Below are 72089 nucleotides of genomic sequence, written 5' to 3' on the forward strand. Positions count from 1 at the left end.
ACTGTAATCCAGAGTTTTCCTTTGTACCATATGGTAGTACCATTGCTGTTTTTACAATTTTCACAGAATAATTGATAACTATGCTTAGGAATACAGTCAACTGCTGTGTATTTCAACCTAATTTTCAGGTAAGTAAAGTACAGACAGTATTCCAGTCAACCTGGAATATTTATGAAGATTGCCAAACCATTTGCAAAAAAATTGGTAACTTTCAGGGATCTACTTTAATCAAAGATCTTGACATAACAAGTTGTTCTGTGGCCTGTGTGTCAAGTGAGAAGAGTTTGGTCAAGTTCTTGTGATGACCCTTTCTGTATTTGGTTCCTTCCACTATCCATTTCTTATGTAGGAAATTTTTCAATATATCTATAGTATTTTTTTGCCTTATATTGTCATTAAGAAATAATATTCATTAAGGCTTTTGCCTGTTTTCTGTAAGACTGAAGAGAAGGCATTTGTCTTTCTCTGAGACACCTAAGACTAATCTTACTGTGGTAAGTATGAATGGGAAGTACATTTATGTGAAGTGCATTAGTATTGTTATCAGTAAATAAATTTCTCAATTACTTGGATAGAGCAATCTTGCTCAAATGCCTGTATTTATAACAATCACTGGATCTATGAATGTTTTGGATGCAGTTGTTGAAAATGTGATGAGCTGATTAAATTAATCTGAGTACATTTCACCTAAGAAATACCATGGCATTACCAGGGACTCCTGGTGTTAGTACCCTTTTTTTGTTTCCTCTCCCCTTTTATCTTATCCTCCTATGGTATATTTTTCTCTGTAATAAGAGATTTAAGGATAAAAAAGCTTAATTTGTTATGAGATATTTTATAACAAATTACTCTTATTGCTTGTGGTGTGGCAAGAGTAGAGTGGATATTAGTATGGATTTTGAGGTTGTTACACAGTTGCCTTCAGGTGTTGAGGACTGTACTTATTGTTCCAGCTCCTCCTTTCTTGTCTTTTGTTTCTGAAATATCAGGCAAAAAGGGCAAGTGGATATCTTTTCATGACCTCTCATACATATAATTGAATCTGGTAGCTCTTGCTTTGAGTACAGTAACTTTGAAACAATGTTTGCCTACCACTGAGATGGACTTCACTGAAAGGTTTGGACACATTACAGATGAGGCAATAGAGCATAAACTAATAAGCTTTACTAGACCTGGAAAGCAGTTCTGGGATGAATAGGCAACGAGATACTGGATTCAGTGAAGAGTGGAATATTCACATTATAGCTAAGGCACATCTTTTCTGGACTGTTCTTGACTAGTTTAAAAAAGCCCTTTGTATTTTTAAGAATAGTTTACAAACATAAGTGCTAGTGTATTTATATTAAGTCATCTTTGGTGTTCTTTTTGGTAAGCTGAAGAGATGAGGTCTATTAAATCTCACTGTAAATCATATTTTCCAGCCCTGGAAATGCATAGCTACAGTGTATCTATCTTGGCTTTTAAAATTCTTAGAAAAGGATCACTTGTGTGTGTGTGTATGCACACAAGAATTGCATCAGCCACTACAGCTATAGGTTTATGTTGGCAACAACTTCATTTGTTTATCCATTGTGATTCCCAATTCTCTTTAAGAATCAGCTTTTTCCAGAGTTCAGTTCTACATTCTCAAAGTGCAACTGCTTTTTTTTGTCTTTTCTTTAAATGTCCTTGCTTTTGATTTTATTAAATTATTACTTTAATGGAATTACATTACTATAGTCAGTGTGTCAACACCAAAGGCAGCGTTAGTGTTATTTTGTCTGTTTATGTTCACATGTATACTTCCAAATAGCTCAATTGTCTTGAGACAATTAAGTACTTTCATCAGTTTTCATATAATTCCACTAGAAATTATGATTTCCCAGTTAAAACTCCTCTTCTGAGAATGCAGTCATTTGTGAAATTTAGTTACCTGCTTTATTTTACTCTTCCAAGCAATATTAAATTGATATGTTACAAAGCTATTCACAGCTGTGTATTTCTATTTTCAGTTAAACCAGTTCTAAAAGAAAATCAGGTTTGCTTGGCAAAACCTGCTTTGTTGCAAACTCTGACTGGTGTTTATATTACTATATCTTTACAATAACTGAATCTTTTGATCACCTTTCCCTTTGTCTGGTTTAGGATTAAAGAAAAGTCAATTAGTTCATTGGTATCAGTATCATTCCACTTATTTTTGTTCTGTTTTTCTGAATGGCATATTTGCTCACTTTCAGCTTTGTAGTATTTCAATACATATAAAAATACAATTAACTTTATCAGGCCAGAAGTTTTCTTGGACAACTCTTCTAAGTCTCTCTGATAAAAATTATTAATCTGCTAGTGAAATGTGTAGCAGATAGCTTTCTAACATCTTTATTTCTTATTAGTACATTTGAAATTAGTACACTATCATCTTATGCAACAAGATCTACATCTGTTCTGTATAGTTTCTACCATTTCCATCTAGTAGCAAGTCTCTGTCATTGTTAGTTTTCTTCATTATTAATAGTATTTTAAACTTTTTTGCTCTCTAACCCTGCTGAATGATTTTCCTACCCACCCCCAAATCTGGTCTTTAGTTTTTCTTACTATTTTTTTTTCTATGCTCAAAACTTCTGATTGATTTTGGTTGCTACCAGTCCCTCACTTTCTGTTTATTTACTGTATTTTAATCACTATCTTTGTTTCACCTCATAACTGAAATAGTCCCTAAAAGAAACTTTAACTTTGCACCAATTATGTATTTGAAGTGAGATGTGTCTACTGTTTGCTCAGAACTATATAATCAAATATGATCATGATACCCAAGCAACTAGCTATTTGCAATCCAATGATATTACTCTGTTTACTCTTATGAGGTCCAAATTAGCAGGTTTGTGTGGAATACCTTTTGTGTTTGAGAGATTATGTGGAGCTGTCTCCACAGAGTGGTGTGAGATTCAGTTAAGGTGTATATATACATCCCTTTTGAGAGCCTGGGAACAGAGCCATAAAATCCACTATATTATTGTTGGCCTAAATTATTCTTACATAAATCTCTCTCTGAAGTTAATAAGATGTTAGTCTGCTTGAGTAATAAGAACTGCAGAATTTGGCCCATTAATAAGAGACATTAATCTAATAGGAGGTAGGCAATTTCAAGGGGTGTGGAAGAGGAAATCCTCATTGTGAAATTTCTTAGATGATGTTTACTGTTGGATCTAATATGCTAGATACAATTGTGCCATATTAATTGCTTAAAACAATTTAAGTAAGCAAACAAGAATTGTGTCTCCCTTTCAGAAAAAGGAATGGAGTAAAGTGCAATGTATAAATAACTTCATAAAATATTAGTTATGCATTGGGAAGCAATTTTGTTTTAGAATATAGCTACTTCTATTGTTCAGGAAATGCCAGCGACATTTGCAAAGGTATTTGGCAAATCTAGTTGTAGGTTAGCAAGTAAAGATAACCGAAAATTAAATTAGATTTTATTTTAAATCCTTCTGTGAATCTTAAAGCATAATATTTTCATATATTGTACCATAAAAACACATGGAGCATGTTTATGGTACAATATATGTATCTGTCCTATGCTGTACCATAAACATGCATGGAGCTTGTTGGCTCTTCTTTTGACTAATTTAAGGTATGAGTCACCATTTCATGTTGTAATAATTAATTGTGAGCATTTGCCAATGCAGTGTATATTAACTGAAGATATTGCAATACCAGGATCAGAAAATGAGACAAGTAGTAATAAAGATTAAATGGAAGTATGCTGATGCTACTATTACATTGCTCACAAGGAGAGATTTTGGGGTAGGAGGAATTGTTTTAAAGTTCTAGTGATATTCTATATCCTGTCAAAGACAGGATGCTTGAGTAGAGTACTGCTGACAGGATGAAGTGGGATTTGACCTATACCTTGGTGTAACTTTGACCTGTCTTCTTTTAAGCAAGTAGTATGTTTCTCTCATAAAATTATAAACTCTAATCTTGTATGTGTTATGCATTAATAACTTAATTCATGAGAGCAGTTTTACAAAAGTATGCCAGCTCTTTTGAATAAGATGTCCGGGTTTCAGCTGGGATAGAGTTAATTTTCTTCTTAGTAGCTGGTGCAATGCTGTGTTTTGGATTTGGTGGGAGAACAATGTTGATAGGACACTGATGGTTTTAGTTGTTGCTAGGTAATGTTTATACTAAATCAAGGACTTTTTGTTTTCTTGGGCCGTGCCAGTGAGAGGGCTGGAGGGGCATGGGAAATTGGGAGGGGACACAGCCAGGACTGGTGACCTGAACCAGCCAAAGAGGTATTCCATACCGTATGACATCATGCTGAATATATATAAGCTGGGGGAAGAAGAAGGAAGGGCATTTGGCATTATGGCACTTGTCTTCCTGAGTAACTGTTACGCGTGATGGAGCTCTGTTTTCCTGGGGATGGCTGAACACCTGCCTGCCCATGGGAAGTGGTGAATGAATTCCTTGTTTTTCTTTGCTTGTGTGTACAGCTTTTGCTTTAGCTATTAAATTGTTCTTATCTCAACCCTTGAGTTTTACGTTCCTTTCTGATTCTCCTCCTCATCCCTCTGGGTGAGGGAGAGTGAGAAAGCAGCTGCATGGTACTTGGTTGCCGGACAATGTTAAACCACGACATAAGATTACCCACATAAATGGGTATTTATAGGAATTAGGCATTAAGCATTTGCTTTGCCTGTGTGCGTGGCTTTTGCTTTACCCAATAAACTGTCTTTATGTCAACAATGAACTTTCTCACTTTTACTCTTCTGATCCTCTCCCTCACCCCACTGGGGGAGAGTAAGCAAGTGATTGTGTGGTGCGTAGTTGCTGGTTGGGGTTAAATTACAAGTCTTCTATGGGCTGCCTGATCAAGGGGAACCTATCGATGAAGCCTTCTTACTCCAGCTACAGAAGGTACAGTGCTCACAGGCTCTTATCCTGCTGGGGGACTTCAACCACCCTGACATCTGCTGGAAGAGTCACACGGTGAGATGCAGGCAATCCAGGAGACTCCTGGAATGCATTGAGGATAACTTCTTAGGCTAGATAATAGACATCCTTACCAGAGGGGTTGTGATACTGGATCCATTGATCACCAACACAAGCAAGCTAATCAGTGATAGCAAAATAGGAGGGAGGCAGCCTTGGCTGCAGTGATTGTGCACTGGCGAAGTTCGCAGTCCTGAGGGATGTGGGTCAGGAGAAGAGTAAAGTCAGGACCCTGAATTTTAGGAAAGCACTCTTCTGGCTCTTCAAGGAGTTAGTCAATAGGACTCCCCATGGAAACTGCCCTCGGATGCAAGGGAGCAGAAGAGAGCTGGCAGATCTTTAAGGATGCTTTCCATAGAGTGCAAGACCTCTTGATCCCCACATGTAAGAAATGAGGCAAGGAAGGCAAGAGAGGGGCATGGATGAGTCGAGACCTGGTGGTCAAACTAAAGGGCAAGAAGGAAATACACAGGCAATGGAAGCAGGGACAGGTATTCTGGGAAGAGTATAGGGACAGGGCCAGGAAGGCCAAGGCGTGGCTGGAGCACAACTTGGCAAGGGATGCAAAGAATAATTAGAAGGGCTTCTACAGGTATGTCAGCCAGAAAAGGAAGGTTAAAGAAAGCTTACCCCTCCTGATGAACAAGACTGGCAATCTGGTAGCAACAGACAAGAAGGCTGAGGTAGTCAACTTTTTTACCTCAGTCTTCACTGTCATTCTCTCTTCCCACACCTCTTGAGGGTGTGGACCGCAAGGCAGGGACTGAGGGAGCAAAGACTCTCCCACTGTAAGAGAAGGTCAGGTTTATGACCACCTGAAGACCTGAACATACATAAATCTATGGGACCTGACAAGACGTATCCCAGAGTCTTGAAGGAATTGGCTTCTGTTGTTGCCAGGACAGTCTCCATGATATTTGAAATGTCACTGTAGTCAGGTGAAGTCCTCAGTGACTGGAAAAAGGAAAACATTGCACCCATTTTTAAAAAGGGGAGAAAGGAGGACCCTGGGAGCTACCGACCTGTCAGCCTCACCTCTGTGCCTAGGAAGATCATGGAACATATCCTCCTAGAAACTATGCTAAGGCACATGGAGGACAGGGAGGTGATTTGAGACAGCCAGCATGGCTTCACCAAGGGCAAGTCTTCCCTGACCAACCTAGTGGCCTTCTATGATGGAGTGTCCACATCAGTGGACAAGGGAAGAGCTACGGATGTCATCTATCTGGTCTTCTGTAAAGCCTTTGACACAACCCCCTCCAGCAGCCTTCTCTCTAAATTGGAGAGTGATGGATTTGATGGGTGAACTGTTTGGTGGATGAGGAATTGGTTGGATGGTCACATTCAGAGAGTAGTGGTGAATGGCTCAATGTGCGGATGGAAATCAGTGGCAAGTGGTGTCCCTCAGGGTCTGTATTGGGACTAGTACTGTTTAATATCTTCATCAGTGACATGGACAGTGGGATTGAGTGCACCCTCAGCAAGTTTGAAGATGACATCAAGCTGAATGGTGTGTTTGACACACCTGAGGGACGGAATGCCACCCAGAAGGACCTGGACAAGCTCAAGAAGTGGGCCCATGTGAACCTCATGAGGTTCAGCAAGGCCAAGTGCAAGGTCCTGTACTTGGATCAGGGCAATCCCTAGTATCAATACAGGCTGAGAGATGGAAGGGATTGAGAGCAGCCCTGCTGAGAAGGACTTGGGGATACTGGTGGATGAGAAGCTGGACAGAAGCCAGCAGTGTTTACTTGCAATCCAGAAAACCAACCGTATCCTGGGCTGCATCAAAAGAAGCATGGCCAGCAAGTCAAGGGAGGTGATTCTGCCCCTCTACTCCACTCTGGTGAGACCCCACCTGGGGGACTGTGTTTAGCTCTGGAGCCCTCAGCACAGGGAAGACATGGACCTGTTGGAGTTGGTCCAGAGGAGGGCCACAAAATTGATTAGCTGGATGGAACATCTCTCCTATGAGGAAAGGCTGAGAGAGTTGGGGCTGTGCAGTGTGGAGAAGAGAAGGCTCCGGGGAGACCTTATTGGGGACTTTCAGTATTTAAAGGGGACCTACGGAGAAGATGGGGCCAGACTTTTTAGTAGGGCCAGTAGTGATAGGACAAGGGGTAATGGTTTTAAACTAAAAGACGGTAGATTCAGGCTAGATATAAGGAAGAAATTTTTTACAATGAGGGTGGTGAAACACTGGAACAGGTTGCCCAGAGAGGTTGTAGGTGCCCCACCCCTCAAAACATTCTAGGTTAGGTTTAAGATATCCCTGCTCATTGCATAGATGTTGGACTAGGTGTCCTTTAAAGTTCCCTTCTAACCCAAACTATTTTATGAAATTAAAGCATCTTTGCTGCTGTGATATTTCATTTAAAATATTATTGCCACCATGTTTTCCATGTTGTAGATATGTGAAATAGCAGATTGGAACCTGTTTTGGTTTGTGAAGTAAATGCTCTGGAGGAGGTTTCAATGTTCATTTTACAGACAACTGGAAGACCTCCAAGATATTAATTTCCTCTTTGCAGAAATGACAGAACTGAACATGAGCGCTTTTCATAATTTTCAGTGCAAAGTAAACACTTTAATGTACTGGTGAAGATGCAGTTCGAAGTAGTTTGTCTGAATTTTCCAAGGCAAGTTAAGGATTTGCATTGTTATCCATTTTGATTGAATTGTACGATTAGTAGGTGTAACTAGTTCATACTGAGTACTGGAGGTACTAAAGTATAGATATAATTCAAGCTAGATCCTACATTAAGGTATAGCCTACCTTTGCAATCAGTGAATCCAACATTCAGGAGGAACTTAAAGAATTTTCAGCTTTGGTTTTATCTTATGGTTTAACATTCCTCTCAGGTTTTTTTTTCCTTTTTAATTTCTGTCTTTCTACCCTATGCAGAGGAACTACCTCACTGGATGGTGTCAGCAATGAAATGTCTAGTAAACTGTGAATAAATTTGGGGGGGGGACATACATGGACAGCCACACACTCCCATAAAAATCAATTGAACTGACTGCCTTTACTGCTTCATCAAATACTGTTTATATTCACAGTCAATATTTTTTCTGATCACTGTCTTGAAAAAAAGTTGGAAAAGACCAGCCAGCATATGTTCATCTGCCAGTGCAGTTTATTTCAATTAAATATATGAAGGTTTAACTATTATGTTCATTTTTTTTCTCTATTATGTGTTTTCTCTATTATGTATGTGGATCTATTGGAAATAAAAGTGAAATTTTATTTCAGTTTCTGCTTTGTTTAGTGGGTTTTTTAGGGTCCAGTTGTTCAGACTTGAAGCAGTCTACATCTTCAGTATTTGAAAGAGATGTCTTCAAAACTATAGTGGACTACTCTGTCCAGATGAAAGAACATCTTCTTGCATTTTTGTTTGGATGTTTTTGTTAGTGTGTTAGGTAAGCAGTTTGGAATGTAGTGAAAAAAATTATCCTTTTAATTAACTTCATGGAATTAATTTGCCACATCAAAATAGTACCACACCTTATTTCTTTAGAACCTGTCCTGTTCATGCTACATGGATAACATTTTGCTATTTAAATTTTTTTCATATCACAAGTTGGTTTTATTCTTGTGTGGTTTTGATCACATTATAAAGACAAGCAATTGAAGACTTTCTGACTAATTTTTAAAGGTCTCTGTTGCTTAACACTGCTTAGAGCTAACATGGTTTTTAACAATTATATATTTATTTTTACAAATGCCTAAGTGTTTTATACTCACATAAGCTTTTAGAAGTTGCTTGACTGAAGTCTAGATTAAAAAGGATTAGGGCTGTAAGGATTGTTTTTAACCCTGGCAATATGACATTTGAAGGAAATGGAAATCCTTCATTGCTTAAACTTAGAATAGACATTAACTAAATTAGTGATTTAAAGAAAGAATAGTTTAATTATTCTCTATAACTTTTTAAGAGTTTCTACTATAACAGTTTAACTTACCCTGTAGCTATAGATGGCCCATTGAAAGATAGTAAATATGAAAATATTTGATTACATTTTATGATTGCATTTCAGAAAAGAACCACTGAGTTTCTTTAAGTGGGAACAATATTGCTTTTAATTAATTATCCAGATGAAAAAGGAATTTAGAATAACTTTTTCAGCTGTTTTTTTATTGGCTGTTTTAAACTATTTTTTGAATTTAAAATTTTTATACTTTGTTAGCATCTAGTTGACAGTCTTGCTTCAAACTAAATATAGTTCCTTTTTTGACTTTTTTCTTAGACAACAGATATTCTTGATATCTTTAAAAATTCTTCCTTTCACTCTCATTCTCTTTGCTTTACCATTATATTTCACATCTTTCAGGTTTTAAGAGAGTTTTATTTCACAGATATAACAATGAGAACATAGAATTCATGCCAATATTTATGTGGAAATAAAAGGAAATCACACACTGTTTAAAGGAAAAAAATAAAGTAAAAAAAATATTCTGGCGTCTTACAAAAAAAGAGGTGTAAATATGGAATCCTTCCTTACTAACAAAAATAGATTTACACAAACAATTATGGGAATACTGGCTTTCAAGAACTACTTAGTTTGTTTTCCATCTTCCTACTTAGAAAATTTACTTTAAAGTACCAGCAGTATATGTTTGAAAATTTCTGGTTTCTCTAGAAGTCTTGCCACGACAACCTCCTCCAGACACCTAATACAGGTATTTCAGTGGCTAAAAAGTTGCACTTGGCCTTAGTGGGATGATTCAGGATACCTGAGTTAGTTACTCACTAACTGAGGGGGTTGTTGGGCCAGATGATCTCCAGGCATCTTTTCCACTTTTTTTTTTTTTTTTTTTTTTTTTTTAATAATTCAATGACTAGGCTCCTTAGTTAGCCAGTGGAAGGAGTTCAAGAAAATTCAACATACCTATGGTGAAGCCTAACTCTCTTTTTTGTATTCAAAACTACTTAGAATCAGTAGTAAAAAAATAAACAAGTAAATATAAGGCAGAAATTCCTGATTTGCAGTTTCGCTATCAAGGTCTTCTCTAACCACTCTTGTTGTCTAAAACTCCTGAATTCCTGAACTCTGATTTAGTGCTTAACTATATGTGCACAGAGTTTAGGTTAAGCCGACCCTCTAGAGTTGCCAAGAAATACTAATGAAGGGACTTCTAATCAAGGGAGTTAGCCTTGGGAGAGACAAAACAAAGCACCATCCTATCTTTGTGATGTAAGCCATATGTACTTAGACTATTTTGTTCATGTTAAACTGATTAGTCAGCTCTTATGTTCTTTAGCCTTACCCTAGAAGTGAGCTATCCTCATTAAGATACTAAAAATCATACCCCCTAAGGGAAAGACCCAGGCCCACTAAAAGACCCTTCATCAGAGAGCATGCGTAGTAGTAAAATAAGTTAGGTAATGGTATGCAAATGTGTAGCAAATCATCTATATGGACCTGCCCTCTGGGCAGGGAAAGTGTGATAAGATTTTGTGTATAATGTCTGTAACTTTGTACTGTGGTATGCTAGCTGTGTTTGCTAACATCCAGACTTGTGCAACTCTGTAATAAAACAATATCTCATTCAGTGTGTAAGATTGGCTTGTTGCACACCAGGAATGGACTTGTATTTTAGAGACAGCACTCTGACTCTTGTCTGACACTTGATCTGTGATTATTGATGGGGTGGAGAGAAGGAATTCTTTTTGGGGTCAACTGAGAGAGAAAGAGGAAAGTTTTGGGTTCTACTCAACATGTAATTAAGTCTTATCAATGAGGCTAATGTACAAACCATTGTGAAGCTGTGGGTAAATTTAGAAGATAACACGCTGCATAGAATACTATTCTGTAATGTGTCAATGCTAGTACTGAATGCTGCCTGTGAAGCAGCAATTGCTTAGCAAGTTGTGCATTTACAAAATATGAAAAAGCAGATCTACGTCTGCAGTTCCATTTCTGGGTTTTGTATTGTTTGTGTTTGGTTTTGGGTTTATTGTTGTTTTTTTTTAATGGAGTATGGCTTGTAAAACTGGCAACATATCTCAATCTGAAGACATTTATAAACCAAGATCTCAATCTTTGAGTCTTTGACTTTTCACATTGCTACTCTTATGGAATTACAGCCTTTCCACAGTGATTACAAGACTTCCTTCTTCCTTTAGTGGATACCTTTTTTGTTTAGTGGAAGACTTCAGGAAATAGTAAAGAAAGTGTTATCAGATGAGGTTTTTAGTCATTTGAGGCATCCATGATGTGATTTATTTGTATATGTATAAAAGCTCCATCTTAAAACCTGAGAAATATTTACAGAAATAATAGGTGGCTTGTGTAACCATATCAAGATGCCTCAAGACGCTGCTGTGTTTGAATGAAGATCATCTAGAGGACTTCTATTCCAAAAAGTTGGCTGAAATAGTTTTCAGAATAGCTAAGAAAATAGGACTAAGGTGTCAGTGATCATCAGATCTTTTAAGAACTTGGTAAGATTAAACTTGCTCTTAGCACAGGTTGTAATGATTCTTTATGTACAAATCACATTAAAGTTAATTATTATTCCTCAGGGCCTATATACATGCATGCAAAATCTTCCTCTGAAATTAGAAAAAGCTTTGCTTTGAAAATGAAATTAATTAGTGCTTTACCACTCTTTTCTTGGAATGAGGGAAGGGGTTAAAGAAATTTTAGTAGATCTAATTGCTTACATGCCCCGAGGCTCACCGCGGGGGGGGGGGGGGGGGGGGGGGGGGGGGGAGATAACAACCTCCTGAAGCTGCGGAAGAAAACGGTATGTTTTAGTAAAGGCGACCTGTAAGTCATGCGCTTGGCCGGGGCAGCTGGTAAATCACGAAGAGACGTCTGGCGTGCAGAATAGTCCCTGTATGGGAGGAGGGTACCCTGCATAAGGAAGGGATTTGCTGACCGATTGGGCGGCCGATCTTGAGATCTTGAGGGCAGATCGAGCAAATCCCAGGTCGCCACTGCATCCCAGTGTAGGGAGCCATCACGGACCTGCTAATGACTGGTATATAAGAAGCAGGAGAAGGGTAAGCGGACCTCTCACAATTGCGATAAAATCACTTTGCATGTTATATTTGCAGCTGCTAGATGGATGTTAACTGTATGGTTTGAATACCTGGGAATTTTGTTAATAGTTGGTGTTTTGTACGAGTGTACCATGTTTTAATAGTGCATGAATGAATGAATGTCTCTTTATGTTGATAACGAGACAAGACAAAGGGAATCACTCCTCTGGTGGTTTGGGTTGGAACCCTGGGAATATTTGAACAAGGGAGGACATTGGATAAATAGGGTGAATGAACGATATTATTTAAAAGGAGCTGTGATTCCCTGTCTAATCTGCGATAATATAAGATGCTATAATAATAGGTACGATGGTTGGCACCCAGCCTGGGTCTTACTGAAGTGCTGTTTTGTAAAAGGTGCTGGTATTGTAGCTCTAAAAGGCAGAAAGTAGAGTGCTCAAAGTGCTCTGGGTATCATCACCTCACCCTACCACCAGTCCTACACAACTTCTAAATAATTAATTAGTGTGTGGAAGAGAAAATTTCATTTTGGAAATTTAGGACATTTGGGGAAGAGGATTGGGGGAAAGCTATAGAGAAGTGCAAGAAACGGTTTGTATGGAAACTTATTAGAAGAGTAGCTGGAATGTGAGTAAAAAATTAATAAAAGATTACAATATGGGTAACACTCAAGGGGAAATTTTGAAAAAGAGTCCCTTGGATTGTGTGCTTGCTCATTGCAAAGATATTTTTGGGACTGGAGGTACAGAAAATAAAAAGACCCTTATTAAATACTGCAATCAGTGGTGTCCTTTATATAAATTGGAAAACAAAGCTAAATGTCCACTTAATGGGTCAATGGATTATAATACCCTTTCACAACTAATGCTATTTTTAAGGAGGGAAGGAAAATGGGATGAAGTCTCACATGCAGACATGGTTTTCACCCTCCAAAACCATCCAGAGTGTCAGAGGGACTGTGGGATGATACCACCACAGGACCCCATGGTACTTACACTCTGAAAGAACTTAGAGATCAACTAAAGTGGTGCTGTTCGGCATGTAGTATTGGGCAAAGGTGCACTAAAACTAACAAAATTCACCAGGTACCGGAACAAGATCTAACTGATTTGTTTAAGCCTCCCCCTTGATTACAGGAACAAGATGTGGACTCGGATGGAACTCCTGCTCTCCCAGATAGCCCTGTATCTTCCCGTACTAGGAAGAAATCTGCCTCAACAACCTTACAAGCACCTCTCCGGGAGGCAGTAGGGCCTGATGGCGGAACAATGTTAATTAGTGTGCCTTTTTCCTCCTCTGATTTAGGGAAATGGAAAAAGGTTGCAAAGGATTATCGGAATGATCTGGTAAGTGTTACCAAACACTTTCGATTTCTTATAAAACAGCATAAACCTGATTCGGAAGATTTGCAGCTATTATTGGACTCTATGACTGAGACGGAAAAACAGTTAATTTTAAAAACAGCAGGAAATTTGGCTGAGGATCATTATAAAGCTGCAGGAGGGGATGTTAAGGAATTTCCCCCCCCTCCAAAATCGAAGGTGGGATCCCAATATTTCTGCACATATGGAAAGATTACGAGGGTATTGAGAGTGAAAACTAAAGGGAATGGGCTGTCCCCAAAAGCATAAATTGGTCAGCTTTATATGCAGTTAAACAAGGTCCTTCTGAGTCCCCATCTGAATTCCTGGATCGACTGAGGGATTTAATGCACTGTAGCACAGCGCTGGATCCTAGGTCAGAAGTAGGAATACAATTAGTCTCCCTATTCTTGGGCCAATCTATGTGGGACATTAGGCGCAAACTCCAAAAGTTGCGCTCTACAGAAAGTAGAAATCTGGAAGTGTTGCTGGATGAAGCTTGGAAAGTGTTTAGTAAAAGGGAGGAAGAATATAAACAGATGCAAAGGAAAACGATAGCGGTTCTCAGGGAAGAGGAGGAAAGAAAGCCTAGACGAGAATCGTCCCGGCTAGGCAAGGACCAATGCGCACTGTGTAAGAGATTTGGTCACTGGAAAAAAGAATGTCTAAGAAATAAGGAAAAGGGACAAAATCACCAGACAAGAAGAATAGTGGCCCATGTAAAGGAAGATTGACGGGGACATGGGGAATCTACACTAGCAGATCAACTGGTTATAATAAAGCTGGGGAAGAGACAAGAGGTGGAGTTTTTGGTGGACACAGGGGCAACATATTCGGTTTTAAATCAAGCCTTGGTGCTCCAGAAGGATGACTACATCATGTTAAAAGGGGTGATGGCCAAAATGAAAAGGCATATTTTTGTAAACCTTTGAAATATAAATTAGGAAAACAATGAGGCATCCATAAATTCCTGTATATGCCCAACTCCCCAAAGACACTTTTGGGGAGGGATTTGTTGGATCAGTTGGGTACAAAAATTACATTTGAAAAAGGAGAAATTACTCTGGAAGTAAAAGATCAACAATACATTCAAATATTGAGTTTATCTTTAACCAGCTTCTCTGCAGGAAATTAGGAAGAAGAAAATTTAAACCAGATATACCCTGGGGTATGGGCCACCAGTGTACCTGGAAGGGCAAAGAATGCTCTACCTGTTGAGTTAGACTCAAAGAAGGCTGGCACCCGGTAAGAGTTAAGCAGTATCCCCTAAAGAAAGAAGATAGAGAAGGAAATCAGCCAGTGATCGAAAATTTCCTACAAATGGGATTGCTAAATGAATGTGAATCAGAATATAACACTCCCATATTACCTGTTCGCAAACCTGACGGGTTGTAACGGGTGCTTCAGGATTTGTGGGCTGTAAACAAAATAACCAAAGATCTCTATCCTATAGTAGCAAATTCATATACTTTGTTGACCGTATTGACTCCTGAATTAACATGGTTTACTGCTTTAGACCTGAAGGATGCCTTCTTTTGCCTCCCTCTCCATGAAGCCAGCCAGAAGTTATTCGCATTCGAATGAGAAAATCCCAAAAGTGGTTGTAAAACCCAGCTCACTTGGACAGTGTTGCACAAGGAATTAAAAACAGCCCCACCATCTTCCAGCAATCAGCTGGCAAAGGACTTAGAATCCTGGGAACTGTTGCCTGAAGACAGGAAATTGTTACAATATGTGGATGACATCCTGATAGCCACCAAGACAGAAGACAGTTGTATGATCTGGACAGTGAGTCTACTGAATTTCCTAGGGCTCCAAGGGTTCTGAGTGTCTAAAAAGAAGGCCCAAATAATACAACGTAAAGTGATTTATTTGGGCTATGAAATTAGCGCTGGCCAAAGGACTTTGGGACAGTCCCGCAAAGAAACAGTATGCCAAATTCAGAGACCTCAGACAGTAAAAGAGTTACGAACTTTTTTGGGAATGACCGGGTGGTGCCGACTGTGGATCTATAACTATGGACTGCTTGTTAAACCACTATATGCACTAACAACCACTGAGCAGAAACACCTTGAATGGAATAAGGAAGCCACACAGCCCTTTGAACGGCTGAAAAAGGCCCTGATGTCAGCCCCGGCTTTAGGGCTACCAGACGTGAGTAAGCCATTTTTCCTCTTCTCCCATGAAAAACAGGGAATTGCCTTGAGAATATTAACACAAGAATCTGGGTCCATATTGATGAGCAGTTGCCTACTTCTCCAAGCTGCTGGATGCAACTGCTAAGGGTTGGCCTGGATGCCTGCGAGTGGTTGCAGCTGTAATACTAAATATCCAAGAAACTAAAAAATTTACCCTGGGCCAGAAAATAACTGTTTTGGTGTCCCATACAGTATCTGCGGTGCTGGAAGCAAAGGGTGGACACTGGCTTTCTCCACAGAGATTCCTGAGATACCAGGCCATACTGGCAGAACAGGACGATGTGGAAATTATCGTTACTAACATTGTCAACCCAGCTTCTTTCCTCAGTGGGAACACAGGAGAACCAGTACAACATGACTGCCTGAAGATCGTTGAAGTGACGTACACAAGTCGCCCAGACTTGAAAGACAGTCCCATGGAAAACGGAGAAAACTGGTTCACTGATGGAAGCAGCTATGTCCCGGGTGGTAAGAGACATGCAGGATATGCCATTACCACCAGTCAAGAAATAAGAGTCAGGACCTTTGCCCACTGTAGAGGGATTTTTAAAGGACCGAGGACATATGTTACCATTGTCCGGGTTGGACAACCCAGGCCTGTTAGTTGAAGCTGCAGAGCAACTTTAAATTGTCCTGGGAACAAGCAGTGTGAGAAAGAAAACAAGCTATGCACAAACAAGAAGCCAGGTGCAGAGCAAGTCCTGGGAACCGCGAAATCAACACACTCTCATCAGCACACTCTGATCAGGCGCCTGCAGCATGCCCACCAATCAGCGACATGGACGCCCGCATGACCAGAGACTTTTATCCAATCACCTGTGTGTAAAGTCATGTGAGCGGTCAGTTTAAGTTATAAATATGATGTGTTTGTTTAATAAAGTGAGCACAGCATGTAGCCATATTGGTGTGATTGTCGTGACTTGGCCGACTCTCCACGGGGGACCCTCTTCGTCTGGCGCCCAAACAGGGACCCATTTATTCGCTTAAATGCGGTTCGCTTATAAGCGGTTTAGCTTAAATACTGTTTGCTTAAATGCAGAAGTCTCCGTGCATCGGACCCGAAGGGAAGTTGTCCCATTAGGGAGCTGGAGGTCGGAGGCGGATGGAACCTGGAAGGCGAAAAGCGGAGTCCAGAGTTCTGTGTAGAGCTGCAGATCGCACCCCCGCTGGAGGTAAGACCGCGTCGAGTAAATCGCGGCAGGGCTCCCCGCTGAGTTCCTCTCTGTGAGGGGGGGGGGAGGGCACTAAGAAAGACCGTGACAAATGTGGCAGGGCTCTCCGCTGATACCATTTCAGTGAGAGGGGGGAGCACTAAGGAAGGCCGCATCGAGTGTGGCGGGGCTCCCTGCTGATATCCTTTCTGTGAGAGGGGAGAGCTCAGAGGAAGACCGCGATGGAATTAGACGCGGCAATTAAACTGTTAACTAGCATCCTCTTTAAAAGAGGGGAGGGCATTAAAGAAACAGAAGTGGAGACCTTAGTTATCTGGGCACGAAAAAAGGATAAGATTCCCGAGCCCGCGTTATTGTTTAGTATTACGGAATGGAGAGAAGTGGGAAATTGCCTCTGGGATACTATGATCAAGGGAGGTAAAGAAGGAAATGAAGCTAAAGCGTTAGGAGCTACGTGGTGGTCTATAGTTAACACTCTGGAAACTATGAAGGCGGAAAATAAAGTAGCGGCGGCAGCTATAGAAGCATTGGGAGGAGATGTGGTAGAAAAGCCAATAGAGCAGAAGGCTGATTCACCTAAACCTTCTTTCTTGGCTACATTTTTCGGAGTTGGGCATACTCGTCCTATGAAGGGTATGTCAGCCTCTGCGTGTTCAACAGTACAGGAGCTTTTTAGATAAGACAGCGGACAATCCGGAAGTTACTCCTCGGGGGTCTGTTGTAACTGAGCCGAACCCGGAAGAGGCTGCTGAGCCTCCCCAGGAAGGAGGAGCAGCAAGTCATGCTGCACCAATCAGAGCTGTGGGTGGAGCAAGACCAAAACGGAGGGTGGCTACAGCTCATAGGTCACAACAGGGCGGGAAAAAGCGCCGTCCGATGACGCATCCTCCTCTTCCTGGTACATCATCAGATGAATTTGAGGAGGAAGGTGGGGAGAAGCTTTGTGATAACAATACGGAGAAATCTTTACAAGATGTAATAGATAAATTAAGAAACCTGGAAAAGCGAGTTGAAATGAACCTGCCTACTACTTCAATACCTGTAGTTCCTCCAGTTAGCCCAACTACCCCGCCGATGCTGAACTCAAGAAAAGATCCAACTCTATAGCGTTGGTCTGGTGTTGTTCGTGATGCTGTTTTGGAAGGTGACTGGCAGGTGACTAGCTCATTAGCTTGTCCTGTAGTGATTAATAATCTGGATGCACATAACTGGGACATGATTTATGGAAGGTTAATCATCAGACTTTAGCGATGGGAGCGTTGCAACCTGGTCTTCCAACTCCTACAATGATCCCTCAGAATTGGCAACGTTCTTACGATAGACTTGAAAGACTGTTTCTTCACGATTCCCTTACACCCTGATGACACGCAAAAAGCCTCACTAATGATGATTTCCAACCGTTCCAATCCTGGTTGCATGGCACCGAAGCCAACAGTCCTCGAACTTGGTCACCAGAACAGCGGGCTGCCCTAGAAGTTGTGTCCCGCAAGATTCAGACTGGCTGGTGTAGTTGCCGAATGGCGAATCATCCGTTATCTTTCTTGGTTTGTAATGTTGCCACTTCACCTTTTGCCCTTATTTTGCAATGGCAAAAGAAAAAGGGGGAAAATATGGCGATCATTTTAGAGTGGTTGTTTTTGCCATTGCAACCCAGACATCGTATTTTAAGTCGTCCTGAAGCAGTAGCGGCCTTGGTGAGAAAAGGAAGAGACGGGATTGTTGAAATTGATGGGACTGAACCGCCAGATATCAGCATTCCAGTCCGTGGTGATGATTATGAGTGGCTCCTGAGACATTCAACAGCCATACAGGAAGCCTTGATGGGTTATACAGGTGTTATACACAACAACCGGCCAAAAGGACCTCTCTGGAAGATGTTAGAACATTACCAGTGGATTGTGAGACCGCTATGCTCAAAAAGACCAGTTGACGGGCCAACATTGTTTACAGATGCAGGACGAAAGATGAAGAAGGCTGCATGTGTTTGGCAATCCGATAACCAGTGGCAGAAACAAGTAATCACCGGTGAACCAGGGGGAAACCTTCAAACCTTAGAACTGAAAGCAGTGTGTTGGGCTTTGGGAAGCTGGAACGACACACCTGTAAACATAGTATCAGACTCATTGTACGTAGTTGGTGTAGTACAGCACATTGAAGATGCCTTGTTGAGAGAGACAAAGAACCAACATCTTGGTGAAATGATTATACAACTGCGTAGTACTCTTCGTCAGAGAAAACATGAGTTTTGTATTATGCATATTAGAAGTCATCAGTGGACCATTGGGTTGGGCGAAGGTAATGCTAGAGCTGATGAAGCAGTCAGCTGTCTGGCAATAACTCCTCCAACAAATAAGTTTGAAGAAGCTCGTAACAGCCACAAGATATTTCATCAGAATGCAAAGTCTTTACATCGACAGTATCAAATACCCATAGCAGATGCAAAGGGTATTGTTCGCTCCTGTCCTCAATGTAGTCAATCATGGACCTGGTTTAGGGGTGGGCACTAACCCAAAAGGTCTGAAGGCACTTCAGGTTTGGCAAATGGATGTAACACATGTACCTGACTTTGGGAAGCTTAAGTATGTGCATGTCACAATTGACACCTATTCTCATTTTATATGAGCCACTGCACAAACCGATGAAAAGGCATTACATGTGGAGAGACACTTAATGTCTTGTTTGGCTGTCATGGGAGTACCTGCAGAAATAAAGACAGACAATGTTCCAGCGTATAGTAGTCAACGAGTCGCTAGGTTTATGACAACTTGGGGAATTAAACACGTTAAAGGGATTCCTCACTCCCCAATGGGGCAAGCAGTTGTTGAAAGGGCGAACCATACCCTGAAGGATTATCTTCAGAGACAGAAAGTATCGCAGGACATAGACGTAACTAAACGGTTGACTAAGGTGTTGTTTACCTTAAGCTATCTCTCCCTTACGGAGGACAGAGAGGGACCAACCACCTGTTGTTATGCATCACCAAACAGCGCGAGGGAACCAAACAACTACAGTTCCTGGTTTGAATGTTTTGTATAAAAATATGGCTTCAGGCGTATGGGAAGGACCGAATCCGGTGTTCTTTATCGGTAGAGGTTATTTTTGTATCTCCACAGATAAAGGACCTATATGGGTCCCTAGCAAGTTTGTGCGACCTTTATGTCAAGATCAGAAGATGGAAGAGAAGACTCAGAGCGAGCAGACAGAATAAACTGTCTATGTTGTAAGGGATGTAACCCGCGGGTATTATGTCAGTGTATGCTATGTGGGGTAAAACGGTTCTGTAAGCCAAAGTTTAAATGTAAATGGTGTAAAGAGTGTATGTGTTTGATTAGTAAGTGGGCATGAAGCAAGAGAAAGCATACGACTAGTGTAATACCATGCTGATTGGAGACAGTACACATCATCAGAATCTGTGAAAGCACAGATTTGTGGGGTGGAATGTAAAATAAATAAATAAATAAATTTTGGAAGTTGCAGGAGTAAAAATGTTTGAGTGGCGAACTTGGTTTACAGTCTTGATGAATTTTTTACCCATTAGCCAAAGTATTTTTAACATCTTGCCTAGGACAAACATATGGGTGACATAGGCAAATATCACGGGAATAACAGACTTTTGTTTGTCTGCAACAGGCAGACAACCCCTTTAGAACTTGTTTTATTGGTATTCCCCTGCAAGAGAATGGAACAAATTTTGACGGTTTTTGGAATGTTAAAGCAGTGAGTGGATCTGACTTCCAATCAGAATGGTAAATGTAAGAGTCCAAATGGGCAATATGTTTGGCCTTCTATGCGTAATGCAGCGTGGCAGAAGACGGTTATTGAGAATTTAAACCAGCCACATAATTTACCTTTGCAGGAGTTAGACCTATTGGCTAGCGTTGTACCTGTTGAATATATTAATGTAACTGCAACTGGTATGGCAGACTGTACCCACATGTCATCACCACTCCAACCCATGAATGGCACTGGAGTAATTTGATTTGGTGACCCATGGCAGTTATGGCTGACACGTCAAGGTGAACGGGGGTTTTATACAGGGTTTCAAAATCTAACCGGTTCACCTATTTGGGGTGAACTGAAAACTGGGGGTGTCCATATAGATGTATCAGGGGGTTATCAGTTGCCACCGGGAGTCTTTCTGATATGTGGGGACAGAGCGTGGCCAGGGATTCCTTTGTATCCTGTCGGTGGACCATGCTATTTAGGGCGTTTGATCTTGTTTGCTCCACATATGAAAGACTTATTAAAAATGACTCCACAATCTCATAGATCACGGAGGGCACTGCGCACCTTTGATGAAACATGTAATGACCGAGTCGATCTACAGTCTGTAACAGTAAATGTCCTAGCCTCCATATTTATGCCGGGGGCAATGGCAGCATTAAATGCTAAGAATATATGAAGGTTAGCGTTCTGGGGAGAGAAACAATTTAATCTTACATCACAGATTTTAAGTTCATTATTGCTTGATGTAGATAGTGTTAGGCATGCTTCGTTACAGAATAGAGCTGCAATAGATTTTTTGTTATTAGCAAATGGACACGGTTGTGAGGATTTTGAAGGGATGTGTTGTATGAACCTTTCCGATCATTCCATATCTATGCACAAGAAGTTGTCACAACTGCAGGGAAACATGAAGCATATTCTTGCTGATGATAATCCCTTCGATGAATGGTTGAGAGGATTGGGGATAACAGGTTGGTTAAAGACGTTATTGATGGAAGGAATACGCTTTGTTATAATCATTGTTGTAATGCTTTTAATTTTTTAGCTGCTTATTTTGTTTGAAGAAAGGTTTAACATCTATTGTGAAACAGACATGGGTTGTCCAAAAAGAAAAAGGGGGATATGTAGAGGGATTTTTAAAGGACCGAGGACATATGTTACCATTGTCCGGGTTGGACAACCCAGGCCTGTTAGTTGAAGCTGCAGAGCAACTTTAAATTGTCCTGGGAACAAGCAGTGTGAGAAAGAAAACAAGCTATGCACAAACAAGAAGAAATAGTGCAAAATAAGGAACAATAAACATCGATTGTGACTGTGTATGTCTGCTCAAGGAATGTAGGTGTGACTGTATATGTCTGCTCAAGGAGTGTAGGTGGTCACGTAACCATATAGTTTTAAGGAAATAACTAATGAAAGAAAGAGTCTGTTCTTCTTCCTCTAACGAAAGGGGCTATTTATAAAAAGGATGAGAAACATTCCAATGTTATTTAGAGGGAGCATTAAATCTCCTTGCTAAGGAAAACTAGATGGTCGACAAGGACATGAATTAGCTGCAAACATGCAAGACCACCACTTTCCAGGCAAAGGACTGATAAGCTAATTAACATTCAAAACCAGAGTATGTGGGTTTAGGTAGCGAATATGTATAGGCGTTGATTGAACATTCATTTGTTTTATTGTATAAATATGAGATGGTTCATCACTTCGGGCATGCACACTTGTGGTGGAGCAATCCCCCGTACATCTGCGCGCAATAAACATACCTACTTTATAACTTTCGAGTTATAGAGTCTAATTCCGTACGTCACTGGGAACCGCGAAATCAACACACTCTCATCAGCACACTCTGATCAGGAGCCTGCAGCATGCCCACCAATCAGCGACATGGACGCCCGCGTGACCCAGAGACTTTTATCCAATCACCTGTGTGTAAAGTCGTGTGAGCAGTCGGTTTAAGTTACAAATATGACGTGTTTGTTTAATAAAGTGAGCACGGCACGTAGCCATATTGGTGTGATTGTCGTGACTTGGCCGACTCTCCACGAGGGACCCTCTTCGGACCACGATCACCTCTACACAGAAAGCAAAAATAATTGCTCTAACACACACCTTGGAATTAGCCCAAGTTGTGAATGTTTACACCCAGCAGAGATGGGCCAAATTGGAAAAGGCAATGGACCTGGACAACAATGGCAGATTGATATTACAGAACTCCCAAGAAAAAGGGGGTTTTGATATTTATTAGTATTAACTGATACCTTTTCAGGTTGGCCAGAAGCATTCCTGATCAGAACGGCCAAGGCTTGGGAGGTAACCAAAATACTGGTACAAGAGATAATATCATGTTTTGGGGTTCCTGCAACCGTATCCTCTGACAGAGGACCACACTTTATTTCAAAGGTGGTACAGCAAATTAGCCAACATTTGGGTATAGATTGGCAACTTCATACCCCATATCGCCCTCAGTCAAGTGGCCAAGTAGAAAAAATGAACCATCTGATCAAACAACAAATTGTGAAATCGGGACAAGAAACAAACTTGGCCTGGCCTCAGTCTCTTCTGTTAGCCCTTCTGCACATACGAACTAGACCAGGGGCGAAGGAAGGACTGAGCCCCTTTGAAATCTTTTATGGACGACTTTATGAGATACAGAGTGGAATATCTATACAGGTTAGGGATGAAATCATTACTTCCTACATGGTGGCATTGAGCAAATGACTCGATGAAATCAGGAAACATGTGGTTGGAACTCAGGGAAGAGGTTTGGACGGACCTGTACACAATATACAACCTGGAGGCTATGAGTATATGAAGTCCCTTGCAGAGAAAACCCTGGAGCCACAGTGGGAAGGACCATTCCAGGTGCTTCTTACCTCTTTTACAGCCATCAGGATTAAGGAACAGAGTGCCTGGATACATCAAACTAGGGTGAAGAAATCACCACGGAATGTCTGGACTTCTGAAGTCCAGGGACCCTTGAAATTCAAACTGCAAAGGTAGAATGTGGATTAAAATTTGCTTAATCCTGACAAACCTACAGGTGATTAGGGTGACTGCTTGGCAAGAGAATTTTTATGTACAGTTAACACAGAATATTACCCAAATTATAAATAAGACTGACTGTTGGATTTGTACCCAAATGCCAAAACATTCTGGCCTTGGAATGCCCTTAATAGGTATTCCATTGCCATTGAATGTTTCTTGGACAAATGTTACTTTCTGGTGAAATACCACTTTTAGAAAAGATTCCCAAGCCAAGTGGGACCAGGAGCTAGAAATGGAAACAATAACAGCCAATACCTCAGGAGACCATTGTTTGGTAAGTTCGGGAAACAGCATGTTTTTTGGAAAATACTCAAAGTGTAATGAATCCATTTCATTGAACATGACAACTATAGACCCAACATTCCAGGCACATAATTATACTGGTCTTCGGGTTCCGGTAGGAACAGGGTGGTATTGGTTGTGTGGCACAGCAACTTGGAAAACTTTACCTCTGGGGTGGTGAGGAGCATGTACCTTAGGCGCTCTGGTTCCTAACATCACTATTATTGATAAAACAACACTAGACCCTGTGAGAAGAGGAAGGAGGAGTATTTTGATCAGAAATTGAAGAACAGATAACCCCTTAATTGAAAGACTGACAGGCTATCATAGCTTTATGCGATGGCTAATCCCATCATTGGGAGTTAGTGAGTTAGAGAAAGCTATAGTAAGCATCTCAGCTGTAATAGAAACGATTGAAAACAAAACTATAGATGCAATCAGAGCCCTCCAAGAAGAAATTAGGAGCCTGTCAAAAGTAGTAGCACAAAATTGTATGGCTTTAGATCTATTATTAGCCTCACAAGGAAGAGTATGTACAATAATGTCAGCTGTTGTATGTACCTAGACCAGAGTGGCCGAATCACTGCTGACTTACAGGAAATTGGGAAACAGGCAAAGATCTTACATGAAGTAACTCAAGATGACATCTTTTGGGGTTTTTCCGAGCTGTCGGAAAAACTGACCTCCTGGTTACCAAATTTAACATGGTTAAAACAATTGTTTGTTATAATAATAATAATTATCCTGTTCTCCATAATCTTTTGCATAGCAGTTTGATGTGGCAGGTGGTGTTTCCAAAACACAGGAGATTACTATAGTGAATGGAAGAAAAATCAATTACGACGGAAACTAGACTCCAACAAATATTTTGAAAAACTGTTAGATAAAAATCAATGTATTAGATTGAGTATAGTAAAATAATTTACTAATTTTCTAGAAAAGGGGGGGATGAGGAAGGAGTTAAAGAAATTTTTGTAGATCTAATTGCTTAACAATTACCTAGATTGTTGTTGATAAATAATGCTTTGTTTTACTAACTATTGTGCAAATGAACTAAAGCAAGGAGTCTAGAGTTCCTCCTGAAGGACAGTTCCTGATGAGAACTAGCTAAAACCAACTCTATAGTTTGGACAAAGACCAAGGAACAACTGAGTCTGCGCAAAGAGAGAAGGTAAAAAGTTCAGAGCGAGGGAGACTACCAAGCCTTCATCCCCACGACACATGACCTCTACCAAGAGACAGTATGCAAGCGCAGTTTGGTGGGAATTATGTAAATGACTTCTTGGAGCTAATTTTAATATGAAACAGAAGTAGGTTATGAATATGTATAGGCGTATTTGGAAATCAAATGTTACCAATTTGTTAATAAGTTAAAATTGATAGATTTTATTTGATTAATTAATTGATTTTATAAAATCATTTAACAGAATTAAAATATAGAAGCATAAGGAAAAAAAAAAATTATAGGAAACTTACAGCTACACAGTAAGAGTTGTTATGGAATCTTTTGTACGTCTTGTACCAAGGCTAGAAGAAGGGCCTGGAACTATTGTAATAACTCTAGGGTTGAAAGGTTCCATTGTATTTAACCAGTCTTCTGTACGCAGAGGTGTATTGAAATGTCAGAATATGAGATTAATGGGAACTGGGGAGAGTTGACTGGAACAGCTTGTAGGTACCTGCCAAGAAACCGTGAACTTTAGTAAAAGGTAATTCCGGCAGGGGGAGATCGTGACCACCGACTCATATACCACCTACCCAAATCGTACCCCAGACCCATTTCTAGACCTTTCTAAGCTCTACTGCACAGAATCGGATATAGGAGGAGAATATGTTAATGATTTACGGGAAATATCATGGTTATGCATGAATATTTAATGAATATGTATGAATAAGTTCTATATATGGAATCTGATTTGGGGACCTGGTGTGCGTTGATCGTGAGAGGACTTGCTCACGCACCCGGCCGTCAATAAAGAAGTGTCTGCTTATCTACATCACATTGGTGTCGATAAGTTCTTCATTCCGAGATTTCGGTAACACTTATGTATATGCAACATTTGATTGTATAAATTGAGGCAAGTTGTTGCCCCTGGTGTGCATGGCTTTGGTGGGACTACCCCCCAGTGCTGCCCAGCGCTGAATAAACATACCTACTTTACAGTCTGATAAGATTGTGGAGTCTGATTCCGCAAGTCAGGAATACTGTCCGTATTAGCTGCTGTAAATACTACTGCACACGTCTGTTCTTTTTTTAATGACAAACAACTTTCACTTTTTACAGTGTGGAATTGACTGGGACAGCAGTGGATGCTGTTTATGTTGACTGTAGTAAGGCTTTCAACGCTGTCTTCTATCACATCCTTATAGGTGAACTGAGGAACTACAGGCTAGATAAGTGGGCAGTGAGGTAGATCAGAAACAGTCTGAATTGCTGGGCTCAAAGGGTTGTTTGTGATTTGTAGCACAAAGTCCAGCTAGAGGTCAATCAGTAAGGAGTAGTCCAGGGGTCGATAATGGGGCCAATAGCAGTTAACACTTCATTAATGACCTGGATGGTGGGACAGAGTGTGCCTTAAACAAGCTTGCAGGTGATACAAAACAGGGAAGAGTGGTTAATGCAGCAGAGGGTTGTACTGCCATTCAGGGAGACCTTGACAGGCTGAAGAAATGGGCAAACAGGAATCTCATAACGTTCAACAAAGGGAAATGCTAAGTCCTCTCATGGGCAGGAATAATCCCATGCACCAGTACATGCTAGGGAGGGCAACTGACTTGAAAGCAGCTTTGCTGAGGAGGACTTGGCAGTCCTGGTGGACTCTCATGTGACTATAAGCCAGCATTGTGTCCTTGTGGCAAAGATGATAGCTACGTAAAGAACATTGCCAGCAGGCTGAGGAAGCTGATCTCTACTCAGCACTGGTGAATGAGTCCAGTGGAGGGTCACAAAAATGATTAAGGGCTTGGAGCATCTGTCATATGGGGAGAGACTGAGAGCAGGGACTGTTTAGCCTGGAAAGGAGAAGGCTCAGGGAGGATCTTATTAATGCATATAAAAAACTTATGTGGGAGGAGTAAAGAAGAGGGAGCCAGACTTCCATCAGTGATATATAATAACAGGACAAGAGCCAATGGGCATGAACAGAAATACAGGAAATTCCACTTATACATAGGAAAATAGCTTGTGTTTTCTTCTGATGTTTTTTTTCCTCTGTTGTGGTTTGTTGTTTGGTGTTTTTTTAATTGGAAGGTGGTCAAACACTGGAAGAGGTTGTCCAGAGAGTCTGTGGAATCTCCATCTCTGGAGATATTAAAAACATGACTGTACATATACCTGGGCATCTTGCTGTAGATAACCCTGCTTTGAGCAGGAGGAGAGGTCTAGATAATCTCCAGAGGTCCCTTCCAACCTCTATAATCCTAAGGGAAAAAAAAGGTATATCTCTTTGTCTTCTTCTTTGTTCCTTTTTTAAGTGAAATTACTATTAGACTTCAGTCATACAGATATTTTTCTTCTGATTTCTGTTTTGTTCTGATAGTGCTATTTAGGCAAATGTGTAGTAGATGGCTGAGCCTTAGAAACCTAAAAGAGGGTGACATTTTGGTGGTAAGACCTCTTTATAGGTGCCTAAACTACTATCAGATTCTACTGTGCTTGTCCAGTCTTCAAATTTTTCTGGCATGCTGACATTCTGTGTTTTCTCAAGAGTTTGTAAGTAGAATTAGTTGTAGATTTAACTTCTATAGGTGTGGGGGACATGTCAGTATTATCATAGCTGTCAATGATGTTCAAGCACGTGTTTTGTTTAGACTCTCTAACTGTTGCCCCAGACAACTTTTTTTATGTGGTTGCTGCATTTGTGCATACATCTCAGTCATGTTGACGGTTATGCAAGAGCAAAGGATGAACCAAGATGGTTTAGTTTTTCATGTCTACTAATATCTAGAGCTATAGGTTATGGTTATTAATATTCCCCAATGTATCAGAAAGAAATCTTGTAAATACTGAAACAAGGTGCATAGTGGGAAGTGAGTCCAGTTCTAGGGATATCTTCTTAGACTCTTAGGGGAGTGGAGTTCTAAGAGTATTGAATGAGTAGGAAAGGAATTTGGGGGTACAGGTTTAGAAATGTTATGTGAAATGATATGGAAATATATAATTGAGAAATGTTGCCAAATCTCCTTATCTTGTATAAAACAGGTCTGCTGCAAAAACATAGCAAGGCTGTAGAAGCTCTTCAGATATCTTGTCTTCTGCTGCCACCAGAAAATCAGAAAAAAAAATACAGCTGTTGGTGAGTATGGCAAGAATTAGCTTTCACAATGATTTGCCACCTCTTTCTGAATCAATGCAGACCAGAATCTTGGTATGTACAGTGTAAGGCAGAAGGTCTAGACAAAGATATTGGAATAGCATAAATAAAGGATTCTTACTGGAGAGTGTATGGAAAATACAGTTTGCTTGTTTGATGAACAGTTCATCTATTCTAGCTATGTGAAAAGCTACTCTGAATTTGAATAAATTTCTTGGTAAGTTGTGAGCAAATGAAGAATTTGCTCAGAATTTGGAGGTTTCCTTATCTTTAAAAACTGATTTTACACACAGACATGGATAGGTTCACTGTTGAGTGGAAAAAATAAAATGCAGTGGAACATGAGGTCTCTGGTGTTCTTTATCACTGCAGAAAGTGCAACTTAAATAGACTATTTCAGTCATAGAAATCTGTAGCTGAATGTTTTGGTTTACCTTTTTTCAGCCATTAAAAAAAAACACAACAAAACTACCAGTTTATTTAAGTACTTATTTTAGTTCATCACTTAACTACAGATATCTTTTTCTCTGAAAGTAGTTTTAGTCAGATCTCTACAAAGCCTTATTTTGTGCTAATGTTCTTTCTGTATTGCTGTTTGTAGAGTTATCGCTGATGTTTGCAACAGCATGTTTTTATAGTGATGTGTTGGAAGTACGGTAAGTATTGTGCTGTTAAAATATATTTTACTAAAAGATCACTCTTGAAATACAGTCCAATTCCCCCTCTCCCCCAACAGAAAAATATACAATAAAGATATTTTTCTTTCTCAGGTGGTTTAGGCATTTTTCCATTATATTCTCTGTTCAAAAGATGAAATGGACTTGGATTTGGATGAACTGCTTGCTGCTAAAATAGTATTTTTTTGCATGGACAATTATCAAGAAATCTTAAATGTTCTTTCCTCAAAATTTTCTATAGTGGAACATGTACATCTCCAAAAAATTCAAGTAGATGTCTAGTGAAAAAAACTCCTATGTCTCTGCTTCTAGATCAAATTTATCCTTTTTGCTCCAAAATCCAATAGTTCTTAAAGACTTTGTTCTGTCTCTGCTAGCATATGAAGAGCTAATTATTTTTGCTGATATTCAACCATAACTGTATTTAAATGAAACTAAGCAGATATTGAATGGTTTAGAGACAAGAACTCTAAAAATATGTTTTCCTGTTGGTCAGCACTCTCTTCTTCAGGGAATAGAGTCCTGATCTGGCAAATTGTTTGTGGTAGTGAGGAAAACCGTAAACAGCTAAATAGTGTTTCTATTAATGTTCAAATTTTCTTTTAGATCCATCCTTACTCGCTCAGTTTTTCAGAACTCTTTTTCTATTTCCTGATACCATATTTTCTGTTCAAAGCTGCTTTTTAGTTCTTCCTTCCTTAATTTCTATTGAAATAGTTACTTTTAACCTCTTCCAAGAAAGGGTTAAACAGGCTTCCTCTGTGTCATGTTTTTTTGACTCATTAGAACTCACTCAATTAGTGCAGGAGATAGAAGGTAGAATTTGGGGTCTTTACTCCATATCTTCTTTACTTAAAGACTTTAGGTGGTCAATTTGATTAGGCCAGTTCTTGCAAATGTATAGCAGAAAAAAAAAGCTGTTCTTTTTTTACTCTTTCTTCAAATAAAATATGTTGGAACTGATACTGATGCAACTTTTCCTCCTGCATCATTTTGTCACCAAATCAGTAAAGATGAACTTGAATACCAAAGGGAAACTGATTCAAGAACCACTGGCAGCTTTATTGGAAGAAATTGCAATGAATACAGAAATGTCTGTGAAAGACAAGAAGCAGCAGCTCTCAAGCAAGTAAATAAAAATTCCTCCACAGTCTTTAATTTCAATTTAAAAAGCTTTATCCGGTAGTCCTCTAGAGAAATAATGAGATTTTAAAATAGTAGATACTTTTGGGGAGTTATAAATTTTGAATCACTTAAAATAAGGGTTCTGTGATGAATCAATACATATTGTAAAATATCACTTAATTTTGTATATAGACGTATAGAGAGTCCATGGGAAAAATAAACATTTTCCTGCTCCAGAAGCAGAGGTTACACTTTTAATAGTTTTTTAAATTACAAGTTTGAGTGAATTCTTCATTTAAATTGATGTACTTTTCTAGTTTCAGAAATCTTACCCTCAAGTGTATAGAGTACGATTTCCTACCCTTGAAACTGAAGTGGTGCTATTTCCAGAAAAAGACTAAACAGAAAACACCAGTTCTGATGTGGTCCTTAAAAAAGCCTTTTCAACCATTTCACAGAACCAGAAGCTTTTGGATGTAAGTGGTTTGAAATACATCAGTGAACTGTCAGAGAATATTAACAATGGATCTTAGGCAAAAGGAGCCTGAGCAGCATGTAATTACTCAAAAAAAACCCACTACTAGAGATACTGTTAAGACAGCAGAAAAGGTCAAAAGAAGAAAGAATTGAGGTGGTAGAAATGTGAGCCATTATCCTTATTTTTGTAAATATATGTTTGGGGTTTTTTAATGGCTGTTATTTAAAACAAGCAAGCAAATAAACAAACACACACACCCCCAACTCAAGGTGATTAATCTACGTGGGCGATAAAGTACACTTGCTGTAGTTTTGATTTAACCATCATTTCAAGGCCTATAATGTATCTGTGTGTAATGTATTGTTGGTAACTAGTCAACAGCAGTTTTTCCATGAAAATGAGTAAAAATGTTTAAGCTAGGCTGTTCACATATAGCTTGAAATTAATTTCCTGTACATGCTTGAATGTATGAAACACTGGGTTTTGTTTTACTGTTGTGTTACCTTAGTGTTCTTGATGTGTAAGATTTATTTTTGAAAATTGTGAAAACTAATTCTTAATTTTCTGATTCATATAATGCATTACAACTTGAGTCAACTCCTGTTGAAATTCAATTAACTTCTATAGTGCAGACCCATTCCTTTAAGTCTTTTCCATATGCTCTTACTAAATATTGCCCTAAAAAATTGGATGTTTGTCCAATAGAACATGTTTTATAAGAAACTCTGAAGCCTTGCATTTCCTCTGGAAATGGAATGCAAATATTGAAGTATACATGCCTGTAATGATATTTTTTTGCATTATTAAATCTACTGCACCTGTAACTTGACTGTGCATATAACTAACTAGATACTGATAGCACTTTTGAGCTATTAAAGCATTAACATTTTCAGATATTTACTTAGAATGGTGGTTTCATGTTATTCATTAAAGAGTAGCATTTCATACCTCATTGAATGTCAAAGTAGTCTGTGCAGGAGAGAAGGTAGCTGACATCCCAACAAATTTCTATCTGATGTTTTAGTAAGCAACATAGTGACTATCCTGTAATGCAACATTGATGGTATTTTTACTTTGCTAACCTCCTAAACAGTTGATAAGCTTTAAGATGTACATTACAAGGTTGTTGGTTTAATGGATTGGAATAGTTCTTGGGCATTGTGCTTTTGATGAACAGTACATGTTTCCATGATCTCTTTTCACACACCATTTATACTTGGATTTCATATCAGTAATCTTTATTTCTTAAGCAAAAATGATAAAAAGGTGTAGTGGGGGTTTGCATGGCAAGGTTTTGATAGTGGGGGGCTACAGAAGTGGCTTCTGTGAGAAGATGCCAGAAGTTTCCCCCGTGACCAATGGAGCCAATGCCAGCCAGTTCCAAGATGGACCCGCCACTGGCCAAAGCCAAGCCAGTCAGTGACAGTGGTAGCGCCTCTGTGATAGCATATTAAGAAGTGAAAAAAAAAATAATCTGTACCAGTAGGAGAGAGGAGTGAGACTATGTGAGAGCAACAACTCTGCAGACAGCAAGGAGCAAGGTCAATGAAGAAGGAGGGGGAGAAGATGCTCCAGGCACCAGAGCAGAGATTCCCCTGCACCTGTGGTGAAGACCATGGTGAGGCAGGCTGTCCCCCTGCAGCCCATGGAGGTCCATGCCAGAGCAGATATCCACCTGCAGCCTGTGGAGGACCCCACACCAGAGCAGGTGGATGCCCAAAGGAGGCTGTGACCTGAGGGAAGCCCGCACTGAAGCAGGTTTGCTGGCAGGACTTGTGACCCTGTGGGGGACCTATGCTGGAGCAGCCTGTTCCTGAAGGACTGTACCCCATGGAAGTGACCCACACTGGAGCAGTGTGTGAAGAACTGCAGCCTGTGGGAAGGACTCATGTTGGAAAAGTTCATGGAGAACTGTCTCCCGTGGGAGGGACCCCATGCTTGGAGCAGGGGAACAGTGTGAGGAGGAAGGAGCAGCAGAGACAGTGTGAGGAGGAAGGAGCAGCAGAGACAATGTGTGATGAACTGACTGTAACTCCCATTCCCCATTCCCCTGTGCCACTTGGGGGGAGAATGTAGAGAAATCAGGAATTAAGTTAAGCCCAGGATGAAGGGAAGGGTGGGGGGAAGGTGTTTTTTCTGATTTGAATGGTAACAAATTAAACTAATTTTCCCCAAGTCAAGTTTGTTTTGCCCATGACAGTAGTTGCTGAGTGATGTCCCTGTCCTTATCTCAGCCCACGAGCCTTTCATTATATTTTCTCTCCCCTGTCTAGTTGAGGAGGGGAGTGATAGAGCTGCTTTGGTGGACACCTGGCATTCAGCCAGGGTCAAGCCACCAAAAAAGGTACATTTTTTCTTTTCAAATATTAAGGAAATATTAATATTAAAAGTAGTTTGAGGCCACTTCTTACATTTTGTACTAGGTCTTCAAAGGTGGCATAACCTTTTAGATCTGTCATAGTATTCTGTGTATGCTTACATGCAGTCGAACTTTGATTATGACTAGACTACTTGTATATAATAATTTGGTTACAGTGCTAAACCATGAAGTATAATAATGAGCAAGGATAGTTGGAAAGTGTGACTTGCATAAACGTGGAAACCCATACTAAATGTTCTCTGACATCAGTTCCTAACTTGCAGAGAAGTAGAAGTCAATCTATTTGCAATTGGAAATAATATCACTTCCTGCCAATGAGCCTTCTAATGTCATGTCGAACTTTCCCCCCTTTGTTCCTGTTCTTTTTAATAGTATTTGTAGCCTCCCTGAGCTAAACAGTAGAGTTTACTCGTTAGTTTCCATGAGGAGATGTTGAAGATGTATCGTGTTTTTATGGATCAATTGTACCTTTGTTTCAAATAATTATTTCCTTGACTGTGGTAAAAACAAACCAAGCAAGTCTGTCTGCTCAAAATTCCCAAGACTGCCAAACAATACCACCACAAAAAGTCCTCTAAAATCTTGAAGGGACTGTAGAGAGGGAACTGTATCTGAGATCATAATCTTACAGACTGAATTTTAACTGTTGCCCTATCTTGGAGACACTTAAAAAAGCTTATCTTAGTAATAGAAGATATGTGACTATGGTCACTACTTTAAAAAGCTCATCATAGTAATAGAAGATTATTTTTCCCTCACCCCACCCCCCTCACTTCCCACCTTAAACATGATCTCTCTCCTGACCTATTGGATCCTAGTGACCCCACATCTGTGGCAGCTTTGCTCCAGCATTTCCTGGAAGAGGGAAGAACAGTACTTATCTTCCTTTCTTGGGAAGGGAGCTGGGTCTTTGCTCAACATCCCTCTTTCTTGCTGTTTGTTGCATTTCTTTCTTTCCTTACACAAACACAGCTTGCTCCAGCTTCTAAATTAACAATCAGTCATCTGGAAAACATTTTGGTTCACATGTCTCTTTCTGCTCTACTCCTCTGATGTTGATCAGTCTTTGAGTAATAGAATCCATTGTTAGTTGCCAATACATAAAGGTTACTTAATTGCTCATATTTTGTGTGAAGTCTGTTTAACTCGCCTAGCTTACCAGGATTGTGATAACAGCTGTTTACACTTACAACTAAAAAGAATGATTGATGACTGATGTTATTTTCTGAAACTGTTTTCAGATGTTATTTCACTAAAGATACGGAGGAAGCTTAGGCAAAATCTGGGAGATCTAATCTTGTCATTCTACTAAGTGGAAATATGAACTAAAATGAAAAAGGTAGTCTGTTAACATACCATTCTTTTTATGTTATTGCTGTAATATGCCAGAGGTTGGTTGGTTCACTCCCACTCCCCCCACCCCTTTTTCATAAAGATGTTTTACATTGTAAGAGCTTTTCTTTCTTTCACAGAGAATAGGTTAACTCAAATTACTTACTTTATCTCGTGACCACAAATTTTTAAGTCTCCTACTGCCTCAGAGCTAATGATTCCAGTTCTTTTAATTCTAGGACCATGCTTCTAGGACTAGCTCATGCTTCTGAGATTTCGAATCCACAAACTCATTTCCCATAGATATAATTATCTAGATATATAAGTGCACTTGAATTCATTTTTATTAATTTGGAACAGCTGGTGTACTCTATACCAGCTGTAATGCATTAACATTACTATTTTCATCAGTTCATTAGGCTTAAACCAGAAGTATGAGATTACAAGCTTTTCAAGAAAACAAACCCTGTAAAACGTGATTAGAACTTATACAAGGACGTTCTTAGCTCTGTTTTCAAGTATTTGCTGTACTGTATTTGTTTATCAGTGTCTCTTTCAGTGTTGATGTCGGTTCTTTTTTTCTAGAAACCCATATTATAGAATAGGTATGTATCCAGGACACTATTTATCTATTCTTTCAGTATGAATCATATTTGGGAAGTGTTGTATTCCATTGTCTGTAAAAGGAGTTGATAAATTTACTAAGTGTAAACATATAAAATTAGGTGAAGTCAGTCCCTCTTCATGAGTTTCTATTTGGGTGTCTAACTCCCATGTAATTTAACCAAGATAATTCAATAACATAGAGGAGATGCTCAAGTCTGTGTTTAAAAAGAAGGAAGCTGATACATGTGCGTGGAGTCCTTACTAAAACTAATTTAAAGAGGCAGAATATTTAAATAGGGGCAGTAATTTTCAATTTCATAGCTTTTTTTGGGAAATTTTGGTTATCTAAAGCTACCTGAAAAAAACTCTTGCATTTTTTAGCAAAAGCAGGAAAAGACCACAAGAGTGCCAAATACACCCTTATTCAGGCGGACAAGTGAGAATAATCCAAATAGTTAATGGCAAGTGAGTCTGATGGCAAACCAGTTGAAAAACTGATACAGAATTTTAGGTGGGAAAACCTAAAACAAAGTACAAGAGCTAATGGTTAGTCAATTTATTTTTTTATACAGAGTACATTGTTTAGCATGGCAGACTTGGTTTTGTTAGTAATGGAGATTACAAGTTTGGTTTTGGTGGGTTGTCCCTGGCTGGCTGCCCCTCTTTGGAGGAGGTGCAGGGGGAAGAATAAGATTGAAAAGAACTGGTGAGTCAAGATAAATGCAGTTTAATAAAGAATAATCAAAGGAAAACAAATAGATTTATTCTTGACTTCCATCTTCCCTTAATGAAATCTGAAGCTTTATCAGTAAGGGAGACAGACCATTTTCAAAGTCTGGTGCTAAACATTTAAACCCATTGCACATCCAAATGCATGATAAGCTATTTGGCAGCAGACACCAAAAGAGAAGACATGAGTCTGACCTTTATAGGGTGGGATGAATGGAAGAATTACTAATTCAGACTCTGTTATTGGGATTCAAAGAGTAAACAAGTTGAGACACATAATGAAAACCCTTTCAATTTCACGCAATTAACACAAAGCATTCAACTCAACTTAAGAAAATACCGTAAATTCACAAACGTTCATTAAAATACTAAGCCAGTTTTTTAAAAAAATCAACTGCCACTTAAAATAATTCTTCAGTCTTTAAGAACACATATCTGGCTGACCTGTTTAAGGTGGCATCTCTCCATTGCAAGTTCTTTCTCCTACATAAATATATATAAATAGCTTTTCTTCCTCAAAATTTATGACACATCTGGATTTGCTACCATTTCCTTATGCACATCTATTAGATTCATGAGATAAGTGCCTGAGAGAAATTCTTGTGACGTTGTTCCTCACTATGCTATGCCAGACCTCTGAAGCAAAAAACAAACATTCTAGAAGACAAAGTATACATTTTAATTTAATGATGTGTCATGGTTTAATGCCAACCAGCAGATAAGCACCACAGAGCCATTCGCTCACTCCCCCCACAGTGGGATGGGAGAGAGAATCAGAAGGGTAAAAGTGAGAAAACTCATGGGTTGAGATAAAGACAGTTTAATAGGTAAAGCAAAAGCTGCGCATGCAAGCAAAGCAAAGCAAGGAATTCATTCAACACTTCCCATCGGCAGACAGGTGTTCAGCTATCTCCAGCAAAGCAGGGCTCCATCATGCGTAACGGTTACTTGGGAAGACAAATGCCATCACTCTGAATATCCTCCACTTCCTTCTCTTTCCCCCAGCTTTATATGCTGAGCATGACATCATATGGCATGGACTATCCCTTTGGTCAGTTGGGGTTAGCTGTTGTCGTGGTTTTAACCCCAGCCAGTAACTAAGTACCATGCAGCTGCTTACTCACTCCCCCTCCCAGAGGGACTGGGAGAAGAATCAGAAAGAAATGTAAAACTTCAGGGTTGAGACAAGAACACTTTAATAATAGAAATAAAATAAAATAATGATAATATTATTATTAATACTAAACCCAATAAAAGTTATGCTGAAAAGGAGAGAGAAGGGGAGAGGAATGAAATCCAAAGGTAAGGGAGACAAGAAAACTAGCGATGCACAAAACAACTGCTCACCACCCACTGACCGATGCCCAGCCAGTCCCCAAGCAACAATCAGCAGGCCCCAGCCAACCCCCCCCAGTTTATATACGGATCATGACATCCCATGGTATGGAATATTCCTCTTTGGCTTGTTCAGGTCAGCTCTTCTGGCTGTGTCCCCTCCCAATTTCCCATGCCCCTCCAGCAATGATTTCTCTGGCAAAGCCTGATAAACTGAAAAGTCCTAGACTGAGTATAAACATTACCCAGCAACAACTAGAAACATCTGTTATCAACACTATTCTCACACCAAATCCAAAACACAGCACTGTATCAGCTACTAAGAAGAAAATTAACTCTATCCCAGCTGAAACCAGGACAGTTACCCAGAGAAGTTGTAGATGCCCCATCCCTGGAAGCATTCAAGGTCAGGTTGGATGGGGCTTAGTGGAAGTTATTTATATGGGTCTAGTGGAAGATGTTCCTACCCATGGCAGTGGGTTGGAGCCAGATGATCTTTAAGGTCCCTTCCAACCAAAACCATTCAATGATTCTATGAATATTCCTTTGGTCAATTTGGGTCAGCTGTCCTGGCTATGTCCCCTCCCGAGCTCTTGCCTACCCCCAGTCTACTGGCCTTTGGGTGTGGGGGAGTGGGTAGTGATTTGAAAGGCAGCCTTCATGCTCTGCCAGTACTGACTAGCAGTAGCTAAAATAGTGGTGTGTTTGTATTTACAAACATGTAAATGTATTATATTATGCTTTTTATTCACCTTTGAAGTCTATACAAGTTCCCAGGTCAGTCATTCCTCACTTCAGCAGGCAAGCTCAGGAAACATTGCAAGAAGCTTCTCTCAAGTCAATGCTAAAGTTTCATGGCACTACTAAAGTTTCAGAGAATGTTGCAGTGATTTCAAACTATGATTATAGAGAAGTGCCCACCAAGCTGCTCTATTACTCCCCATCTCAGAAAAACAGGGAGGGGGAGAAAAATAAGATGGAAAAAAAGCCTCCGGGGTCAAGATAAAGGCAGTTTAATAAAGCAATAGCAAAGGTCATGCATGGAAGCAGAGGAAACCCAAAGATGTTATTCTCTACTTCTCATCAGCAGGCAATGCTTAGCCACTTCCCAGGAAGCAGGGCTTCAGTATGCATAGTGGTTGCTCCGGAAAACAAATGTTGTAAAAAATGAATGCCCCTCCTTCCTCCTCCTTTCTCTTAGCTTTTATTGTTGAACAGATGTCATGTGGTATGGAATATCCCATTGGTCACTTTGGATCAGCTGTCCTGACTATGTCCCCTCCCAAGATCTTGCCCACCCCCAGCCTACTGGTGAAAGGGGGATGGGAAGGTTATAGAGACAGCCTTGATGCTGTGCTAGTACTTCTCAGCAGCAGTGAAAACACTGGTGTGTTATCACCACCTTTCTAGCCATGAATACAAAGCACAGCACCATGAGGGATGCTATGGGGAAAGTTAACTACATCCCAGTCAGACCTAATACAAAAATAAATGGATACAACATGAAGAATGCCACTCAACTACCCTTATTCCGTGCCTCAAGCACTTCAGCTTCAATACCCACAGTATCTGTAGGACCTTACTAACCTGACTACTCAAACTGCACATTTAAATTTAAAGTGCAGAATGTATAATGCTTTTTAATCCACTCTTTGCCACAAGTAAAGGTACTGAAATTTGGAACACATGTTCAACAGCCTAGACAATGTATCCTTCCTGTCTTCAAGTATTCATATTTTTTGTTCTAAAACTAAAACCGTTTCAAATCGCTCCTGAAAAATGCCTTAGAGTTCTGTCATCTGCTAATTATTTCTTCAGTTTTCTTTCCATTAAGCTGCAAATATTAGTACAGAAACAGAACAATACTTGTAAATAGCCAGACAAATATTTAGGTTCACTAGACACATCAATTTGCATATAGCAGTAGTCTGTAGTCTTTCAGTCATTTTAGTTATGTCACTAGCAAACAGTTTCTAGATCCCGGGGATGAGAGTACAGTGGAGAGGGATGGAGTGGAGAACTATAAGAGAAGGGTCAGATTATAGAAGTCCAGTACCACACAAAAATATTGAATGATCTAGATTTTTATTTTTAAACAGATTCACACATCATGTATATTTGTTTGAATAGCCAAGAAGTGACAAATGGGTATTCTTAGGCAACCAGTTCCACCCCCTGAGCTAACAGGAACAAAGCCATATATTTAAAAAACACAAATACCAATTTTGAAATATAGTTTCAAAAAACCCCACATTTAATTCACTGTTCTGTTTCTAAGAAAGCTATGTTTGCAGAGCAAACTCTAATAAATACTGTTCAAGCACTGCAAGCCACAGATAAGGACTTGCTTAGCAACCACAAGGACATCCAACCATATTCTCCCTGCAAGGAAAGTTAGCAAATCATTTCATCCCAATGGAGAGCAGTGTGTTAGTGTGCCAACTGCATTCTATAGACTCAGGCAGTCATGAACCAAAAACAGCTTGTGGTCACATCTGTGTATCCTAAAAAGCTAACATTGTGACAACTTAATGAAATAATTGGCACAAAATGTGTAATCTGCCAAATGTCAGAAAGAATGTTAAATTGCTTTTAGAAAATAACAGAGTAAGAACTGAAAATGTTAGAATACCACTTTATTTACTCACCTCTTAAATTCTGGTCACTCAGTATCCAAGAAGATACAGCATACATGGGAAATGGGAAAGGACTACCACAGCATTCAGAGGTGCTGAGAAACACAGATATAAAAAGTGATTAAGAGAAATCATAACATGGGCTCTCTTTGGAAAAAAGAAGACATATTTGTGTCAAAAAAGCCCCAGAACTAGTGGACATGCACTGAAATTAAAAGGTAACAAACTGACAAAAAGTTGTTTTGAGATTTGCTATTACATATTATAAATTATGTAAGTTCTTAAAGATGCATAAATATCAGTAAAGTTATCCTATATCCAAAGCAAAAATTTGTATGGTTTTCCACTTCTTGTATTCAAGATGGCACTTCAAGTTAATTGTTTATCCAGGTAAGGAAGAGATTGCCTTTACAGATATACCACAATGTAATGAATCAGATTGGGAGTCCCTTTGAAAATATCTTTCATTTCTGGTACAGAGCACAGGCTTTTTTCATTGGCATTACCTGTTCTCTTAAAAAAAAAAAAAAAAAAGTATGCAAGAGCAGCAGCATTTAATATGCTTCTGGATATTTACATGAGATTAATACTGTAACCCAGGGGTCCTCAAACTTTTTAACCAGGGGGCCGGCGCGCGGATGAAGTGGCAGGCAGTCATCTGCGGCTGCTTGGTTCCCCCCCCAACCCCCGGTGGGGAGGGGGGGCAGGAGAGTTCTGTAAATACCGGGTGCTGGACTGAGGACCCTGGGGGGCCGTATCTGGCCCGCGGGCCGTAGTTTGAGGACCCCTGATGTAACCTTTTTAGGTGTCGCAATGGAACAGCACTAATTCTTTTCCTCTTTAAAATAAACAACAGACATTGTTCAAGTCACTTGACAACAAAAACGTTAGACTGTATTTTAGCCAATTAATATATAAAATGTATTTGTTTGACTCTAACAAGCACTTTTTAATAAGTATGGATCTGGCTCTAGACACATATTGCATAATTCCCATTTTCATAATACATATGACAAAGTTCAAGGAGCTATTAAAGAAAAAAACCCTAACAAACAAACCCCCAAAACATATTACAAAGTAACTTTTGTCAACAGCTGAACCATAGGTTTCCAGTTACTGAGTTTTCTGCATCCCACCTTAATGCCAGTAAACATCAGCACAAAGGAGTCCTACATTGTCCCAGGCTAACAGTGAGATGGAGAAGGTACCACCTTTTTGCGTCTTTTCCCTCAAAAGGGCTTAACAGCCTAAACTTGTCGTGGTTTAACACCAGCCAGCAACCAAGCACCACGCAGCCGCTTGCTCACTCCCCCTCACACAGAGGAATGGGGTGGAAAATTGGAAAGGAATGTAAAACTCAGGGGTTGAGATAAGAACAATTTAATAGGTAAAGCAAAAGCCGCGCAAGCAAGCAAAGCAAAACAAGGAATTCATTCACTACTTTCCATTGGCAGGCAGGTGTTCAACCATCTCCAGGAAAGCAGGGCTCCATCACGCATAACGATTACTTGGGAAGACAAACGCCATAATGCCAAATGTCCCCCCCTTCCTTCTTCTTCCCCCAGTTTATATACTCAGCATGACATCATATGGTATGGAATACCCCTTTGGCTAGCTTGGGTCACCTGTCCTGGCTGTGTCCCCTCCCAATTTCCCATGCCCCTCCAGCCCTCTCGCTGGCACGGCCCAAGAAACAGAAAAATTCTTGACCTAGTATAAACATCACCCAGCAACAACTAAAACATCAGTGTCCTATCAACATTGTTCTCCCACCAAATCTAAAAAACAGCACTGCACCAGCTATTAAGAAGAAAATTAACTCTATCCCAACTGAAACCAGGACACTTGTCTTGCCCTGCTAAGCCAGTGTGAGAGTATGCATTGGAAAGAGAGTTTGGGAGATCAATAACATCAAAGTGATTAATATAATTGGTGATCTAAATAAAGAGCTATTTATTTATTCCATATTATAAATAAAAAAATATTCCATGAAAATAGTTATCTACAAACTTTATAGACAAACATTTAAATGCTTTTATTAAGTATATTTATCAGTTTATTGATTGCTGCAGAATCTATAAAGATCCAGTGTGAGACATTTCATATTGAATCATACTAATGAGCTATGCAATAGGAGGGAGGAAAGACTTATGTTTCATTAGAGTAAGGAGCCTAGCCAGTCCAGTACAGAGGACAATACCTAACCTAAGTGAAACAATTCTTATTTTAATTAAGGAGAACGGCTGACTGTCTCCAGAATGGGAAAGAGTAAGATGAGTTTCAGGAAGGAAGAGTAAAACTTTATAGACATTTCAAGTACTGTTCCATACTGGTTTTAAGATTCTGACTGAAAATCCACTACAACCCCTTTGTAAGCAGTTTTAATAGTTACATTTTTTCCCACTAGTATAATAAATAAGTAGTTCCAAATTTCTAATCCAGATTTGTCGGAATTCAGTTTCTAGTTGCTTTAGTCCGCTATATTTCATCTAGTAGACAATGAGGCTTCCATTGCTAAAATTTCCCTCTTCATAATGATTAAATCATCTCTTAAAATCCTCTGAATATTATGCAGAACTTTTGTTAGGGACCTCATTACTAACTATAGCAGTAAGTTAAAAAGACATGTCCTGTAGGAAGCCATGACATTTAGGCATAGTAAATGAAAATTCTCAAATCATATATAATAGAGGAAACAAGCTTTTTTTTGACATTTGTGGCAGATTAACCTTGGCTGGATGCCAGGTGCTTATCAAGCTGTTTTATCACTCCCCCTACTCAACTGGGCTGGTGAGAAAAAATATGACAAAAGATAAGGACAGGGAGATCACTCAGCAATCACTGTCAGGGGAAAAACAGACTTGACCTGGGGAAATTAAGATGATCTTCCTGGTGGATATTTACTGAAACCCAAGTCACTGAGCACAGGGCAGGGTGAACAGAGGGGAAGCATAATGACTTGTGATATGTGGGAGACAAAATTTCAGGGCTCCTCAGTCTGCATACTATGGATTTTCACATGTGAGTTCAAATTCATTAGCTTCACTCAGTGACTTGATATTCAGGAGGTGATGTGAAAGAGTTGTTTTGTCATTCTTCTCTTGATTTTTGATGCAACTAAAGAAAACAGCATTTGTTACTTTTGTTTTCCAGCCAAACCCCAGTGAATATAGGCATAGGGCTCACCCTTTGGTTTGCCAGGGCACAGCTGCTTCTGGGGATAATGAAAATCAGCTCTGCTCTGCCCAGCAACTCAGTCAGGGAGGATGAAGTATGTCCCTTGGTGTGCTGCAGTTGCTTTGCCTGGGAATGAGAGAGAGGATAAGATACATAGAAATGTGATCTGGTGGCTGGTAAATTGAAGTAATACAGTTGCTGCTGATTAATGATCTAAGTAGGTATTTTTAAATGTATGTCTTACTCTTGGGTTTTTTTAACCTGGGAATATGTGGTGCTGAACTGTTCAAATTCATATCTAGGAAAGACAACTCTTGAACATCCAAAGCAGACTAAAGTATCTCTTGTCTTAGCACTAACTTAAAGCTGTCTATAGCCCCTTCTTGTGAATTTTTTACACTTTCTCTATAATCATGGTTTGAAATAACTGCAGTGTTCTCTGAAACTTTAGCAGTGCCATGAAAATTTAGCAATGACTTGAGAGAAGCTTCTTGCAGTATTCCATACCATATGACATCTGTTCAGCAAAAAAAGCTAAGAGAAAGGGGAGGGAAGAGGGGGCATTCATTGTTTGCATTTGTCTTCCAGAGCAACCACTACCCATACTGAAGCCCAGCTTCCCAGGAAGTGGCCAAACATCACCTGCTGATGAGAAGTAGAGAATAACATATTTTGTTTTCCTCTGCTTCATGCGTGACCTTTGCTATTGCTTTGTTAAACTGCCTTTATCTTGACCCCAGAGGGTTTTTTCCATCTTATCCCCCCCCCCATGTCCTACTGAGGAGGGCAGTGATAGAGTGGGTTGATGGGCACCTGGCATCCAGCCAAGGTCAAACCTCCTCAGGTTTTTTTTTAGCACCCAATGTGGGGCTCGAGACAACGGCAGTTTTGTATTAAGTGTATTTCCTGGCTTTGGCTGGGATAGATTTAATTTTCTTTTCAGTAGCTGATACAGTACTGTGTTTCGGATTTAGTATGAGAATAATATTGATAACACACTGATGTTTTTAGTTATTCCTAAAGTAATGTTTATACTAAGTCAAGGACTTTTCAGTTTCTTAGGTCCTGCTAGTGAGAAGGCTGGAGGGACACAAGAAATTGGGAGGGGACACTGCCAGGACAGCTGACCTGAACTAGCCAAAGGGATATACCATACTATAGAGCATCATGCTGAGTATATAAACTGGGGGAGTTGGCCAGGGCCTGGGATCACTGCTCAGGGACTGGCTGGGCATTAGTCAGTGGGTGGTGAGCAACTGTATTGTGCATCACTTGTTGAGGTTTTTTTCCTTTTAGATTTTATTCCTCTCTCCCTCTCTCTCCTTTTCATTACAATTACTGTTGTTATTATTATTATATTTTATTTTATTTCAATTATTAAACTGTTCTTATCTCAACCCATAAGTTTTACCTTTTTCCCAATTCTCCTCCCCATCCCACCAAGGGAGGAGAGGAGTAGTGTGTGAGCAACTGCATGGTGCTTAGTTGCCAGCTGGACTTAAACCATGACAGTGTGCTATATCTATAGTAGTTATTAAGTGGCAAGCTCCTGTGTGGGTCACAGAGTTTGTTGGCTGCACTGCTTATCTCTTTATTTTGCTAAGCTTGGGAACATGTTAATACAAATAATGGCTATGTGCTTTGACCTGGCATTGATGGCTTTGCTGTACTGGGGGAGCTATCTTGTGAAGAAGATGACGGAATACATCTCTTTCTACCTGCCCAGGGCTGATGTGGATGGATTTATTATGCCAGCTCCCGAGATTCTTGATCACCCTTATGTGAACTGTTTAATACTATTAATTAATACTGTTGGCATATTATGAGCTTTGTGTAATGTGGCCTCACATGGAGTCTCTGGCAGAAAACATCAGAGAAACCCTAGGCCAACCATTAGGGTTTTGGAGCCAGGGGTATCAAGGATCAGAAGCCCACTACACCATAACTGAAAAAGAGATAATAGCAGCATATGAGGGGGTTCGAGCTGCTTCAGAAGTTATTGGTACAATAGCACTGCCATTGCTTGTGCTATGCTGCATGTTCAAAGGAAACATCCCCTCTACACATCACACAACCAGCGCTACATGGAGTAAGTGGGTAGTCTTGATCATGCAGCGAGCTCAACTGGGGAAAACCAACCACCCAAGAATCCTGGAAGAGATCATGGACTGGCCAGAAGGCAGAGATTTTGGAGCACTGCCTGAGGAGGTGCCTCGTGCCCAAGAGGCACCACCACATAATGAGTTATCAGAAGATGAAAGGCATTATGCTTTGTTTACTGATGGATCCTGTCATGTGGTAGAAAACCATCAGATGTGGAAAGCTACTGTGTGGAGTCCTACAAGACAAGTCATTGAGGCCACAGAAGGAGAAGGGGAGTCAAGTCAGTTTGCAAAAGTGAAAGCCATCCAACTAGCCCTAGAGATTGCTGAATGAGAAAAGTGGCCAGTACTCTATCTCTATACTGACTCCTGGATGGTGGCTAATGCCCTGTGGGAGTGGCTACCACAGTGGAAGAAGACCAATTGGCAGCACAGGGGTATACCCATCTGGCCTGCTGCAATGTGGCAGGACATTGCTGCCCGGGTAGAAAACATGGCTCTAAAGGTACGTCATGTAGATGCTCATGTACCCAAAAGCTGCACCACTGAAGAACATTGACACAATGAACAGGTAGACAAGGCTGCCAAAACTGAAGTAGCTCAGGTGGACCTGGACTAGGAGCATAAGGGGGAGTTATTTGTAATTTGATGGGCCCACAAAACATCAGGACATCTAGGGAGAGGCGCAAAATACAGATGGGCTCGTAACTGAGGGATGGACTTGACCATGGAGGCCATCACACAGGTCACCCATGAATGTGAAACATGATGCAATCAAGTGAGCCACATGAGTAAAATCTCTCTGGAATAGAGGGCAGTGGCTGGGTTTTCAGTATGGTGAGGCCTGACAAATTGACTGTATTGGACCACTGCCATGAACAAACCAAGGCAAGTGCTACTTACTTGCCATGGTGGAAGCAACTACTGGGTGGCTAGAAACATACCCTGCAAACCATGCCACTGCCTGAAACACCATCTTAGGCCTTGAAAGGCAAATTTTGTGGCAGCATGGTACTCCAGAAAAAATGGAATCAGACAATGGGACTCATTTCTGAAATAGCCTTATAAAGTCCTAGGCCAAGAAACATGGTATTGAGTGGGTGTATCACATCCCCTATCACCCACAAGCCTCTGGAAAGATTGAGACATATAATGTACTGTTAAAGACTATTTTGAGAGCATTGGGCAATGGGGCATGGAAGCATTGGGATACGAATTTAGCAGAAGCCAACTGACTGGTTAACACCAGAAGATCTACTAAACGTCCTGGTCCTGCCCAAACAAAACCCCTACACACTGTGGGAGGAGATAAGGTCCCCGTAGTGCACATAGGGAAGTGGCTGGGGAAGGCATTGTGGATTTCTCGTCCCTTGGGGGAAGGCACACAAATTCATGAGATTGTCTTCACTCAAGACCTGGGTGTACTTGGTGAGCAATGCAGAAGGATGGGGAGACCCAGTGTGTGCCTCAAGGAGATTTAACCTTGGGGGAAAAATAACCTGTGATGTGAGTTGTATGTTGTAGGAAGTGACGTAGCAGGAATGACCTGAACCGATGAAGAGTGAGTTTTGCAAGAAACCAGATGAGTGCAATGATGACCCAAACCAAGCCGGTGTTGGTGCCCAACAATTGATCATACTGCTTCTCCTGTCCTGAGTACCCATCTTGACAGATGGGGCCCAAGTCATAGCCTTTTGTGAACATCTGGAAGAGTGAAGGAAGCACATGGAAGAGTAATGTCTATCTGTTAAAGGAAAAGGGATAGTAGTTAATGAGAATGTATAAATCTGTATGTTTGGTATAAAGATGGTTTAGGTATGTAGTTGTAAGTGTAAGTTTTAAGTGTTGTAAGAAGTTGTAAGAAGGGATTTCAGTAATGACATTAAAATACAATGTAATGGTTAGAAGATACATATATATATGTATTAAGTTATGTGGGACCTGTGTGTGATGCAAATGGTATGGAATAAGGGGTGGAGATTGTGTTGGGTCTGGCTGAGATGGAGTTAACTTTCCCCATAGCAGCCCACATAGTGCTGTGCTTTGTATTGGTAGCCAGAAAGGTGGGGTGGTGATAACACACCAGTGTTTTGGCTACTGCTGAGCAGTGCTCCCACAGCATCAAGGCTGTCTCTCTAACCTTCCTGTCCCCCTTTCACCAGTAGGCTGGGGGTGGGCAAGATCTTGGGAGGGGACATAGCCAGGGCAGCTGATCCTGTGGGGTACAGACAGTGGGTTGTTTGACATTGATAATGTGCAGCTGTGACCTTGCTTTGATGATGTGCAGCTGTGATCCTGCAGCAAAGAAGTAAATAACTTTGAGGGAGTATGAGAAGAAACCTGGAGGGAACAGAAACAAAAGAGGAATGTGATCTAGAAAATAAGGAGACAGTATGAACAGCAGAGAGTAGCCTATAGTGAACAGCGGCTGGGTGCATAGACAGTGGAGTTTGACCAATAATAAAGCTTTTAGCAGCATGTGTGCAGAGTATAAACTTATAAAAGCTGTAACTAGCTAACAATAAAGGTCTTTGCTTCACCATCCTTGCAAAGTCCGTGCCTCAATCGCCACAAATGGTGACCTCAATGTGCTGGTCAATAAGCCGCGGACCATAGAGCGGTTGGTGGTGGCGCCCAGCTGAACTCAAGAAAGCAGCGGTACAGAGAGCTGTTCAGTCTGGACCTCATCACCTCTACAGGTGAGCAGCTGGGGACGTTATGGGTTTGCATATATCAAGCGAAGAAAAATCAATATGCAGTATGATAATGAAAATACTGGAGAGGAGAGGGGTGAAGTATGACGAAGCAGCTGTGAAACTTTTGCTTGCCTGACTGCACAAGCAGGGACATGCTGCAGATGCTATAACAGCATTTCTCACTCAGCTTTGGGAAGAAGCAGGAAAGATGCTTTTTGATGCAGCATCAAAGGGAGATTCTACGGCAACCTCTTCTTTGACAATGTGGAGCTTGAGTAGGAGGCTTACGGAGCCTGAAACTGGTGGCATAGCCCGACTGAACCAGGATCTGCGGAAACTTTGTGCACCTATCACCTACAAGAAACGTGAGCAGTCGGGAACGATGGGAGGAAAGTTATCTCGAGATCAACAGTGTAGCCTGGATGTATTGCGACAGCTGCTTGCAGCTCAGCAACGAGCTGTGATGGGTCCGCAGCTAGTGACTCTGTTAGAATGGATCCGTGACAAAGTGCTGGACTTTCCACCTGATGGCATGTTGCAAATTCCTGCCTGGCAAGTGGTCAGCAGATGATTGTATGATGCTGCTGCAGAGGGGGACTCCGCGTCGGGAATGCATTTAGCACCTTGGTGGCAAATTCTGACTACTCTTCGCCAAGTGTTGACTAATTCTACTAACAGTGCTAAACCAGGGGAGGCTGTAAATTCCAACAACAGCACGAGTACTAAAACAGGAGAGGCTGTAAATTCCACTGGTAGCACGACTCCTCTCAACACACCATCAACGATGGTGACTCCATCCGCACCTCTTCTGCCCCCAAAGCTCCTGTCACCGATTGCAGCAACCCTCACAGCACAGGACCAAGTGCGGGAAAAGGACAACTTGGACAATGATTCCATTGACATTGAGAAACCTTTTGATCCAGGTCCTATAGATCCAGAAAAGAACCAGACCTTTTTCCTCTCCCCCCCCTCCGATTTTTTCGGGGAGGGTGAAAGGGGGTCCGAGGGATTGGTGGCAGGAATGCAAGCAAGAAGCACTTAAGCAAGGGGATTTGGGAGTCGCTATGGCATGTTCAGTGTTGTATCAGCCAAATCAGCTTCCAGAGTGGCAGCCTGTGCAATATGAGGCTGTTAAAGTGTTAAGCAAAGCAGTGCGGAAGGGAGGATTCATAATACATTTGCTATGTCCCTTCTTGAAGCCATGGCAGAGCCTTATACACTCACACCGCATGATTGGAAGTCATTGCTTCGCATGGTACTAACTCCAACGAAGTATATGATGCGGTTATCTGATTTTTGTGAGCTATGTGTAGTGGCCTTGATTGAAAACCTTAATCGGGGAATTGCTGTTAACTATGAGCAGTTGGCTGGAGAAAATAATTGTGCCGATTCTGTGACCCAGGCAAGGTATCCCAGGTGCCTCAATCACCACAGATCCAAAGTGACCAATGGGATATTCCATACCATATAACAACTTTTCAACAATAAAAGCTAAGAGAAAGGAGGAGGAAGGGGGGGCATTAATTATTTACATTTGTTTTCCAGAGCAACCACTACCTGTACTGAAGCCCTGCTTCTCGGGAAGTGGCCGAATATTGCCTGCTGATGAGAAGTAGAGAATAACATCTTTGTTTTTCCTCTGCTTCCATGCATGGCCTTTACTATTGCTTTATTAAACTGTCTTTATCTTGAACCCTGAGGTTTTTATCCATCTTATTTTCCCCTCCCCCACCCATGAACAGCTGAGGAGGGGAGTGATAGAGCAGCTTGGTGGGTAACTGGTGTCCAATCAAGGTCAACCCACCACACCTTTTGATGTTGGAATCTGTGCAAAATATTTTGGGATTCTATTAAAAGTTCCCTCTCGTTCTCCTCTTTGAGAACTATTTAATGTTCTGTGTATCACTGTCCTGGTTTCGGCTGGAATGGAGATACTTTCTTCTTAGTAGTTAGTACAGTGCTGTGTTTTGGCTCTGATATGAGAATGTTGATAGCGGCACTGATGTTTTTAGTTGTTGCTGGGTAATGTTTATACTAAGTCAAGGACTTTTCAGTTTCTTGAGCCTTGCCAGCCAGAGTGCTGGAGTGGCACAAGAGACTGGGATGGCACACAGCCAGGTCAGCTGACCTGAACCAGCCAAAGGGGTATTCCATACCATGGGACGTCATGCTTGGTATATAAACTTGGGGGGTTAGCTGGGGCGGGGGGTGGAGATCGTTGCTCAGGGACTGGTTGGGCATCAGTCAGCGGGTGGTGAGCAGTTGTATTGAGCATTGCTTTTTTTCCTTTCTCCCTTTTCCTTTGGATTTTATCCTTTTGCCCACCTTTCCATTTTAACTTTTGTTATTATTATTGTTATTGTTATTATTGTTGTTCTTACCTTTTTATTCTTTTTCAATTATTAAATTGTTTTTATCTCAACTCTAGAGTTTTACATTCCTTTCCAATTCTCCTCCCCACCCCTCTGGGTGAGGGGGGAGTGAGCAAGTGGCTGTGTGGTTCTTGGTTGCTGGCTGGGGTTAAACCATGACAATCACTCTAAAATTTGAAATGCTTGTTAATTTATAACCCAGCAGAGGTCAACCTTGTAACATTGTTCAAAAAATGCTCAAAAGAAAGAAGAGACAAAGTTGGTTTTATAAAAAGTACTTGGAATTTTGTTTTACAAAATTTATTCCTGTTAATTAGAGTTGGTGTGATATTACTGTGTTGTAGCTAGATGTGTGGCTTCTTAAATAGCTCCATGTAACTTATCTATGTAATAGGATTGTTTACTGTTTTGTAAAATTGTTACCTCTCAAATGTTAGCCTCATTGGTATTCTAAAATACTTGCTTACTGATTTGATTAGATAATAAAGTATTGCATTTTCAGAGTTGATCATGTAGTTCAGTGAAATGACATTGTGGTGGTTTGACCCTGGCTGAATGCCAGGTGCCTGCCAAAGCTGCTCTATCACTCCCCTCATCAACCAGACAGGGGAGAGAAAATATAACAAAAGGCTCGTGGGTTGAGAGAAGTCCAGGGAGATCACTCAGCAATTGCCATCATGGGCAAAACAGACTCAACTTGGGGAAAACTAGTTTAATTTATTACCATTCAAATGAGAAAAAAACCCTTCCCCCCACTCCTCCCTTCTTCCTGGGCTTAATTTAATTCCCGATTTCTTTATGTTCTCCCCCCCAAGCACTGCAGGGGGACAGGGAATGGTGGTTGCAGTCAGTTCATCACATGTTGTTTCTGATGCTCCTTCCTCCTCACACTCTTCCCCTGCTACAGCGTGGGGTCTCTCTCTCCTGGTTTCAGCTGGGATAGAGTTGATTCCCTTCTTAGTAGCTGGTTCAGTGCTGTTTTTTAGATTTGGTGGGAGAACAATGTTTATAGGACACTTAATTTTTAGTTGTTGCTAAGTAATGTTTATACTAGGTCAAGGATTTTTCTGTTTCTCGGGCCCTGCCAGCCAGAGGGCTGGAGGGGCATGGGAAATTGGGAGGGGACAGAGCCAGGACAGGTGACTCAAGCTAGCCAAAGAGGTATTCCATACCATATGACATCATGCTGAGTATATATAAACTGGGGGAAGAAGAAGGAAGGGGGGGACATTTGGCATTATGGTGTTTGTCTTCCTGAGTAACCATTATGCGTGGTGAAGCCCTGCTTTCCTGGAGATGGCTGAACACCTGCCTGCCCATGGGAAATGTTGAATGAATTCCTTGTTTTGCTTTGCTCGCATGCGTGGCTTTTGCTTTACCTATTAAATTGTTCTTATCTCAACCCATGAGTTTTCTTACTTTTACTCTTCTGTTTCTCCTCACCATCCCACTGTGGGGGGAGTGAGTGAGAAGTTTCATGGTGCTTTGTTGCCAGCTGGGGTTAAACCACAACATCCTTCCATGGGAGACAGTTCTCCATGAACTTCTCCAACGTGAGTCCTTCCCATGGGCTGCAGTTCTTCACACACTGCTCCATTGTGGGTCCCTTCCACAGGATGCAGTCCTTCAGGAATGGACTAATGCAGCTTGGGTCCCCTGTGGGGTCACAAGTCCTGCCAGAAAACCTGTTTCAGCATGGGCTTCCCATGGGTCACAGCCTCCTCCGGGCATCCACCTACTCCGGCATGGGGTCCTCCATGGGCTGCAGGGGGACTGCCTGCCTCACTATGGTCTTCACCACAGGCTACAGGGGAATCTCTGCTCTGGCACCTGGAGCACCTCCTCCCCCTCCTCCTTCACTGACCTTGGTGTCTGCAGAGTTGTTGCTCTCACATAGTCTCACTCCTCTCTTCCGCTGCAGTCTTTTTGCCTAGATTTCTTTTTCTCCCTTCTCAAATATGTTATCACAGAGGTGCTACCACCGTCACTGATTAGCTCAGCCTTGGACAGCAGTGAGTCCATCTCAGAGCCGGTTGCTTCTGGCATCTTCTCACAGAAGCCAACCCTGTAGCCCCCCACTACCAAATCCTTGCCATGCAAACACACTACAAACATCAAGAGGGAACACATGGAACTGTTGTTTGAATGCTACATGCTTCAGATTCACAATGATGTCTTGAAGTAGTGTGTCTGTATAACATTGATGACTGGGGCAGGGGAAGAAACAGTGGGGAGGGAGGTGTACAGAATAGGCAGGTATTTTGACACTTCTTTCTAATAGTCTATGAGAATAAAAAGTGTTCTCACCTTTCCATAAAAAAGCATGTTTTTCCTTTGTGATACTTAAAAAAATGAAAGTTAGGGAAAGAGAGGAGGGAAAGGATTGATTCCTTCCCTACACCAGCTCAGAAGCACAAATGATTTTTTCACAGTGTAAAACGCTATTCCTACATTGTATCACAATGCTAGAATGATCAGTGGTGGTTTCCTTGATGCTAACAAGGGTAACACTCTAACTGCATATAAAGTTGATGATTCAGATTATAATCCTCATCAAGAACAGTGGCAATCCTGTCTTAAATTGCCTGATTACCTGGTTTATAAGTTCAGTTTCAATTGGCAAACTCAACAGTGTTTGATATAATTGCTCTGCTCTGCTTGAACACAATCTTCTGTGTAACTTGAGTAAGCTCCAAAGTAGTTTTATCCAGTTAGGCAGTAGAACTGCATATGCAAGAACAGTATTGTCAAAGCTGCAGCTGAATCTTCTACAAGCAAACATGCTTTACTCCTTTATTGTTACTGTATTTTTTTATACTCTGAAGTTGTTTTCAGATATTAAAAACACGCTGTGGTGCAAACAATATTCTGAGGTTTGGGAGTAGCTAATAAAAACATATTATTTGTCTTTTGTCAGCAGCAGGGCTGCAAGTCAAAAACAGCCTCAGGAATAGAGACTGTGCTTTTTAATGCTTACTTTTCTTTTAAAACTTTTTTTTTTTAAATTTACCTTCAAGGAGGCAAGATCAGCTTGGAGCAACAGCAGCTACTATGTTTTTCTTTATCTTTTGAAAAAAATGATTACGAATGACCCAAAACTTGCCAGACAGTTATCATTATCTTATAAAAATGTTCTCCAATTAGAGAGAGAAAATAAAAACTTTGCTAAAATTGAAGCCTTTCCTGATATGGAAGCCTTTGGTAGTATGCTGTGACCAGAATACTGTAACATGTTCTTTTTGAATATGTTATTGAGGACAGTTAATATTTATTGTTTCCTGGAGAATAGAAAAGCCAAGTTATTAAGACGAAGAACCCTATTTAATGTCATTCAGCAACATTGTATGTTGTTCTTGTTCCTCTCCACTCACTCTATTGAAATGAAAATAGTGTTGAATGCTTTGAGCATCCTGTGGACTTAATAGAATGTGCTTATGTAATTAAGCTCTAGTCTATTAGATATGCATAAGAAAAGACATTGTGAATTAATGTTGCATGAGTAACATTTTATGGCACTTCCTAGCTTTTGAGTATTTGACTCTGCTGTCTCATTTAAAAGCATGTTTTGTCCTTAGCACAATGGCTTTTGCCCAGCACTTTAGTTGTTATATAGAAACTCCAGATTTGTGAGCAACTCTTCAGTTTAATAATCCTTCCTTTGTCATGGATGAAGAAATGTACCTCACTCAAAAGAGAGAAGCAGCAATATGTTTTATTGAGGTAAAATAATAATTTGACAGAGTGCAATAAGATCGATGGAATTTAACAAAGTTTAACAGTGATTTGACAAGGTTCAATGAGTTCGATGGCAAGTTTCACCTTATTAATTACTGCATGGAAGAAACATACAAAGGAAAATTGAGTTAGAATCAAGTTAAAATGATTTGCACAGAGACCAGAGATGCAAAGAGTAAGGAGGACCCTCCCATTGACTCACAAGGTTCAGAGTAGACCCTCTTGTTTTCTAAATTACTTTCTGGAGCCAAGATGTGTCTGGGTCCATTCTTATTCTCAGACTTGGTCAACAGTTTATGTCTAATGGAATTATCCATACAAGGCTTATTGTAATATACCTGTCTTGGTTTTGGCTGGGATAGAGTTAATTTTCTTCATAGTAGCTAGTATGGGGCTATGTTTTGGATTTGTGCTGAAAAACAGTGTTGACAAAAGAGAGATGTTTTCGTTACTGCTGATCAGTCCTTAAACAGTCAAGGCTTTTTCTGCTTCTCACACCACCCCACCAGTGAGTAGGCTGGGGGTGCACAAGAAGCTCAGAGGGGACACAGCCAGGACAGCTGACCCCAACTGACCAAAGGGATAGTCCATACCATATGATGTCACGCTCAGCTTATAAAGCTGGGGGAAGAAGAAGGGGGGAGGGGGTCTTTCAGTGTGATGGTGTTTGTCTTCCCAAGTCACCATTATGCAGGATGGAGCCCTGCTTTCCTGGAGATGGCTGAACACCTGCCTGCCCATGAGAAGTGTTGAATGAATTCCTTGTTTTGCTCTGCTTGCATGCACGGCTTTTGCTTTACCTATTAAACTGTCTTTAACTTAACCCATGAGTTTTGTCACTTTTACTTTTTCAATTCACTCCCCCATCTGCCACAGATGGTGTGATGCACTTCACTCATAAGAGAGAAGTAGCAATACGTTTATTGGTATAAATCAGTGATTTAACAAAGTTTGATAGTAGATGCAACAGTGGCTTACAAGGATCTGATGGCAAGGTACACTTGATTGTTTACTGCACAGAGGATAGGGTCAGAAAAAACTGTCAGGGAGACCCTCCCGTTGAGTCATGAGGTTCAGAAAGGACCCACTTGCGTTCTAAACTCCTTCTCAGAGGGGAGTTTAGGTGTGGCAAGATCCAGACTTAGTCTCAGACTTGGTCAATGGTTTATATCTAAAGGATTATATGTGCACAATCAATCCTTTATACCACTTAGCTAAGATTTCAAACTTTAGCATGCTATTAATCACTTACCGATAATCTGTTGCAGCAAGGAATCTCTCAACCTGGAGGAGTAACCTTGAGAGGTGTCCCTACTCAAGGGGAGATCCTGGTGTGTAGCCCGCTGCTGTGCAGGAGAGCAAAACAGGCCCTGGGCTGTCCACTATGTAGTAAGATAATTGACTCATAGTCATATTTGCATACCAACTACAGAAGTTAGTTTCTTTCACACTTAACTTGAGTCGGACCTTGACCAGCACTGTCAAGTGTACACATTGTTCAAATTAACCTTTGGCTATCATGTTCATGTCGTTATCTGTCTCCTTGAATCCACTTCGAGTTGGATACAGCCATCATGATCAGACTCATCCATTATGACCGCCACTGGTGGTTTTCACTTGAGCATTGTTACAGAAATAAAGGTTAGGATTGGGGGTGGTACACTACCACACTCCACCCTGTGACTATAGTCAGTTCATCTCAATTCATCTTACCTTCACAGAGTGGTAGTACGGTCACCTCTTGTCTCAGTGCCATAAATAATATAGCAATAGTTTATACACTTACAGATCCACAGTAAGTAGATAGTCAAGCACTGCTATTTGTTATGTGCTTTGTTGTATGCTTTGGGTGGTTGAAGTTGGGTTGTTTTATGATGTACCAAATCTTTATATACAATGTAATTATAAGTAATAGACATATTAAAGTTAGCCTTTGTAAAATCACGACTGGGTGAAACATGAAATTAAAAAGTCCTGTTGCTGTCTGTGACCATCCAAGAAGAGTTTCCCACCCATGGTGTTTGGTGTTCTCCATCCTTCTTCACTCTTTCCAAGACAGTGTGTCTCTTCTGAATCATGAACAGTGATTAATTTTATTTCCATTGTTTCGGACATGTTCTAGCAGTTGACACAGATCATCATGTTGTAGTAGTTTCTTCACCGATGTAAGATTCATTCCAATGGGGGTAGGCAATAAATCTTGACTCAGTGTGTAATTAGATTGTAACAATTGATAAGACATAACAGGGGCTGAATAATTAAAGTCGCATCCCATATTTTTAGTAAAGTTACAAACACAAGTATTTGAGTGATTACTTGTATTTACAGTAATGTTATCCACAAATATAAAACCCCAAACGGCTCTGTTGTGGTTTAACCCCAGCCAGCAACAAAGTACCACACAGCCGCTCAGTAACTACCCCCTCACCCAGAGGGATGGGGAGGAGAATTGGAAAGGAATGTAAAACTCAATGTTTAAGATAAGGACAATCTAATAATCGAAATAAAATAAAATAACAACAACAATAATAATAATCATAATAGTTATAATGAAAAGGAGGGAGAAGGGGAGAGGAATGAAATCCAGTGGGAAGGGAGAAAAGAAAATAAGCGATGCACAATACAATTGATCACCACCCGCTTGTGGCGTATGAAGGCATGGACTCCGGTTGTGGTGCAACCAAAGACCCTTTATTGTGCAGAGAAGGTCATATTTATATCTCTGAGCCCGGATACAAATTCCAGCTGTATGTACCACCAGGCTCAGGGCAGAAGCCGTTCATGCAGTTACATAGCTATATATGGTTATAAACATGCAAACATCTTTTGGCTAGATAACCATGTTTTCCTTTCTTACTTTCCTTTATAAGACCCAGCTGTTTTCTTACTTCCTGTTGGTAATGATCAGACATTCTCCATCCTCCTCTCCCACACCTGCTGACCGATTCCCAGCCAGTCCCCAAGCAGTGATCCCAGGCCCTTGACAACACCACACTTTATATATTCAGCATGACATCCCATGTTATGGAATATGGCTAGTTTGGGTCAGCTGTCCTGGCTGTGTCCCCTCCCAATTTCCTGTGCCTCTTTAACCTTCTCACTGGCAAGGCCTGAGAAACTGAAAAGTCCTTGACTTAGTATAAACATCACCCAACAACAACTAATAACATCATCCATTTCGACCACCACAGGTGGTTATTGCTTGAGCATTGTTACAGAAATAAAGGTCAGGATTGGGGGAGAGCACACCACCACAGTGTTTATTACAGATAAGTGTCCCAGATATTGTTCTTCTATTTAGATGATCATGGTAATTTCACTGGAACTGGTTGTTGTGGAAACCAATTTCCTTCTTTCCATTCTCTTTCTAATAAAATATTTGTGAATAAAGTCACTAATTCAACTGAAAATTAATTTGAATTGGGATTTTCTGAATTCATTTAGGAGAGACAGCTATGCACACAAAACGGTATTTTACCTGAGATTCTCCTTAAAAACTATGGAAAATCCCCAAATTACTCTGTTTATTGTTTTTTAATCGAGCTAAATAGATTTACAGTTTGATGGTGCCAGATATTCAGGATGTGAATTACCACCAAAAACTCTTGGTAGCTTTCACTTACCTAGTAATTAATTTGGTAGGACTATGAACCAAAACCTGTTAGGTTTCTGATCTGCAAGTTTGTAAGACAAGCTGTTGAAAAAAAGGATTAAAGTGCCAGCAATAGTGTAAAAAATCTGTCTCAATTTATCACTGATATGTCTGTACATAATTTTTGCGTTTGGTTCTTTTCCATCATTTTTTGTTAGTTAATTGTGCATTTCCCATGAAAGTATGTTCATGTCCTGAAATGTATTACACTATAGTTTTATTACATCTTCCTTCTCTCCCATCTCCATGGTATTTTAAGCATAAGTGTGTACTTTTGCCTTTGAGGCAGGTATACAGCACAAAATCAATGTAAAAATTAAATATTGTGAATTAGTTACTGGCTTTTTCAGTGTTGCTTGCTTCCACACTTGGAAGAATTACTCTTGATGTGCAATTATTCACTTCTGTTTCCACTTTTTAAAATATGTTAACAGCAAAAGGAGGATCAGAGATAACAACGGTCCATTACTTGATGAGCTCAAGAGAGAGAATATAGAGAGCACACACCATGGGGTACCCTGTGGTTTTACCTGCAGGACCATGGAGAGGTCATGAAGAGGTGGGATGGAAAACCTACCTTGACTCTAGAAGCACAGGTATGTGAATTACAAGGAAAAACAATCACGGATGGGGGTTCTTCCAGGAAGGCTGCTGCTCCAGTCCCCAGTGGGCAGTTCTCCAGACAGAATGGAAGGGCTGATCTTACTCCTGATCCTATGGAAAGGAATTCTAATCCATTTTTAAAAGAAGTAAATGGAGTATCCCATGACCAGGACAAGATGGGCCCTGGCTCAAGCCAGATGGAGGAGAGGGACAGCCAGGTTTAATGGACTTTGTGGATCCAATGGCATGGCACGTCAGACCACCAGGAGTATAAGGCTTTAGTAGACACCAGTGCATAGTGTATCCTACATACCACCAAGCTATAAGGAGGCAGAATCCATTCATATTTCTGGACTGACAGGGGGATCTCAACAACTAACTGCGTTGAAAGCTGAAATAAGCCTGACTGGGAATGAGTGGCAAAAGCATCCCATTGTGACTAGCCCAGATGCTCTGTGCATTTCTTTTCTCAATCCCTTTGTCAGCAGACTGCAGGCCACAGTTTACTTTCACTTGGAGGAGAGTCCAATACACCTGGAATCGACCCCTCCAGGGGTTCAACCATTTATCCATGAACTGATCCAGACTCCACTGGAAAAGGGTGAAGCTCCAGAACACCTGCAATACATTGATGAAGTTATCATGTGGGGCAATACAGAAGAAGTTTTTGAGAAAGGGAAGAAAATAGTCCTTCTGAAAGCCAGTTTTGCCATAAAATAAAGTAAGGTCAAGGGACCCGCACAGGAGATCCAGGTTTTGGGAATAAAATGGCAAGATGGACATCGTGAAATCCCAATGGATATGATCAACAACATAGCAGCAATGTCTCCACCAACTAATAAGAAAGAAGCACAGGCTTTCTTAGGCATTGTGGGTTTCTGGAGAATGCACATTCCAAATTACAGTCTGATTGTTGTACCTCTCTGTCAGGTGACCCAGAAGAAGAATTATTTCAAATGGGACCCTGAGCAACGACAAGCCTTTTAACAAATTAAACAGGAGATAGTTCACACAGTAGCTCTTGGGCCAGACCAGACAGGGCAAGATATAAAAAATGTGCTCTACACTGCAGCCAGGGAGAATGGCTCTACCCGGAGCCTCTGGCAGAAAGCACCAGGGAAGACTCGAGGTTGATACTTGGGCTTTTGGAGTTGGGGATATAGAGGCTCTGAGGTCCGCTATATTCCAATTGAAAAAGAGACACTTATGAAGGGGTTTGAACTGCCTCAGAAGTGGTCTGTACCACTCCTGGCAGCTCCTCCTGGCACCCTGGTTACCAGTGCTAGGCTGGTTGTTTAAAGGGAGGATCTCCTCTACACATCATGCAACTGATGCTACATGGAGTAAATGGGTTGAATTTATCACACAATGAGCTCCCATAGGAAATCCCAGTCATCTAGAAATCTTGGAAGTGATCATGGACTGGCCAAAAGGCAAAGATTTCAGAATGTCACCAGAAGAAGAGATGATACATACTGAAGAGGCCCCACTGTATAATAAACTTCCAGAACATGAGAAGCAATATGCCTTGTATACTGATGGGTCCTGCCATATTGTAGGAAAGCATTGGAGGTGGAAGGCAGCTGTATGGAGTCCCCTACGACAAGTTGCAGAAACTGCTGAAGGAGAAGGTGAATCGAGTCAGTTTGCCGAGGTGAAAGCTATCCAGCTGGCTTTAGACATTGTTGAAGGAGAAAAATGGCCGATACTTTACCTCTGTGCTCATTCATGGATGGTGGCAAATGCCCTGTGGGGGTGGTTGCAGCAATGGAAGCAGAGTAACCGGCAGTGCAGAGGCCAACCCATCTGGGCTGCCACACTATGGCAAGATATTGCTGCCCTGATGGAGAACTCCATTGTCACATAGATGCTGACATACCCAAGGGTCGGGCCACTGAAGAATATCAAAACATCCAGCAGGTGGATCAGTCTGCTAAAACTGAATTGGCTCAGGTGGATTTGGACTGGCAACATAAGGGTGAATTATTCATAGCTCAGTGGGCCATCAAGGAAGAGATGCGATATATAGATGGGCTTGTGATCAAGGGATGGACTTGACCATGGACACTGTGATGCAGGTTATTCATGAATGTGAAACATGCACTGCAATTAAGCAAGCCAAGCAGTTAAAGCCTCTGTGGTATGGAGGATGATGGCTGAAATATAAATATGGGGAGACCTGGCAGATTTTGGTTTAGAATACCCATGAATTAAATCGTATGATGTTGATTGCTATATAACACTGTATATTTTCATTTCTATGGTAGCTTTATGTCCATCACTGCACTGGGCACCTCGTGTCACCCGTCTCTGCCACTCCAGATTTGGGGATCTGAACCCAACTCCCTTTGATTGCCATATCAAGGACATGATGGTAACAAAAATCACCCAGATTCATGGAGAATGAATTTCAATGAAACTGGGCACAGTGGTGATGGAATCAGAACTGGCTTCAGCATGAAACAATCCAACACCACAAACCATCTTTTTTTGCCCTGAAAGGCTGTTACAACAAATGTAACCCAAAGTCATGGACTAAATTAACTCAACAGACATTTTATAGAGATGGCCCATAGAGTAAGGGAATGATATCTCTGTGTATATATCAAAAGACAGGAAAGGTGATAGGATATTGGAAATTGTGGGACCAGGGCATGATGTAAATAGTATGGAATAAGGTGTGGATACTGTTCTGGTTACAGCTGGGATAGAAATAGTTTTCTTCTTAGTAGCTGGTACAGTGCTGTGTTTTGGATTTGGTATGAGAATAATATTGATTACACACTGATGTTTTAGTTGTTGCTAAGAAGTGCTTACTCTAAATCAAGGGCTTTTCAAGTTTTCCATGCTCTGCCAGCAGGTGCACAAGAAGCTGTGAAGGAGCATGGGAACAGCCAACCTGAACTAGCCAAAGGGATATTCCATACCATAGAATGTCATGCTCAGTATATAAACAGGAGGAAGTTGTCCAGGAGTGGGCCAGTGGCTGCACAGGGACTGGCTGGGCATCGGTCAGCAGGTGGTAGACAATTGTATTGGGCATCGCTTGTTTTTATTGAGTTTTATTCTTCTCACTCTTTTTGTTATCCTCCTTTTCATTACTATTACTATTATTACTATTGTTACTATTATTATTATGTTTTATTTTATTACAATTGTTAAACTGTTCTTATCTCAACCCACAGGTCTTTACTTTTTTCCTGATTCTCTTTCCCATCCCATCAGGGGAGGCAGGGAGTGAGCAAGTGGCTGCGTGTTACTTAGTTGCTGACTGGGATTAACACAACATGGCCACCTCCAACAAAGGGCACCACTGCTGCTCTGACTCCTTAAACCCTGCTGTTTACACCCAGTAGCCTATATATAAAAATGTAGGCTAGTGGTAACAGGAAAAAAAGTGAGCAGTGACAGGGTGTCACTATGGCTAATTCCTGCCCTGTTTTGACTCTGTCCCACTGGTGTGCTTTCAGGCAGCTGTGATAGTTCAGGAGGCAGGGCAGATAGGGAATGTTTTCCTCCCATACATTGTACATGTACTGCTGTACTGGTTTTCATGATAAATTTAATGTTTTAGATGCAGACTGGTAGGCCTCAGTGCCAGACAATGCTCCCACGTATGTCTAATTTGTCAGGCCAGACATAGACTGATGCAACCCAGTATCAAACTGCTGTGGTTTAACCCCAGCTGGCAACCAAGCACCACACAGTGGCTTGCTCACTCTCCCCCATGCAGAGGGATGGGAAGGAGGATCGGAAAGGAATGTAAAACTCCAGGGTTGAGATAAGAACAATTTAATAGGGAAAGCAAAGCAAGAAATTAATTCACTACTTCCCATAGGCAAGCAGGTGTTTGCCCATCCCCAGGAAAGCAGGGCTTCACCACGCATAAAGGTTACTCAGGAAGACAAACGCCATAATGCCAAATGTCCCCCCCTTCCTTCTTCTTCCCCCAGCTTATATACTCAGGATGACGTCATATGGTATGGAATACCTCTTTGGCTAGTTCGGGTCACCTGTCCTATCTGTGTCCCCTCCCAATTTCCCATGCCCCTTTAACCTTCTTGCTGGCAGGGCCCAAGGAACTGAAAAGTCCTTGATTTAGTATAAACATCACCCAGCAACAACTAAAAACATCAGTGTCCTATCAACATTGTTCTGACATCATAGCCAAAACACAGCACTGTACTAACTACTAAGAAGAAAATTAACTCTATCCCAGCTGAAACCAGGACACAAACGTATTTCACTTCAGTATGAAAAGGACTGTCCTGACTGTGTAAAATTATGTTCTTTTAACCAAAACTTTATTTAAGTAACACTTATCATTACATTATCAAGAGTGTTGATATCTGATGCTACTCATTTCCTCTGTGTCAGAGGCGGCAGAGGACCAGTGAAAAAATACTTTGTGATGACTCTCTCCAGTATTTTCTATCTTCCCTAGGACAGAGTCAGTCCGAGTCCCTGGCTGTGTGTTCTCAGTGCTAACACATAAAAGTCACAAATAAAATACTAGCAATTGGTTTGTAAGTTTATAAATGCAGTTATCAAATATACAAACATGAAGAAAATGTACTTAGTAGAAATATTCTTACCCAAGATTGCCTCTTTATGCCTCCTTCCCAGGCTCAATGCCTGACTGAGTTCCCCAGGTTTCAAGTCTCTGTCTTTCTGTTCTAAGACATTTTTCTGGGTAAGTGCTGGGCATGCACTTCTGGATGGATATAAGTTATTGTTAAAAAAAGAATTGTGCTAAGTGGACTTTAGTGTCTTCCCTAGAGGTCATGCTGTATTCTGCTAAAATCAGATTCCTTGTTTTCTGAAAACCAGGCTTTATAACTTTATCCACAGAAAGAAATAGATAGTCTAACAATAAAAATATCTTTGCCTTCTTCTATGCTTTATAAACTGCTACAGTAATGTTACTCCAATTTTTATGTTAAAAGCTTAGCAATCCTGCTACCCAATCTTTGTTATCCAACACATAGCTGTGATAATTGACATTTCTAGTAGCAAGTCCTCAAAATTGTCTGACATAGATACTTGCATTGTATCAATACAGTAATGTCTTTTCAAAGAACTTCTGAAAACAGAAGGCTTCTTCTTGCATAGACTGCAAAAAAATTGTGAAAAGTTGTTCTCATGTTTTCTTGCTGCCCTCTCCCTGGCCAGATGTAATTCTATCAGGGTTTTAGCTTTCCCAAACCTGGTCCCTGGCTGCTCAGACAGTTTCTCTGTATTCCTCCCAGGCTATTTGTCCTTGCTTCCACCCTCTAGGTTTCCTTTTTGTATTTGAGTTTGTCCAGGAGCTCCTTGTTCATCCATGCAGGCCTCCTGGTGTTTTTGCCTGACTTCCTCTTTGTTGGGACGCATCGCTTCTAAGCTTGGAGGAGATGAACCTTGAATATTAACCAGCTTTCATGGGCCCCTCTTCCCTCCAGGGCTTTATTCCATGGTACTCTACCAAGCAGATCCCTGAAGAGGCCAAAGTGTGCTCTCCTGAAGCTTAGGGCAGTGATCTTTCTGCATGCCCTCCTCGCTGCCCTAAGGATCTTGAACTCCACCATTTAGTGGTCACTGGAGCCAAAGCTGCCCTTAAGCTTCACATTCCCCTTCAGCCCCTCCTTGTTGGTGAGAACAAGGTCCAGCATGGCACCTCTCCTCATTGGTTCCTCTATCACTTGGAGAAGGAAGTTATCATCAACACATTCCAAGAACCTCCTGGATTGCCTGTGCCCACACCTCCAACATATAAGGGGGTGGTTGAAGTCCCATGGTCGGGTGGCCTGTAGCAGACCCCCACTATAATGTCTCCTGTCCCTGTCCTTGCCCTCCCTTTAATCCTGACCCATAAACTCTCAGTTGGCTCCTCATCCATCCCCAAATGGACCTCCATACACTCCTGCTGGTTGCTGACATAGAGGGTGACATGCCTTTTCTCCCCTGTCTGTCCTTGCTAAAGAGCTTGTATTCTTCCATTCCAACACTCCAGTCATAAGAATCATCCCACCATGTCTCTGTGATGACAATCAGATTGTAGCTCTGCAGGAGTCTCTAACTCCTCTTGTTTATTCCCCATGCTATGTATGTTTGCATAGGGGCATTTAAGTTGGGCCCCCACTGAACCTCACTTACTAGTTGGAGCAGCTGGAATTTCCTTGTGCTGCTCTTCAGGTGCTGTCCCACTGCCCTGAAAAAGTATGTAAGAATGTAATTCGCCAGTACTGTTTAATTTTCATAGAAGCATAAAATGGTTTGGGTTGGAAGGGACCTTTAAAGGTCATCTAGTCCAATGCCCCCTGCAATGAGCAGAGACATATTCAGCTAGATTAGGTTGCTCAGAGCCCCATCCAACCTGACCCTGAATGTTTCAAGGGATGGGGCATCTACAACCTCTCTGGGCAACCTGTTCCAGTGTTTCACCACCCTCACTGTAAAAATTTTCTTCCTTATATCTAGTCTGAATCTACCCTCTTTTAGTTCAAAACCATTACCCATTGCCCTATCACTACAGGCCCTACTAAAAAGTCTGGGCCCATCTTCTCCGTAGGCCCCCTTTAAGTACTGAAAGACTGCAATAAGGTCTCCCCAGAGCCGCCTTTTCTCCATGCTGAACAACCCCAACTCTCTCAGCCTTTCTTCATAGGAGAGGTGTTCCATCCCTCTCCTCTTTTTCATGGCCCTCCTCTGGACCCACTCCAACATGTCGATGTCTTTCTTGTACTGAATTTTTGTTCTATAGCATCTTGGGAATTTACATCTCAAAAAAAAAGAGTAAAGAATACAGTAGTTAACAGTCAAGGGCTGACAGTAAAACTATTCATGTCAGCTGATTTCTGGATTTGTGTTTAATACTTGCAGAGACATTATTTTTAAAGTTAATAATGTTAAATACTTTTTCCTTCTTTCATAGTAAAGAAAAATGGCCAAGTGTGAAAAGAATTCATGTCTGTTCTCCTGAAATTCAATTTTTACATCACCTGTATCAATGTATAAATCCCCATTTTCTCTACTGGAGAGATTGTTTACATATCATTCATGCTTCAGAAGAAGTTATTGGTGTAACAAGATATTCCATAAAAGCACTAAAATAGAAAACATTTATGAATTAATTTGGGTCTATTTGCAATGTTTAAATGTTGTTTTCATGCACTCTTCAGAGATGTTAATGTTGTATGCAATACATTTCTCCAGGGAACTCCCTTGTGGTTTGTAAACACTGGCTTTTATAGTAGTGTTTTAAAACTTTGGAGATTGTAAGGGAAGTAGAAAATATTAATTTTTTGCTTTAATAATACAAGTCAGAGTTTATTCTTTTTTTCTTTTTTTTTTCTTATTTTGATTAATGTAGCATTGAAATTTTTTTGTTGCAACATTCATGTTGCTGCTTACTTTGCAATTTTGCCAAATATAAAGAATGTGGAATGTTCACACTCATGCTAATTGTGCTTTTTTAAAAGTAGTGTAAATGTATGTAAACACAGGTGTTATATACATTCTGTTTGATATGATGACATTCCATATGTTTCACCATTCTAAAATAAAATACCTGGGATTTTGGCAGAATCATTCAATTGTAAGCACCAGTTTCTGGATATTTATTTTCTGTAGAACAATGAAACTAATTTGCTTTAAACATTACCTTGCACTTTATTTAAGTTGCTTTCTGTCTGTTCTGAAGAAATCCAGGATTATGAAAAATGCCTATAATATGAAGCAGACTATATAGAAAATATGTCATATTGAATAAAAGGAGCTAAAAGCTAGTCTAGCTAGGCAAATTTGACTGGGTGATGCTTTACCTGATGATTAAGGAAATAAATAGTCAGTAGCACGATAATGCATTTGGCCTTGAATATTCAGGTATTTATTTGCACATCTCTCTTAATCATAGATTTCTCATATCTCAGTGTATTAGGTCTGGCTAAGCCCCATAGCAGCCCTCATAGTGCTGTGCTTGTATTGGTAGCTAGAAAGGTGGTGATAACACACCAGTGTTTTAACTACTGCTGAGCAGTGCTCCCACAGTATCAAGGCTGTTTCTCCAACCTTCCCGTACCCCTCCCACCACTAGGCTGGGTGTGGGCAAGATCTTGGGAGGGGACATAGCCAGGACAGCTGACCCCAACTGATCAAAGGGATATTCCATACCATATGTCGTCTACTCAGATATAAAAGCTAACAGAAAGGAGGAGGAAGGGAGGGCATTCGTTATTTATGATATTTGTCTTCTGGAGCAACCGCTATGCGTACTGAAGCCCTGCTTCCCGGGAAGTGGCCAAACATTTCCTGCTGATGGGAAGTAGAGAATAACATATTTTGTTTTCCTTCTCTTCCTCGTGTGCGACTTTTGCTATTGCTTCATTAAACTGCCTTTATCTTGACCCACGAGGGTTTTTATTTCCATCTTATTTTCTTCCCTCTCTGTTCTGTTGAGGAGGGGAGTGATAGAGCAGCTGGGTGGGTACCTGGTGTCCAGCCAAGGCCAACTCACCACACTCAGTAATAGTCTATCCATAGAAGCTGTTTTCTTCTACTCAGTCAAAATAACTAGAGAAGTACAGTGTCTTGCTAAACATAGGAGAGCTGAATAAAAATTGAGCATGTACTCTGGTCCTAAATGCATTCTTATTTTGGGACCTCTTTTCTCCTCATACTCTTATCTTTCTTTCGCATCTTTTCCAGTTGTCAAAGTATTTCACAGCCTGTTGCTTTTGAAAATTTCATCAGTGTGGTTTAAGAGATTCATTGGAGTGTATTTGCTTTTTTGTTTCATCTTTTTTTTTTCTTTTGTATGCTTTTGTTGTGCCGGGGAAAAACAATGTCCCTGAATGAGTCATACACTGCAGAGAGAAGTTGAGACCTTTTAAGTTATATCCTCAGTTGTTTTAAAGGGACTGTGCTTTTGCTTGTCTCTCAGATTAAAAATTTTAAACAACATAGCTTTTCAGAGCAGTGTCAGGTCTCTTACAGTAGATCAGTGAGACAGAGAGATCATTCAAGAGATCTCTAAACCTGTGTGATGATGTGCCTTTTTTTCCTGTCTTTGGATTGAAATTTTGTCTACATTATCAGCCCAGAACTGCTCAGAAAGAGAGGCATGTCAGAGATAAACTGTATGAGTTCTTCATCTCACTCATGGATGTTGGGTGGCAACAGAGAGTAAGTCATATCTTACGTTCTTGTTATACCTTTTATATACAAATATTTGAGACAGTGACTGGCAACCTAAATCACTGTTTAAAATCTTTCTAGATCATGAATGTTTCCAAATGATATACTGTAACACTCATAGTTGCTGTCAATCAGAAAGGGAAAAAAAAATTAAGACTAGAGCTATATTTTATTAAACACAACTCTGGTAGACACAGTTGCCTTTAAGATCAGATTTGGTAAAATAATAAGTACCATCACCTTGCTAGCTGCCAGCAGTCTGCTCCTCAAAATCACTTCAGTCTGAATTTGTATATTGAAATCCCTTTGTTCAGGTTTTAGATAAGTACCTCAGGTAAACAAACTTAAACTATATATGTAAGAGTGAGCAAGCACAGTACATAGGCACACAGTGTTAACTCCTCACAGAAGACAGTGTCTTTACCTTAGTTTCAGTTCACTAAATGCCTGATAGAGAGTGGATGGGAAGCCATTGTACACAACTATTAAACACTCCAGGTTGTTCATGGTTAAGTCATAAAAATTAAAACAATGTAAGAGCTTCCTAGAATGTTCAGTGTATGCCTGTGCAAAATTTAGTGAATTATTTTGAAAATTAAATAAAATTAAAGGAATGTAAGGCTATCTGGCAAGCAGAAAGAGTGCAAGTTCATCAAATTGTGCAGCAAGGATTATTATGCAGTGTTCTTTAACTCTTCTTAAAGAAAATATGTCTCTTCATAGAATATATGTATACATACATATAAACAAACAATAATATCCTAGATGTTACAAGAACTTCTCTTACTTTTAAAATCTTCTGATTCACCCTGGAATCTACTCAAGCAAACTGGCCAAATTTCTGGTTATTTTTCATTTCTTCTTTTTGGATATTTCTCTGGTATTTTTTTTCTAACTTCTTGGAATTTCCTGAACTGAATGATAGTGTTTTCCTTTGTGTGAATATGTTGTTTTATTCAACAGACCTCAACTACATGCAAATGTCTTGAAAGAGTAATGAAAACATACAGAAACAGAACACAAATGGAAGTTTTTTTTATTTTATCAACTTTTAATCTCCTGTTCAGAAAAATAAAAATGTCTTGTACTTGAGCTACCAACTCAGTAGAAACATTTGCATTTTAAGTGCCCTTTATTGTTTTAAAAATAAGCAATATCAGAAAAGTCTTCAATTTGAAGTTACTTTTTTGTCTTTCTTTGATGTTGTGTTTTACAGTTTCCATTTGAATAGTAATTATTAAGGCTTAATAACTAAGATGATTAAAGCGTATATATATGGTTCTACTTAGAGTTGCACTATGAATATCTTCTGCTTGCACTATTTCTTTTGCTAGTATTTCAGTCATATCTGTCATGTTCAACAGGAATAAGGTTCATAGTCCTTTGAATCAAAACTTGAGAAGCTTTGAAAGTCTGGAAGTAGGGCATGATGTATGACTAATGTCCCTGTTATAATAAGCTCTACCAGTTTGCTGGTAGTATCAATGGACTAGTTCAATGAGGTCTTTTTCTAATGGTTCTCTTCTTGTGATGTCATGTGACAATTCTAGGTATTACATCCACAGAAAAATAGTGATCAGGGAATATTCTCCAGTCTCTTAGGTCAAATGTACATTGGGCAAGAAGTATTCTCTTCAAACTTCATCCCAGCACTGAATAGCTTTTGTTCTTTCTTTTGTATTCTATGATTTTAAGAGCTCTGCTGTCCTGCTTTCTGACTGTTGTATGGATTTGTACATTATGGATGCTTGTAAAAACATAACTGAAAATGTTTAAGACAGAAACTCTTTTAATATCATAGAATCATAGAATCATTTATTTTGGAAAAGACCTTTAGAGATCACCAAGTCCAACCATTAACCCAGGACTGCCAAGTCCATTACTAAACCATGTCACTAAGCACTGCATCTATGCATTTTTTAAATGCCTCCAAGGATGTTGATTCCACCACCTCCCTGGGTAGCCTGTTCCAATGCTTGAAAACCCTTTCAGTAGAGAAATTTTTCCTAACATCCAGTCTAAACCTCCCCTGGCACAACTTGAGGCCATTTCCTCTTGTTCTATCACTTGTTATCTGGGAGAAGAGACCTACCCCCACCTGCCTACAACCTCCTTTCAGGTAGTAGTAAAGAGCAATAAGATCCCCCCTGAGACTCCTTTTCTCCAAATTAAACAACCCCAGTTCCCTCAGCCACTCCTCATAAGACTTGTTCTCCAGACCCTTCACCAGCTTCATTGCCCTTCTCTGGACATGCTCCAGCACATCTACATCCCTCTTGAAGTGAGGGGCCCAAAACTGAAAACAGTATTCGAGGTGCAGCCTCACCAGTGCCGAGTATAGGAGAAAAATCACTTCCCTTGTCCTGCTGGCATATATGAAAGAAATAATTGATACCCATTTAATGTGTTACTACTGCTTTCCTGAGTTAAAGCCATAAACTTGTACCTTGCTTTCATACATGGTCCCAGATATTTTATGTGACTTGCGAAAATTTTATCTAAATGCATTAACTAGTTTAATTAGCTAAATATATTTTTCTTTTGTGTGCATTTTAAGCATTGCTGGAGTGGATTAAGTGGTGAGTTATTTACTTTTGTGTCCATTTCATCCTGTAGCTATTTTAAATAAAAAAGCAATGCGAACATACTCTTTTGTGGATACTGATTTCTATGTAGAGATGGCAAGTAAAATATTTGTCACTGAAAATTCTTTTTCTTTCCAAAAAACATAGATAGATATGAATATTATGTATACTTATATGTATTTATATATGTTAGATATAGTATATGAATAATTTATAATAAAATAGTGTTATCTGGAAATGCGAATTCTCTTAAGGAAATCTTATAACAATAACCCACAAATTGATTAAGATCTTGGTTCCTTTTCAATAATACTCTTTTCAATAATGCTCCCAAATCTACTGATGTGATTTTTAGGTTTTTCACATAAAGACTCCATCACCTAGGTTCAGAATCAATACACATATGGCTTTTTGCTTCTTTCAGTGGATTAATATAATTAATTGCAAATGAGATCCTGTATTTCATTGTAAAGCTGCCAACAACAGTGTTTGTACATATGATATCTAAATATGAAAAATTATTAGCTGTTTCCTCAACAGCTGGCTTTGCTTCTGTCCTGGTTTCGGCTGGGATAGAGTTACTTTTCTTCTTAGTTGCTGGTGCAGTGCTGTGTTTTGGATTTGGTGTGAGAATAATGTTGATAACACACTGATCTTTTTAGTTGTTGCTGGGTAATGTTTATACTAAATCAAGGACTGTTCAGTTTCTCAGGCCTTGCTAGCGAGAGGGCTGGAGGGGCATGGGAAACTGGGAGGGGACACAACCAGGACAGTTGAACCGAACTAGCCAAAGGGATATTCCATACCATATGATGTCATGCTGAGTATATAAGCTGGGGGAAGAAGAAGGAAGGAGGGACATCTGGCATTATGGTGTTTTTCTTCCTGAATAACCATTATGCGTGGTGAAGCCCTGCTTTCCTGGAGATGGCTGAACACCTGCCTGCCTGCCGATGGAAAGCAGTGAATGAATTCCTTATTTTGCTTTTTCTTGCACACGCAGCTTTTTGCTTTACCTATTTAACTGTCCTTATCTCAACCCTTGAATTTTACATTTCTCTCCAATTCTCCTCCCCATGCCTCTGGGTAAGGGGGGAGTGAGCAAGCAGCTGCATGGTACTTAGTTACCAGCTGTGGTTAAACCACGAGAGCTTCTTTGTTACTGGATGCTGCCTATAAATAAATAAATACATAAATAATCAAGACATCATTATTTACCTGAAGGAAGTGTCAGAGTTTTAGAAAAAATAATCAAAAGATCAAGTAGCATGCTGGAGACTTGCTTGTGCATTGAGATGAATGGGTTTCTTAAGAAGGAAAACTAGAGGTTATGGTCTTTCACAGGTCATGATGTTCTCCTGTGATGGAGGGAAACTACACCTGTATGTGTGTATAGCTGCATGACTATATTTGGCTTAGTATCATACTGATACTTAAGAGTTCATTTTCTGTTGTGGCAGTGGTGGGCCTTGGAGATTCTCGAAAACATAGTCATTTTAACAGCATGTTATGCTAGCAAAACTAGGCTAGTGTGTATGAAGCCTAACCTAGGAAAATATTTCTTGTACCCATATAAGTTGTATGAATGATGTACTAAGAGGGTCTCCCGTGGAGAGCGGACAATACCCTTTGCATCTGCTATAGGTATTTGATACTGTCGATGTAAAGACTTTGCATTCTGATGAAACATCTCCTGGCTGTTACGAGCTTCTTCAAACTTATTTGTTGGAGGAGTTATTGCCAGACAGCTGACTGCTTCATCAGCTCTAGCATTACCTTCGCCCAACCCAATGGTCCACTGATGACTTCTAATATGCATAATACAAAATTCATGTTTTCTCTGTCGAAGAGTACTACGCAGTTGTATAATCATTTCACCAAGACGTTGGTTCTTTGTCTCTCTCAACAAGGCATCTTCAATGTGCTGTACTACACCAACTACGTACAATGAGTCTGATACTATGTTTACAGGTGTGTTGTTCCAGTTTTCTAATGCCCAACACACTGCTTTCAGTTCTAAGGTTTGAAGGTTGTCCCCTGGTTCACCCGTGATCACTTGTTTCTGCCACTGATTATCGGATTGCCAAACACATGCAGCCTTCTTCATCTTTCGTCCTGCATCTGTAAACAATGTTGGCCCGTCAACTGGTCTTTTTGAGCATAACGGTCTCGCAATCCACTGGTAATGTTCTAACATCTTCCAGAGAGGTCCTTTTGGCCGGTTGTTGTGTACAACACCTGTATAACCCATCAAGGCTTCTTGTATGGCTGTTGAATGTCTCAGAAGCCATTCATAATCATCACCACGGACTAGAATACTGATATCTGGCGGTTCAATCCCATCAATTTCAACAATCCTGTCTCTTCCTTTTCTCACCAAGGCCGCTACTGCTTCAGGACAACTTTTTTGTCAGGAGATATCATTAGGGTGTGGTCATACATGCTGGGATTTGTGAGAAGAGAGAGCTTTCAGTTACAGGGAAGGAGGCTTGTTGATTCCCCAGCTGTGTGAACAGCCAGTGTGCGTGATGTCTAAAGGTCTATGGAAAGTTGTTTAGATACTTCAAATCATACAGTTTAAGTAATTTCTGTGGAAGTCCACTTTCCTTTA

At 40.5% G+C, this 72089-nt stretch overlaps 1 pseudogene; it reads left to right on the plus strand.

Annotated features, from left to right (window-relative positions):
* The first annotated feature begins 5395 nt into the window (after window positions 1-5395).
* Window positions 5396-30366, plus strand: LOC129783047 (DEP domain-containing protein 1B-like; annotated as a pseudogene).
* The last annotated feature ends 41723 nt before the right edge of the window (window positions 30367-72089 follow it).

This window comes from Falco peregrinus, chromosome W (assembly GCF_023634155.1).
Source record: "Falco peregrinus isolate bFalPer1 chromosome W, bFalPer1.pri, whole genome shotgun sequence".
Taxonomy (NCBI): domain Eukaryota; kingdom Metazoa; phylum Chordata; class Aves; order Falconiformes; family Falconidae; genus Falco; species Falco peregrinus.